The 72,089-nt window shown below is 38.6% G+C and overlaps 2 protein-coding genes across 2 annotated transcripts; one reads left to right on the top strand and one right to left on the bottom strand.

Annotated features, from left to right (window-relative positions):
• The first annotated feature begins 56,116 nt into the window (after nucleotides 1-56,116).
• Nucleotides 56,117-58,292, top strand: LOC103696633 (uncharacterized). The gene has a single exon (XM_008778316.6). It carries the CDS (start codon nucleotides 56,795-56,797, stop codon nucleotides 58,019-58,021), a length of 1,227 nt encoding a protein of 408 aa, XP_008776538.3. The 5' UTR covers nucleotides 56,117-56,794; the 3' UTR covers nucleotides 58,022-58,292.
• Nucleotides 58,293-70,548: 12,256 nt separating this feature from the next.
• LOC149768219 (uncharacterized) lies at nucleotides 70,549-71,483 on the bottom strand. Its single transcript, XM_089927764.1, has 2 exons — nucleotides 71,305-71,483; nucleotides 70,549-71,158 (listed from the first exon to the last, which is right to left on the bottom strand). Exons 1-2 carry the CDS (start codon nucleotides 71,481-71,483, stop codon nucleotides 70,549-70,551), a joined length of 789 nt encoding a protein of 262 aa, XP_089783890.1.
• Between the last annotated feature and the right edge of the window lie 606 nt (nucleotides 71,484-72,089).

The following is a 72,089-nucleotide window of genomic DNA, read 5'->3' as shown; positions in this document are numbered from 1 at the left end:
CCAAGAAATTAATAAGATGATGATACATATTCTCAAGAGTTGAGAATTTGAGCCATGTATCATTGGTGATTAATTTCTAAATGCTCCTGATCAAAGGATCATCACGAGGACGGTGATCGATCCGATCAGTGCACAGATCACTCTCCTTCTGGATGGACGAGACTTGAGTCCACAGTGTAGGGACACTGAAGTAATAGTGCAGGTGCTTGTTAGAGAACAAGGGTACTGAGCGTGACCAATACAAGAAGTCACTTGGATGTCTATCCACTCGTCAGTGACTTGCTTGATGTTGCAGTAGTGTGACTGGTCCTTTGACCTGCGGTGCTTCGGCTGCTCACAGTGGGGTTATTGTAGTTTGACTGCACACATACATGGTCCCTAGCCATATGGGTCCATGCAGTGTAGATTGGCTGCAGTAAGTTCACTGTAGGAGTAGGGTATGCACCTATATGGAATCTATCGATCTTGATAGATAAGGAGAGATCCTATGTGATTTATAAAACTGAGTTCGTAAGACCTCGGCCGGGGCAGTATGCACAGTGGAGAAAGAGTTTCTCACTATCGAACTCGAGTCGAATAAATCTTGACATATGACAGACGATGGGGTTTGACGAGTTGTCCATGACCTCCGTCCTGTTGGGATCCACGATAGTAGTACTGTATCACATGTTAACTGCACCTAGAGGTTCATCATTCCATTCTGCTGGGTAGCCACTACATGCTGCTAGGTGTCACTGGTGGATGGTGGGACTCATAGGGATTATCTTGATGATCGATAAACCCTAATGAGTTGAGTTGGAATCGTTCCAACCCATTGAAAGGAGTTTTCAATGATATAGTGATAGAGATCACAATATATCTCACTACCAGTCAGAATAGAACCTATGGGGTCACACACACTAGAAGTATTGACCGATCCGATGGTTGAAATCGTGATTAGGAATCACAAGAAATCAATTTGATTGATAAGAAGTTGAAGAAGAAACAAAGGGAATTAATTAATTAGACTTAAACACAAATCCTACTTCGGGAGGGATTCCTAGAGTCCTAATTGGATTAGGGCTGGGAATCCTAGTTGGAGTAGGACTGGAATTCCTACTTGGAATAGGATTCCTACAATCCTAATGAGATTAGGAATTTTGAATTAAAATTGGATTCCTACTTGGAGTAGGATTCCTAGAAATCCTAATTGGATTAGGACTTCGGATTCAAATAGAGTCCTAATTGGATTAGGACTAAAATTAAATACATCCTAATTAGATTAGGATTCCTTAAGTCTAAATTAATTATTAATCTAATGAATCAACATGACTCCTAATTGGATTAGGAAAAGAGTTCAATTGAGTCATGGTTCATTCAAATCCTAATTGGATTAGGACTAGCATAGATTGAACCCAATTTGGCTAATCCTAATTGGATTGGGATTAAACCATAAGAGAGGCACCCAATCCTCTTTGGAAGAGGATTAGGGCATCACAAGAAGGAGGGTTCACACCCCTCCTCCTCTCCTTGAGTGCGGCATGAAGAGAAGGGCCGGCGCCCCCCTTCCCTCTTAGGCAATATGTCTAGGGCTCCTAGATTGTAGGAGCCCTAGATGGCTTTATAAGGAGGCATGAGGCCGGCGCCCTAGCTAACAGCTCTCTTCCTCCTCTTGCTGCCGCCACCAGCCCCCTCCTCTCTTGGTTCAGCCGCAAGCAAAGGGAGAGCAAAGTCCAAGCGTTGGCGTCATCCTCTTCCTCCAATCCTTCTTCCAACGCAGGGAAAAGAAAGAAGGCTGCAGAAGCTGTGTTCTTCTTCCTTGAGTCCCTTCTTCTTCTTCCTCCTCTCAAGCACTTTCAAGAGTTGAAAGAAAGAGAAGAGATCAGCCATCAAAGGAGTCTTTGCAAGGGAGCTAGCACCCCGGGAAGACAAGAAAGCTTTGATCGGTTCTCTACTTCGTGTGGATACCCGTAGAGGCCGGACGTTTGAACGGCTTCAAACGAACCCTCTTCCAAAACCACGAATTCAGATTCGCGGTGATCATCTACCCGCGCAAGGTGAAGATTTGATCTTCCTATTAGTTTTAAAAGGATTTAATTCTTACCTAATTACGAAAGGTCTCGAAACAACGTTCATGAGATGAACGTCGAACTCGTGCATGCCGATTCCGCTGCCATCTGAAAAATTTTTGAAATATCAGCGGCATGGGCGGGTTCCCAACAATAACTTAGGTAAATTTGATTCTAAATCTGATGAGGGTATATTTTTGGGGTATTCTACAACAAGTAAAGCCTATAGAGTTTTTAATAAAAGAATCCTTGTTATTGAAGAGTCTATACATGTTGTGTTTGATGATACTAATGATATCTCTTCTAGCAAGAGAATTGTTCTTGATGATGATGCTGAAATTCTTGAAGAAAAGATTGATGAGATGACATTACAAGAAGATGAACAAAAACTAATTGGAAATGCATCATCAAGCCAAGAGGCAATTGTGGATCATGGGCTGACTAAGGCTTGAAGGTATGTTCATGGGCATCCTAAGGAATTAATTTTAGATGATCCATCTCAACCTGTTAGGACTAGAGCATCTCTTAGGAACTTAAATAATCATCTAGCATTTGTCTCACATTTTGAACCTAAACACATAGAAGAAGCTGAAAAGGATGTAAATTGGATAAATGCAATGCAAGAAGAACTAAACCAATTTACTAGAAACAAGGTATGGAACCTAGTTGAACGACCCTCTGAATATTCAATAATAGGTACCAAATGGATATATAAAAATAAACTTGATGAAAATGGAATTGTAATTAGGAACAAGGCTAGACTAGTAGCAAAGGGCTATAATCAAGAAGAAGGTATAGACTTTGATGAAACCTTTGCTCCTGTAGCTAGACTTGAGGCAATTAGATTGTTACTAGCATTTGCATGCTCTAAAGATTTCAAATTATTTCAAATGGATGTAAAAAGTGCCTTTTTGAATGGGTATATTAATGAGGAGGTGTATGTAGAACAACCTCCTGGTTTTGAAAATCATCAATACCCCAATCATGTATATAAATTAAACAAAGTACTTTATGGTTTGAAACAAGCACCTAGAGCATGGTATGAAAGACTTAGCAAATTTCTACTAGATCATGAGTTCTCTAGAGGAAATGTAGATACGACACTGTTTTTAAAGAAGAAAAACAAAGAAATATTAGTAGTGCAGATTTATGTTGATGATATTATTTTCGGTGCTACTAACAATCGCCTCTGCGAAGAATTTGCTGACTTAATGCAGAGTGAATTTGAAATGAGCATGATGGGAGAGCTGAACTATTTCCTCGGGCTCCAAACAAACAATCTGAAGAAGGGATCTTCATCAATCAAGCTAAATACATCAAGGAGATGCTTAAGAAGTTTGATATGGAAGGAAACAAGTCAATCAGCACACCCATGAGCTCATCATGCAAACTAGACCAAGATGAATCAGGTAAATCAGTAGATCAAAAGATGTATAGAGGTATGATAGGATCCTTATTATATCTCACTGCAAGTAGACCTGATATCATGTTTAGTGTATGCATGTGTGCTAGATATCAATCTAATCCTAAGGAATCACATTTAATTGCAGTCAAGAGAATCTTTAAATACCTAATAGGAACAAAAAATATAGGTTTATGGTACTCTAGAGAATCTAGCATAAACTTAATAGGGTATACAGATTCAGATTTTGCTGGTTGTAAACTTGATAGAAAAAGCACCAGCGGGTCATGTCAATTCTTAGGAGAAAACTTAATCTCTTGGTTTAGCAAGAAACAAAACTCGGTTGCACTATCTACGGCGGAAGCCGAATATGTTGCTGCCGGGAGTTGTTGTGCTCAAATCTTGTGGATTAAACAACAACTTGAAGATTATGGCATTAAACAAGATAAAATTCCCATTAATTGTGATAATACAAGTGCCATTAATCTAACTAAAAATCCAATTCAGCACTCAAGAACTAAACATATTGAGATAAGACATCACTTCATAAGAGATCATGTACTGAATGGTGATGTGACACTTCAATTTGTGTGTACTGATGATCAACTCGTTGATATCTTCACAAAACCCCTGTGTGAGGATCGATTTTGTGTACTTAGGAGAGGATTAGGAGTGATTGATCCATCCTAGTGATATTCTCTTCTAATTCATTGATTTTGATGATTAGCTTGTGTTAAATATAGAGTTTCTCATCTATGATCATCAAATCATCTTATAAACTTTTTGATTATCCCTTCTTTGGCACGAAAATAACATGATTTTTGGGTGCGTGCCAGAGTTCGAGTCGACTCGGATACATTTTAGAGTCGGCTCATGGGGGAGTCGACTCGCACATATTTAGGAGTCGACTCGAGGTCGATGGCATCATAGGGGGAGTCGACTCGCGCATATTTCGGAGTCGACTCGAGGTCGAGTCGACTTGCGACTTACTGGAGTCGACTCGAGGTCGGGAATCCGATGTTTTAACCCTAATCGAAACGTTCAATCGACACTTCTATTCACCGCCGTCACTATTCAAAAACCCTAGAGTCGTCTCCGACCTCGTCTCCGACCTTTGTTAGGGCATTTCCGTCGAGTTTCCCTCCGTTCCTCGTGTCCTTTCTGAAGGGAAAATATCCCGCAAAATCCGATAAAATCGGATGCCAGGTCAGAAAATCAGTTTTAAAATTTTATCTATTTATTTATAACAGGTATAAATAAATAACATAACTATATTATGTTTACCATACCTCGATCCCGCAGCGGAAGATGGTTAAGGTACTCAGGAACAGAATCTGGTACAGGGCCAAGTGCTGGATCAGATACTGGATTAGATGCTAGATCTGGTACTGGATCGGAAACTGGATCTGGAACTGGATCTGGTGCCGGATCTGGTACTGATGGATCTGGTGCTATGCAAGGCCCAGATGTACGGACCCTCTACTTCACACGCATGCCAAGAAATGCAGGAAGGTAGGATGATGTCTGTATAGTGCAAAAACCCTTTTGCAAATAAGCCCCTGGAAGAAAAGAATTTCAAAAATTCTTTCTTCCTTTTTTTTTTCCCGTTTCCTTTTCCTCTTTCTTCCCGTTTCCTTTTCCTCTCCTTTCAAGCTACTCAAAAGATCACGAATCTCCCCTCTCCCCAGATCAAATCTCTAGCAAAGAATGAAGAGAACCCCAGCCTATTTATAGGCAAAGAAAAGGCTGAACCAGGGAAGAGAAAACGGCAAAAGGGAAGAGTGAACGCCAAACGTTTCATGATTTTATTGAATTTTTTGAACCGTTTGATTTCAATTAAATCAGTCCTATGTTAAAGAGGTTTCAAAACCGAAGAGACACGTCTCTTCGGATCTTCAAATGGTTGCAGGATGAGGAAGATCAAGCGGTCAATTGAAGTGTTTCGAAGAAGGGAAAAAACGTGGTTCACGGGAGAACGATTCAGCAGAAAAAGTGGTTCACGGCTGATGTGGACCGAAGAAGAAACACAGGAAAGAGTCAATTAAATAGAGGGGCAAACTTGTAAATGGGTTAATTCAAATGGGCTGAATCAAATGGGCTTGGGTCCATCATTGGTTCTAAACCAAATTGAAGACCAATTTGAAAGATTTTGGATCCGGAAAAATTCCACATGAATCTGATTCATGTGAACTCCAATTAGTTCAATTTTCGGATCAATCCAAGTCACACTTGGACTAGAATAAATATGGAATAAATTCTAATAAAATCATCATGAAGCCCAATTACATTCATTTGAATCCAATTCAAAAACAAACTCAACAAATGAGTCCAAATCAATTTCAATTACATTAATTGAAACTTGATTAAGCCAGAATACAGACATAATTAAATACACATCCATGAAATTCAGTATGTACCTCATGTTCAGTGCTAGCTGAACATAGACAAAATCAAATCTCAAATGATCCACAATTTAATTCTCAATTAAATTGGATCAAGTCCTTCCTACTTAACTTGACTTATGTGCGTGACTCCGATAGGTTCGAACACTAAGCCGGTAGTACATGGACTACTCCATACACTAATCGAGGTGACCATCTAGCAATGATACCCGACGTCCGGATAGGTCGAATATGCAAAGCAACATTCAAGAACCTAGACGTATGGTTGTTGCATAATTCATCCCTATGACCTTCGATGCTCAAGATGACCTCAGAGAGGACTGTCGACCTCTGGGTCCGGTCATCCATAGTGTATTTCAAATAATCAAATCAAGTGACCTATCACTTGGTTTACCCTGGCTAAGGTTTTACTGAATTGAAATACAGTGAGACATCAACTCCTAAAATCTGGAGCGGTCAATCCCATCTTGACTCATACACAGACTTCGCGAGTACTTGACTGCACCCAGCATCCTTCCGATCCCTGAATTAGAAATTCAGGTCATCCAGTGCCTAAGTATAGTGAGTTGCTTGCAAGTCACCGTGACAGTCTCAGGTCTAAGGGGTACTTATGCCCATACGTTTTACGAGCTAACTCCCGACAGTGGAGTGCTACGCAGGTGAGTCACTATTCAGTGACGATGTACTCCTACATCTCACCTGTATGCCATACAGTGTCTCCACACTCCTTGGTTTAAGAGGACAACCAACTAAATGGCACACAACGACCTATACTTGACATAGCTATCGTCCAATTGACAGCTCGTCATTTGGTCGCGAACTGGTTTAAGGACTAAATGATAAAACCTCTTTTATCCACTAAATTAGTCCTAAGGACTTCATCACAATACACAGGAGTTCAATTTGAAGATGCAACACTTGTGATGAATAGAAAATTGCCAGAATAAATTTTTATTCATTTTAATAAAACATATACATAATTCAATTTCTTACAATTAAAAAATTGGCTTTGGGACACAATTCCCAACAACTTCCACTTGAACTAAAGCCAATTTGTACAGTATCTAATACCCATCTTCGATTTGTGATAATCGAACTCCTTTACAGAAAGGGCTTTAGTGAATGGGTCAGCTAGGTTCTCCTTTCCATCGATCTTTTGAAGATTGACGTCACCTCGTTCCACGATCTCTCATACAAGGTGGTAGCGACGCAGAATGTGCTTGGTTCTATGGTGGGACTTTGGCTCCTTTGCTTGTGCAATGGCTCCAGTATTGTCACAATACAAAAGAACTGGACCATTGATTGAGGGAGCAACACCAAGTTGATTTATAAACTTCTTGATCCAAACAGCTTCCTTTGCCGCATCTGATGCAGCAACATACTCTGCTTCGCATACGGAATCGGCTACTGAATGCTGCTTGGAACTTTTCCAGCAGACTGCTCCTCCATTCAGGGTAAACACAAATCCTGACATACTCTTACTGTCATCATGGTCTGACTGAAAACTAGAGTCTGTAAATCCCACAAGTTTTAAGTCAGATTCTCCATAGATTAACCATTGGTCCTTAGTATTTCTTAAATACTTAAGGATGGTTTTCACCACCTTCCAATGGTTCTCACCCGGATCAGACTGATACCTACTTGCTACTGCTAGTGAGTAAGCAACATCCGGTCTTGTACATGTCATGGCGTACATAATAGAACCTACTGCAGAAGCATATGGGATTCTACTCATACGCTCTCTCTCTTCGGAAGTTGTCGGACAATCTTTCTTAGAGAGAGAAATTCCTTGGCCTATCGGAAGATAGCCCTTCTTGGAATTCTCCATGTTGAACCGCTTCAACATAGTGTCGATGTACGTGGATTGGGATAATCCAAGCAACCTCTTAGATCTATCTCTATAGATTTTCATCCCTAGGATGTAGGATGCTTCTCCCAGATCCTTCATGGAGAACTGTGATGACAGCCAGAGTTTCACATTTTGTAATGCAGGAATGTCATTCCCAATTAAGAGAATGTCATCCACATATAAGACAAGGAATGTGATCACTGAACCGTTAACCCACTTGTAAACACAAGGTTCTTCTTCGTTCTTAACGAAGCCATACGTTTTGATAGTTTTATCGAAACGTATGTTCCAACTTCGAGAAGCTTGCTTAAGTCCATAAATGGACTTTTGTAGCTTGCATACTTTGGACTCGTCTGTGGATATGAAACCCTCAGGTTGTATCATATACACCTCTTCTTCTAGCTCTCCATTTAGAAAAGCTGTTTTCACATCCATTTGCCAGATTTCATAATCCATATATGCTGCTATAGCTAGCATGATCCGAATAGATTTTAGCATTGCCACAGGGGAAAAAGTCTCGTCATAATCGATACCATAACGTTGACGATACCCCTTGGCAACCAGACGGGCTTTATAGGTCTCCACCTTTCCGTCTGCGCCTCTCTTTCTTTTGAAGATCCATTTGCACCCTATGGGTTTTATCCCTTTGGGTGGATCAACTAGTGTCCATACACTATTGATTTCCATGGACTCCATTTCGGATTTCATGGCATTAAGCCACAACTCGGAGTCAGACCTCTGCATAGCATCCATATAGGTGATCGGATCCTCATTGTTCTCATCGAGCTCAATAGGATCCGTGTCATGGACCAAGAAACCGTAGTATCTATCCACTTGACGCGTTACTCTACCGGATCGCCTTAATGGTGCTTCTACATTGGGCTCCGGGTTTGATCTAATCAAAACCGATTCTGTGGGTTCAGTAGATTGTGTTAAATCTTCCATCTGCTGAACTTCACTAAGTTCAACCTTAGAGGCAACAATTCCTTCACCAAGGAATTTCTTTTCCAAAAATGTTGCCTTAAGTCCTACGAACACCTTTTGTTCATTAGGAAGGTAAAAGTAATAACCCCTAGTTTGCTTGGGGTACCCTACAAAATAACACTTATCGGACCTAGGACCAAGTTTGTCAGTTTGAGAACGTTTAACATAAGCTGGACATCCCCAAACCCTAAGGTATGAAAGTGTCGGCTTACGCCCAGTCCATATCTCATATGGAGTCTTCTCAACAGACTTACTTGGAACCTTATTTAGTATTATACACGCAGACTCTAAAGCATAACCCCAAAAAGATAGAGGCAGACTAGTAAACCCCATCATGGATCGAACCATGTCTAACAGAGTTCGATTCCTCCTTTCGGATACACCATTATGCTGAGGTGTTCCTGGAGGGGTCCACTGTGAGAGAATCCCATTCTCCTCTAGATAAGTCAAGAAATCACCGGAAAGGTATTCTCCTCCTCGGTCTGACCGAAGGATCTTAATATTCTTTCCAGTCTGTTTTTCTACTTCATTACGAAATCGTTTGAACATTTCAAATGATTCCGACTTATGCTTCATCAGATAGACATACCCATACCTGGATAGGTCATCTGTGAAGGTTATGAAGTAGGCATAATCACCTTTGGCACTTACGTTCATAGGTCCACATACATCAGTATGTATGAGGCCAAGAACATCACTGGCTCGTTCACCCTTTCCAGAAAAAGGTGACTTGGTCATTTTACCCAGAAGACAGGATTCACAAGTTGGCAATGATTCACAATCATTGATTTCTAAAATGCCCTGTTGGGCTAACCTGTTTATCCTGTTTTTATTTATGTGACCTAACCGGCAATGCCATAAATAGGCTTCATTGACATTATCTAACTTAGGACGTTTATTAGAGGTGTACATTACATTCACAGGCAGTGATAGAGTATAAATGCCATATTTCAATTGTCCACGAAAAATTTTAATACCATTCAAAATGATATCACAAAAATTTTCTTTTATTGATAAACAATAACCATTTTTGGCCAAAAGGCCTACAGAGATGACATTCATTAAAAATGTTGGACAATAATGACAATCATCTAATATGACTACTCTAGATTCAAAAACAAGCTGAATGACTCCTAAAGCTAGGACTGGAACTGATCTTCCATCTCCAACGTTCAGGAATCTCTCGTCATTCTTGAATCTTCTACTAACTTGAAGTCCCTGCAACGAATTGCAAATATTAATTGGACTTCCGGTATCCAATACCCAAGTGGTAGAATCATAAATTGAAAAATTACAAGGTGTTATCATATAATTACCTTGTGTAGCAACTATTTGCTGCTTTTTCTTCTTAGGCCTGTTTGGATCAAGGGACGCTATGTAAGCCGGACAGTTCCGCTTCCAATGACCCATCTTCTTACAGAAGAAGCACTCTGCATTGCTCTTATCGGCTTTACGCTTCTTAGTCTGGCTGGGCTTAGAGACCCCAGCACGAGCTTTCTGCACCTTCTTCTTCTTTCCTTTCTTAAAGGAAGAAAGTCCTGCAGAAGTCCCACCTACCACATTCACCGACTCCTTTTTGAGTTGGTGATCCTTCTCATAGGTCTGCAGTAATCCTAGCAAACCATGATAGGATACTTCAGGTTTAGTCATTCTATAATGACTAAGGAAGGTCAGGTAGGACTTAGGAAGTGAATTCAAAATGGCATCCTTGCCCAATTGCTCATGCAAAGGAAAGCCAAGTTTACTTAGGCGATCAATTTGTTCGACCATGTACAATACATGATCGGTGACCGATGCCCCTTCCCTCATGCGGGCATTGAATATAGCGCAGGAGGTCTTATGTCGTTCAACATCATCAGGTGTACCGAAAGACTCCTTCAACATTTGAAGGATTTCCACTGGCTGCGCTTCCTCGAATTTACGACTAAACTCGTCATTCATCGAGGCCCTCATGATGCAACGCACTGTAGTGCGATCGTTGAGCCACTTCTGATAAGCGTCTCTGATTGCACGTGGTGCATTGGCTGCAGGTTCCTCAGGTGCAGGATCCGATATCACATACAGGATCCGCTCATGCTCCAATACTATTTTCATCTTTCGATACCAGCTATCGAAGTTAGGTCCATTAAGCTTATCATTGTCTAATAGTGTTCGGAGGGACAATGAGTTAGCCATATCTGAAAAATAAAGGAAAAACCCAACTAATCAGTATATGATTTATTTAATCCTAAAGACTTGGACTTTAATCTAAAGTTTTCTCCCACTATTTTAATCGAATTAATAGCCTCTACCTTTAATTCGAGGAATTACTTTAATTCCTTAGCGGGTACTAGAATCCACATGGACTGCATACAGGCCCGAGGAAAGCTCGGCCAACCCATATGCATCTAAGGGTAGGTACATTACCAATTATTTCTCTAAATAATTTCTAGTATTTTATTTTGCCCCAGGTGGTAATCAGTAGGCGGAGGCCTCCACTGAAAATCCTGGTCAGATCCAACCATTAATGAACTAACTCGATGACACTACCTAATGTATGATCAGGCCCGAGGAAAGCTCGGCCAACCTAATCACAATCAGATAGCTCAAAGAGTTATCATATAATGAAGGATAATTCCAATATTCAGATGAACACCAGACGGAAGCGTCCTGCATGTCCAACTGGAATACTGGACCAATTATCATCCATTTTAATGGGAGGCTACGACCTAGTTATCTATATAACTATATCATTTTAAGGACCTAATAATTTAGAGGATTTTAGAGAGACTGATAATTCTATATCCTCCCACTGACTGCACAGAGTCATATAGAGGACATAGAATATCATTGGTCTATGGACATCTAAATCAGTCATACTGATTTCCTTATTGACATGGGTGAGTACCAAGTCTCAAGATATCTAAATCAAAGCTTGAACGACCACATTGGCCAGGTAAGAGAGATCACGGGAGGGTTCCGCCATTAACCGTCTTTCCTAGACACCAACAGAGTTGGCCAGGAAAGAGGTAGCCCCAATTAATAACCGTAGATCCAACTTGCCTTAGACACCAAATGGTATGTCAAGTTGATTTAGATAGTCATTAAGAACTCAGGCTCGACCACTGAGCCACAATCAGATCCAATTGAAGTGTTTGGACATGATCAACAAAACTATTGAGTTTGATCAAATTAGAAAAATGAATTTAGTCTAATACAACTATTGATTCCAATTCAATTCAAACATTAGGTCTAACCTAATCAACTAATCTGATTGCGCTAATCCATGCCCCAAAACCCATGTTCAAATTTAAATTTTAATTCGAATTTCAAATTTTGAATTTTAAATCTTTATTTGAAATTCAAATTTTAAATTTTAAATTCAACATTTAATTCTTTATTAAATGTATTATGATCATGGATTCAAGGTGTCAATTTATTCCAAATATAAACAATTTATATTTAAACTTTGTGGTCATAATAAATTTAAAACTGAAAATTCATAAACATCAATTATGCATAATTTCACAAAAATAAACTATTTATTTTATGATACAAATTAATCTCAATTTTGTGCTAGGACAATCTTTTTACTATAAGGGGTTAACCTTATAGCAGGACAACCTTATAATTCAGCACAAGATTGATATTTTATCAATAAATCTAGATCTAATCTAAATTTAAAAATTAAATCATGCATAATTCTAGATATTATAGGCCAATTCCATCGGCCAACCTGGCTCTGATACCAGTTGAAGGGAAAATATCCCGCAAAATCCGATAAAATCGGATGCCAGGTCAGAAAATCAGTTTTAAAATTTTATCTATTTATTTATAACAGGTATAAATAAATAACATAACTATATTATGTTTACCATACCTCGATCCCGCAGCGAAAGATGGTCAAGGTACTCAGGAACAGAATCTGGTACAGGGCCAAGTGCTGGATCAGATACTGGATTAGATGCTAGATCTGGTACTGGATCGGAAACTGGATCTGGAACTGGATCTGGTGCCGGATCTGGTACTGATGGATCTGGTGCTATGCAAGGCCCAGATGTACGGACCCTCTACTTCACACGCACGCCAAGAAATGCAGGAAGGTAGGATGATGTCTGTATAGTGCAAAAACCCTTTTGCAAATAAGCCCCTGGAAGAAAAGAATTTCAAAAATTCTTTCTTCCTTTTTTTTTTTTCCCGTTTCCTTTTCCTCTTTCTTCCCGTTTCCTTTTCCTCTCCTTTCAAGCTACTCAAAAGATCACGAATCTCCCCTCTCCCCAGATCAAATCTCTAGCAAAGAATGAAGAGAACCCCAGCCTATTTATAGGCAAAGAAAAGGCTGAACCAGGGAAGAGAAAACGGCAAAAGGGAAGAGTGAACGCCAAACGTTTCATGATTTTATTGAATTTTTTGAACCGTTTGATTTCAATTAAATCAGTCCTATGTTAAAGAGGTTTCAAAACCGAAGAGACACGTCTCTTCGGATCTTCAAATGGTTGCAGGATGAGGAAGATCAAGCGGTCAATTGAAGTGTTTCGAAGAAGGGAAAAAACGTGGTTCACGGGAGAACGATTCAGCAGAAAAAGTGGTTCACGGCTGATGTGGACCGAAGAAGAAACACAGGAAAGAGTCAATTAAATAGAGGGGCAAACTTGTAAATGGGTTAATTCAAATGGGCTGAATCAAATGGGCTTGGGTCCATCATTGGTTCTAAACCAAATTGAAGACCAATTTGAAAGATTTTGGATCCGGAAAAATTCCACATGAATCTGATTCATGTGAACTCCAATTAGTTCAATTTTCGGATCAATCCAAGTCACACTTGGACTAGAATAAATATGGAATAAATTCTAATAAAATCATCATGAAGCCCAATTACATTCATTTGAATCCAATTCAAAAACAAACTCAACAAATGAGTCCAAATCAATTTCAATTACATTAATTGAAACTTGATTAAGCCAGAATACAGACATAATTAAATACACATCCATGAAATTCAGTATGTACCTCATGTTCAGTGCTAGCTGAACATAGACAAAATCAAATCTCAAATGATCCACAATTTAATTCTCAATTAAATTGGATCAAGTCCTTCCTACTTAACTTGACTTATGTGCGTGACTCCGATAGGTTCGAACACTAAGCCGGTAGTACATGGACTACTCCATACACTAATCGAGGTGACCATCTAGCAATGATACCCGACGTCCGGATAGGTCGAATATGCAAAGCAACATTCAAGAACCTAGACGTATGGTTGTTGCATAATTCATCCCTATGACCTTCGATGCTCAAGATGACCTCAGAGAGGACTGTCGACCTCTGGGTCCGGTCATCCATAGTGTATTTCAAATAATCAAATCAAGTGACCTATCACTTGGTTTACCCTGGCCAAGGTTTTACTGAATTGAAATACAGTGAGACATCAACTCCTAAAATCTGGAGCGGTCAATCCCATCTTGACTCATACACAGACTTCGCGAGTACTTGACTGCACCCAGCATCCTTCCGATCCCTGAATTAGAAATTCAGGTCATCCAGTGCCTAAGTATAGTGAGTTGCTTGCAAGTCACCGTGACAGTCTCAGGTCTAAGGGGTACTTATGCCCATACGTTTTACGAGCTAACTCCCGACAGTGGAGTGCTACGCAGGTGAGTCACTATTCAGTGACGATGTACTCCTACATCTCACCTGTATGCCATACAGTGTCTCCACACTCCTTGGTTTAAGAGGACAACCAACTAAATGGCACACAACGACCTATACTTGACATAGCTATCGTCCAATTGACAGCTCGTCATTTGGTCGCGAACTGGTTTAAGGACTAAATGATAAAACCTCTTTTATCCACTAAATTAGTCCTAAGGACTTCATCACAATACACAGGAGTTCAATTTGAAGATGCAACACTTGTGATGAATAGAAAATTGCCAGAATAAATTTTTATTCATTTTAATAAAACATATACATAATTCAATTTCTTACAATTAAAAAATTGGCTTTGGGACACAATTCCCAACACTTTCCCCCTCCTTAGGTCTAGGATGCCTCGGAAATCTGTTGTCCCGAGCCGGAAAAGGCCCCATTCTGCGAGCGGCACCGAGCGACGGTCAAAGGCTCAGAATGAACCCGTGAGGCCACAACCTCCGGTTCCTTCCCCGCCGAGGCCGGTTCCCTCGCGCCCGTGCGCCGGGAAGGCGGTCTCCACCGGGAGATACGTCAACTTTGACTTCCTCTCCTGGGAAGGCTTTACCCTAGGGCATAGGTTAAGGGCTCAAGGGTTAGAAAGGTTTTGTTCCCTAGATCTCCCTACTTACCCGGGGTTAGTTAGGGAATTCTACGGTACTGTAGCTAGGGGTAATGGTGGTATTCAGGGAACTGTAGCGGGAGTCCCTATATTTATTTCGGAGGACTTCATTGCTCAAGTCCTCCATCTTCCCCAAGTAGGAGTGTCTCCCTCTCACCCCACATGTTGCCCAGTAGATACAACCCAAGAGGGGGGGTGAATTGGGTCTTTTAAAACTTTTATGCTACTTCTAAAACTTTTTGATTAACTATGCTAAGTTGTCTAGATGCACAGTGAAAGTTAAACTTAGCAAGGGTTTGATGTATAGACTTCGACTTGATTAAATATGCTTGCAACTAAAGGATGTGCGGATAAGAATTAAGCAAGCAATTTATCTAGGTAGTAAGTATGTTAGTTAGACAATAACTAGAGGCATTACAAACACACAGGACATATAGTGGTTCGGTGCACTCCAGCACCTACATCCACTCCCCAAGACCTCTTGGGAATTTCACTATAATCCTACCGATTACAGCCGGTTGTTTTACAAGCTCACAACCCAACTTGTTGTTTTACGAGCGCACAACGAACTCGGTCGGTTTTCCCAGGCTCACCGACTAGAACCTCCCCGATTGTTTTCCCGGGATCACAATCAAACCCTTACACGTTGGTTTTACCCTCGGCTCACCAACAAACCTAACACCGTTGGTTTTCCCTTTGGCTCACCAACAAACCTTAACACCGTTGGTTTTTCTTTGGCTCACCAACAAACCTTAACCCCTTGATTCAATCCCTTGATTGAATCAAGTTACAAGATATTTAAAACAAAGTATAAAACAAAACAAAGCTTCTTAAACAAGCAAATATGACAATATAAACAAATAGAGTAAAGAGAAGCCCTCAACCGAGTTTTGAAGATGGAGGAGCTCGGCTTCTTCTTTACTTGACCCTCTTCTGATTTGGCACGAGGTAGAGGATCACTGAGGCAGCACACGGATGGAGAGGAAGCTTTGGGATTCTCTTGGATGCTCTTCTTCTCTCTATTTCACTTTGAATGGCCCTTTTGTGCTTATGGGAGATTTCCCTTGTAATCTCTTTGGAATCTCTTTCCTAAATGATCTCTCCCACTTCCATGAGTTCTCCCCTAGCTCTCTTCTTGTTTTTATAGCTTTAGATGGCGTGGAAACAAGAATATAGCCGTTAGAGACAAGAAAAAGAGCCGTTGGACACAGTCTGCATTTCCTGACAATGTTACCGTTGGGATCGGAGTCGACTCGCGCGATCAGGAGTCGGCTCGCCTGTTGCAGGAGTCGGCTCGTGTTTTACCGGAGACGACTCGGCCACTGTTCCAAATTTGAATTAATGTGCTTGCCTCGACTGGGAGTCGACTTGTCTTAACCTGGAGTCGACTCGCCAACTTCTGGAGCTGACTTGGCAATTTCGGAGTCGGCTCATCCACTGAAGTCCGTGGATCCAATTTTGAATTTTGTCCTCTCGAGTCGACTCGACTGTCCTGGGAGTCGACTCGAATCTCAGAGCCCGAACTCCCGATCCTCTGTCTTTTGGCTCGTCCAGTCTTGGAGTCGACTCGAACTTCCTTGGAGTCGACTCGGCTCTCAGTTTGCAAAACACAGCCTTCTGCCATCTTGGTGTAGCGCTGCCTTGGAGTCGACTCGAGCTGTCTGGGAGTCGACTCGAATCTCAGAGGCAGCAACTTGGTTTTCTGTCTGTTGATGGTCGCGGAGTCTCGGAGTCGACTCGTGCAATGCGGGAGTCGACTCGAATCTCAGAGTCCCAAAAATGCTCTCTGACTTTTTCTTTGTGTTCCGCTGAGAGTCGACTCTTGCTTTCTTTGGAGTCGACCTACCAACCATCGGAGTCGACTCGCGTTCCACTGGAGTCGACTCGAAGACTGTTCTTTTGAATTTTTCTTTTGATTTTACTCCTCCAATTTGAATCCTTTGAACTTTAAACTTGGGCCAATAAATTGTAGCTTTCTTCCAACTTGAGAGCTTTGGAGGCCTTCTTGTGTTCTTCCAACTTGCTATGTTCCTTGCAAAATAAATATCTTTCTCCTTGCAACATAAACATTAGTATCTATACTTCAAGATTTTGTGATCATCAAAATCAATCTATGAATCAATCTTTGGGTCATCAATCTCCCCCTTTTTGATGATGACAAAACTTGGAGTATATGCAATATAAAAGATATTGATTTCTAGAAGTAATACATAGCTAAGTTGCATGAAGTGGAAAACATATATATTTAAAAATATACTTCATGATAATGCTTTAGATTTAATCAGCTTAACACAATCAACATATTTAAATTTTAAGCTGATTTATATTCACTTCAAAGTAATAAAGCATTCTGAGTATATAGCATATACTTAGATATTTCTCCCCCTTTTTGACAACATCAAAAAGATAGTGAAACATTAAGTACAAAGATCAGAGCAGAACACATCGAGTGTGAATTCAAGAGATTTTCTAATTTGATACCACAGATAGTTTTCTAATCAAGTGTAGGTGGAATCTTCCTTAGGTTAATTCAAGAAGTACCACAAATGATATTCAAGGAAAAATATGAGTGGAAATCTAACCTCTCTTCACTAAGTATGAAAGCTTGTTCATTTAAGACCTTTTGCCCAATCTATTAAGTATTTTATCAACCATGAGAGCAAATTAATTAATTCTCTTAATGACTTCAAAGTTCTTTTATGATAATAGGAGCATTGGGGCACAAATATCAAAATATACATTCATGCAATTTTTGATACATCTTAGAGCTCTTTTAAAGACTTTCTTTTATTTTTTTAGAAAATAAGCACAATTTGATACATAAAATAATGAATTTGCACAAAATTGAAGTTCCAAAAAGCAAGCCAATTAGAGCTCATTAGTGAAGTTCAAAATAGATTTTCTAAAAGATACTCAAGAAAATTTTACACGTTATTCTCCCCCTTTTTCATTAAATTAGAGGCTCTTAAAATTTGCAATTTGGTTCAAGAGTGATGCATGAGATATACTAACCAAATAACACGCCTCAAGGTGTATCATAAAGATTTTCAGATTTAAATTTCAGATGATACATATTGGAGAGTATTAGGATCACTTTTCATTTAGTATTCTTTCCCTCTCCTTTAGTTATAGATTTATGCGATTAAGTTCCATAAGATCTTTCCTTCTAAAATTTTCTTTCTCCCCCTTAATTGATCATTCCATTTTAAGAGTTTAGAATTTGTAGATAATGTTCAATAAAATTGTCAATCTCAAAAATATGTTTTCTATAAGTTTCAGCTTATTTTCATAAGACTCAAGGTTTGAGATAAGACAACCTTTATAGAACTCATCTTAAGGTATAAACTTATAATTAAAGCATGTATTGCAATATAAGGATGTTCATCAAAATCAATCCATAAAAATCAAGGTATGCATCAAATTAAAGTAACTTTAGGATAAGATATCTAAAGCTCCCCTTCAAAAGATGCATTCCTCTTCAATCATTCTTTTCTTTTGTTGAATTTCAGATTTTAATGACAAGCGTGAATAAAACTGAAATTCTATGATATCGAGAATGTAGAGTGATCAAGAATTATTCAAAATTTATAGCAATCACCCTTTTTAATCTTTTAAGCACAAGTTATGCTTTCTCCTAATCTTAGAGAAAATGTATAGAAATATTAATCAGAAAATGATTCATTTGTAGCTCAGTTTCTTTCAAAAACATTTACATTTTCTTTCTTTTAAGAATCATTTGAGTGAGCTGAAATATTTCTAGCTTTAAGATCATTCACTCTATATATATATTCTGATGGAAGTCTTTAAGAATGTAGGAGAGAAAAACATATAGATGATCATTGAGGTATATATATTTATAGAACTCAATTTCTTAATCATAGTTTTTCACCAATGTATATATGAAACACAATAAATCTTTTTAATATCAAGATAAGATCATATATTTAGAAATTTTTGTTTGCAATCAAAATCATCGAAAGACACATCATTTGGACCAATATTAGTACACTTTAAAGATAAGAAATGATATGTTTCGGATGCGTATCGAAGCAATCAACCAAGGCATCAAAATTTTAATTCTATTTTTCTTATATTAAGATTTTATTTAGAAATCATATGAGTTTAAGCTTTTATACAAAATCAGATTCTGAATTTCATAAAGATTTTCAATAGAGCCTTTCAAGGTCATAATTTGAGATATGTATCTTCCACATTATAGCTCATCTTAAATCATTACGATTGAAAACTTATATTTCAAACATATAAGAGCATGTTCAGAATCTTTGTATTTAATGTGAGTTTTGGTATGAATTAGCACATTATATACCAAAGTTAAGCAAGTTGAAAGATAAAACAAACTCAATTCATTTTGCCTAAATAGAGATATCCTTCTCTTCTCCTTTTTACAAATTTATTTAACTTTCAGATTTTAACGATGATTGTGAACGACAAATCTGAAATTTCTTTTCAATAAAACCAAACACAAGATGTTATGTAATATTTCAAACATTCAATCAAATTGTCCAAGTATGAGGCACTACAAAAATATTGAGAACCCATAATTCAAGACATCATACCACATGCAAAATATATTATGTGTTAAGTCATGCATTAAAATAATAAAAAAAAGAATGTCAAGGATCAAAATCAATTCTTTTCAAATAAACTCCCTCTATATAATTTTGCACTGATTTCATCATTAAAGTGTGTTTTCAAGTAATTAAAAATTTGACTTGATTCTTCTTATATACTTTCATTTACTTTGTCTTTCATTTTTAACTTTCTTATGCTCTATACTCTATTTGCTCCCTATCCGGTGGAGTTGGGAAGGGGCACGAGGTACTACCACTAGCCTCCCTCTTGTGCCGTCCCTAATATGCCCTACACCGAATAGTTGGGTCAAATAGTGCCGGGTACTACCACTAGCCTCCCCATTGGCACCATCCCTATGATGAGCAATATAGAAAGGTTAAAATGTTTACTTCAAACTCTTCCTGTTTAAGTGTAATTAATTATGGATTTTATCCCTTCCAAAAGAATGCTCACAAATGTTCCAAATATATTATGCTTGTTTTGCTTTTCCTCAAGATTGAAGTATTTGCCTTTACTTAGATTTTACTTCTCTTGAATAATATCTATTTTCTTTTCTTTATCTCTCTCTCTTTTTGTTATTCTCAAGTAATTTACATGAAAGAGCAGAATAAAGAAATAATCTTATGTGTCATATAGATGTATATCATGCAAACAACATTTTCATTATGCTCAAGTATTCATAACTTCTCACAAGTTATTTTACATCAGAATTTTAAGCATATACTTGTGTATTTCATGGTTATGATATAGGCAAAGAAATAATTTAGTTTGGGCAAACCATGAAATAGTTTCTAAAAGTATAAGTCAGTCAATACACACATAGACATGATATCAAAAATTAATAATTAAAGAATATAATCATGCCATAATAAGATTTAAGTTATTGACTTTGCTCAATTAATTTATGAGAAAGGTATCTAAAATTACCTATTCATTCTATATTCTTCAAGCCAAACTAGATTTCTTATGTGTGAACTTTTGGCTGAAGAAGATTCTCTCTCTTGTTTGCATGTGAATGTTTATTGTATCTTATGTGGAGGTTTCCTTCAAGTTGAAATCTCTCATTTTCTTGCTTAAAGATCCTGCATTATTAACAAAATTCTTTTCTTTCTTGAAGGAAAATCATTAGTTTCTTCAAGATACAAAACATTCATACCATATATTTCTTTACTAGATGACTCAACGTACGATATGACAATAATTGAGTGTTGAGTCATTTTACTCAAGAGATTGCCTAAATATAAGCAAGCATATGTCACTTGAACTTAAAGAGATAGTTTCATTAACCAAGATGGTTCAAAGACAAGCATGTGAAGCAATAGAAAGATTTATCAAGGTCAAATCAATTTCTTATTTCCAAAAACAATTTAGTTTAGATTTTATTTGCTTAAGATAATTATCAATAAGATATGTTAGCTATGTTATAATCAACTTATCTTAAACGGTTGTTTCTATCAAAATTCTGATTATGATTTCTCTGTTATCAATAAAATATGATTCATTAAAGTTAGATTGAAATCTTCCACAAGGTCACATAATGAGCATACAATCTGGTCTATCAGCTGTATGATAAAATAATTATTCTATCATGCTTCAATACAGCTTTAAAACAATAGATCTACTTTGCTCATCCTTTTCAAATTCTACAAGATGGGGTCATAGACATACCTTCTTCATGCCAATCTTCTATAAGGGTTTTCTTGTGGACTAACTTTGGTCAATGAAGATCCCCTTTCTTGTTTATCTTAATTTAGAGTTTGAGAGAAGATGTTCATCATACATATTTCAAACTCACCTTACATGAGCTAAGTAAAATCTTCATATAAATCTCCATTAGTAGAACCAAGAATGATGTCATTAATGTATACTTTGAGCAAGTAAGATATCACACATTTTTGATGCAAAGAATTATCACTATTACTTTATATCAAAAAGGTTGCTTAAGCTTTTATATCATGCTTTTGATGCTTGTTTCAAATCATATATTGCTTTATCATATTTGTAATGAGTGTTTTCAAATATGGTGGTTATTTAACATATATCTTCTTTAATAAAATAAGCATATAGGAGTCCATTCTACACACTCATTTGATAGAATATAAAGCTCATAAAGCAAGCAAATGATAATGGTGATCTTTACTTCTAATCATGCAAGAATCAAGATCTATTTCATCTTCTAAGCAAACAATTTTTCTTCATTAAGTGCATTTCTGAAAAACTCAATTTGGTTATAATTATTAACATATTTTCAGATTGTTATATGTAAAAGATTAACCATATACATATATAATTTAATTTTAGTATCTTGATAATAAATCATTAATCTCATAAGTAACAAAATGAATTAATATTTCTACAACTCAAATCTTTTCATTGAATATTCTATATGCATTGCTTGATGAATGATATCCAAGGATAGACATATCTCTATCAGATTTGGCATTATTTTCATAATAACATGTACGACTGAAAAATATGAAAGATATGCAATGGTTCATTTTCCATTTTTCAGAAGATCAAAATTTTCATCAAAAATAGAAATCATATGTATGACAAGCAGTGATGATAGTCTTTTAAAAATTATTTAAGTAGATGACTATCATACATAATTGTCTTTTTCATTTCTTCAAGAATTCTATTAATCCTATTTTGCTTATGGTGTCCTTGGTGCTGAAGTCATTGGATTTAATATTATTTTCTGTATAACCTTTATCAGGATTTTGGTTTTCAACACTGTGCCATGATACTCTTTATCTTCACAGTTTGGAAACCTTTATCATTTGAACCACTTTTACAAGATTTAGTAAATACAGAAAAATACTTCAGTTTTATTTTTCAAGAATAAATCCAATGTAAGCTTTTGAAAAACTTGGAGATGGAAACAACATCTTTAGATTTAGAAATGATTTTTGTTTGTTTCCTTAGTTAGCATGCATAGCAAAACTTTGACCTTTAAGTAGATAATCCAAGTAAGCCTATGGCAAGGTCTTTTGAGATTAAGTACATACTAGCATGAGTTGATTTTATATGCCAAAGATGGTTTCTTTAATCTTGGTATTCATAGTGCATATATTCCAAAGCATACCAAGTACACATTATCATATTTATGATTAATAAAAATAATGCCATGGATAAAAATTCTTAATCAAGCATATAGAGGGTTCATAGAGTTATTTTTAATGAATTAATTAATCATTTAGCAACTTATCCAATAGTGAGTGGAGCATAAAAAAAAATGAAGTGATTTGAATATATTTTCTTTTCATACCCAAAAAGACAAATATCACTTATATCACAAAAATGATTAATACTTTCAAGTTATGTTTTAATCAACTAATAAAGTAATTTCAATACGAGAAGATGTAAGAATTACTTATTTCATCCTTTCTTTCATTTAAATCATTCTTTTTAATTACATTTTAAATTCAATTCTTTAACACATGTCTAGAGCACCCATTGTTTAGATAACATCTTTCATTAGAACCTTGGATAGCTAGACATGCTTGCTGAAAGAATAATCATATTTTCAACTTAGGAACCCAAGCTCTTTTGGGTCCTTGTAGGTTAGCTATAATTGTTCCTTTTGGAATCCATATTCTCTTAATAGCTATTTTGTCCATGAATTTACAGATTTTAGGATTACAAGGGATGTATTTCTGTATCCTCTTGTTGAATTTAACAAACTTAGATCGAACATGAGTAGTAGGAAAACTTTTAATTTTCTGTTTCTCCCTTTTTGGTTCATCAAATTTGTAATGTATAGATTTAGGAACAACAGAAGAGATTTTACTTAGCTTTTGTTTATAAGAATCTGTTTTAGAGTAATTAAAAACTGTTTTAACAAACATATTCTTAAAAGGTTTTTGGGTGTACCAAGGTTGATATCCTAATGTAACTTTATCAAATTCAGCTCCTTGATTATTTATCATTAGGTTCAATTTTTCAGAGCTGAGGGTAAATCTTTTAACAACAGGTTTTAATCTGTCAACTTCTTTAGTTAATCTTCTGTTATCTTCTGAAAGTAACTCATTGTTTTTCTTAAGTTTATCATGACTTTCAGTGAGAAGTTGATCTCTTTGATTTAGTTCTTGATTTTCTTTAATTAAGATTTCAGTTTTACTGGTTAGTTTCAGTTTTTCATCTATTAGAATTTGATTTTCAATCTTCAAGTTTTTATTCTTACAAATAAGTTTCTTATATTCTAAATACAAATCAGAAAAGGCATCATGGAGTTCATCAAATGTAAAATTGCTTTCAGTTTCAGCATGTACCTCTTGTGCCACCAAGCATGGATTTTCAATATGATACTGCTCTCCTTCTACACATGATGTTTCAGATTTGTTAGTGCATTCATATTTGTCTTCAAGCATATTCCATATTTCTTTAGCAGTCATGCAAGAAGATATGCAATTAAACTCATTCCTATCTAATGCACAATATAAAAGGTTCATGGCATCAGCATTCAATTGTGCTAAATCCTTTTCATTAAAAGTTTGAGAGAGTGTGTAAAGATCATTTATTATGATTTTCCATAAATAATAGTTTTGTGATTGAATAAAGATGCGCATGCGTATTTTTCAATGTGGGTAGTTTATACCATTAAACAGTGGAGGTGTATCAATTGATTGTCCTTCTCCTAGAAAACTATCTATTTGAGTTGTCATGATCTTTGGCTCTAGTCGGTTAAGACTACAAATAATATTTGAGCACCTGCTCTGATACCACTTGTTGCCCAGTAGATACAACCCAAGAGGGGGGGTGAATTGGGTCTTTTAAAACTTTTATGCTACTTCTAAAACTTTTTGATTAACTATGCTAAGTTGTCTAGATGCACAGTGAAAGTTAAACTTAGCAAGGGTTTGATGTATAGACTTCGACTTGATTAAATATGCTTGCAACTAAAGGATGTGCGGATAAGAATTAAGCAAGCAATTTATCTAAGTAAGTAAGTGTGTTAGTTAGACAATAACTAGAGGCATTACAAACACACAGGACATATAGTGGTTCGGTGCACTCCAGCACCTACATCCACTCCCCAAGACCTCTTGGGAATTTCACTATAATCCTACCGATTACAGCCGGTTGTTTTACAAGCTCACAACCCAACTTGTTATTTTACGAGCGCACAACGAACTCGGTCGGTTTTCCCAGGCTCACCGACTAGAACCTCCCCGATTGTTTTTCCGGGATCACAATCAAACCCTTACACGTTGGTTTTACCCTCGGCTCACCAACAAACCTAACACCGTTGGTTTTCCCTTTGGCTCACCAACAAACCTTAACACCGTTGGTTTTTCTTTGGCCCACCAACAAACCTTAACCCCTTGATTCAATCCCTTGATTGAATCAAGTTACAAGATATTTAAAACAAAGTATAAAACAAAACAAAGCTTCTTAAACAAGCAAATATGACAATATAAACAAATAGAGTAAAGAGAAGCCCTCAACCGAGTTTTGAAGATGGAGGAGCTCGGCTTCTTCTTTACTTGACCCTCTTCTGATTTGGCACGAAGTAGAGGATCACTGAGGCAGCACACGGATGGAGAGGAAGCTTTGGGATTCTCTTGGATGCTCTTCTTCTCTCTATTTCACTTTGAATGGCCCTTTTGTGCTTATGGAAGATTTCCCTTGTAATCTCTTTGGAATCTCTTTCCTAAATGATCTCTCCCACTTCCATGAGTTCTCCCCTAGCTCTCTTCTTGTTTTTATAGCTTTAGATGGCGTGGAAACAAGAATATAGCCGTTAGAGACAAGAAAAAGAGCCGTTGGACACAGTCTGCATTTCCTGACAATGTTACCGTTGGGATCGGAGTCGACTCGCGCGATCAGGAGTCGGCTCGCCTGTTGCAGGAGTCGGCTCGTGTTTTACCGGAGACGACTCGGCCACTGTTCCAAATTTGAATTAATGTGCTTGCCTCGACTGGGAGTCGACTCGTCTTAACCTGGAGTCGACTCGCCAACTTCTGGAGCTGACTTGGCAATTTCGGAGTCGGCTCATCCACTGAAGTCCGTGGATCCAATTTTGAATTTTGTCCTCTCGAGTCGACTCGACTGTCCTGGGAGTCGACTCGAATCTCAGAGCCCGAACTCCCGATCCTCTGTCTTTTGGCTCGTCCAGTCTTGGAGTCGACTCGAACTTCCTTGGAGTCGACTCGGCTCTCAGTTTGCAAAACACAGCCTTCTGCCATCTTGGTGTAGCGCTGCCTTGGAGTCGACTCGAGCTGTCTGGGAGTCGACTCGAATCTCAGAGGCAGCAACTTGGTTTTCTGTCTGTTGATGGTCGCGGAGTCTCGGAGTCGACTCGTGCAATGCGGGAGTCGACTCGAATCTCAGAGTCCCAAAAATGCTCTCTGACTTTTTCTTTGTGTTCCGCTGAGAGTCGACTCTTGCTTTCTTTGGAGTCGACCTACCAACCATCGGAGTCGACTCGCGTTCCACTGGAGTCGACTCGAAGACTGTTCTTTTGAATTTTTCTTTTGATTTTACTCCTCCAATTTGAATCCTTTGAACTTTAAACTTGGGCCAATAAATTGTAGCTTTCTTCCAACTTGAGAGCTTTGGAGGCCTTCTTGTGTTCTTCCAACTTGCTATGTTCCTTGCAAAATAAATATCTTTCTCCTTGCAACATAAACATTAGTATCTATACTTCAAGGTTTTGTGATCATCAAAATCAATCTATGAATCAATCTTTGGGTCATCACCACGGATAGGACTGAGGCCCTTACGGCCATACTAGAGAGTCCACCTCAGTCCCCCCTAGAAGAGGTGTCTGCAAATCAGCTATCAGCTGAAATGCGGCTCCTCTTAAGTATCATATCTAGGACCCTCTTCCCCAAGACAGGCCGTTTTGATTTTGTATCTGAGAGGGACCTAGTCCTGATGTTCTACATTCTTCAAGATACTCCAATCAACTTTCCAAAACTCATCTACAAATACCTATGTAAGCCTCTAGACAAACCTAGGCTCAGTCTTCCCTATGGGATGTTGTATACCTTGATCTTTAGGGAGTTAGAGGTCCCCATTCCTGAGGGGGAACCCTCTCGCTCACTGCGATACACAGATCGCATGGGTGAGGAGACTCTGCACAGGATGGGATTCCATAAGGTTGAGGGAGTTTGGGTCCGGAAACCATCCACTTCCACACCTTCTGACCCTACTACTCGACACTCCCCAGCCCTGATCATGACTCAGATTTTCCCACCTATCCCTCCACTTCAGCACCATCTACCTCAGCCGGACCCTCCACTGCACCACCTTCTCAGCCACTGGAGGTCCGGATATCTCCTGAGCAGCTCCGGGAGTTGCGGCAGGAGATCGTGAGGGAGCTACGGGACGACCTACTGAGGGAGCTCCGAGGTCCAGCGACTGCTCCCTCCACTGTGATGGTTCCATCATTGGCAGCCATGACCGAGATGACGGCTCATCTGAGGGAAGAAATTTACAATGTAAGAAGCCTAATTCAAGCCCAATTTTCGAATATGAGCGATGTCACGAGTAATACAAGAAAGATGCGAGAAGACATCCGACAGGAGCTAGGCAGCCAGAGTCAGGGTGCCGAACGGCTAGCCAATGTACTGATCTTCAAGTTAGATACCCTCCAGGAGAATCTGACTGAGCTTACCTCGATCCAGAATAGGGCCACCTTGGAGATACTCGAACAACTGAGGAACATCAATGAGGGGTTAAGCATGGTCATCCAACACACTAGACTGAGCAAGGGAGCCACATCCTCCACCACAAAGAAATCCTAGTGTAGCTTGCTTTTTCTCTTATTGATATGTACTTACTTCTATACTTTTGATGTATCTACAATTGTACTTAAATTTACATCAATACAATGAGTAGACATTTCTTTTCCAAATTGTGCAAATTTGAACTCTAACTGCTTTTATGATGTACTATTCCTTTTTGCTATGATGACAAAAAGGGGGAGAAAATATATTGAATAGACATGTAAAGGAAATCAATAAAAAGAAAACTTTTAAAGCACAAAATAATTTGTTCTAAGTGGATTCGATACCTCGAGGCTCATTATCTCTCTGTTGGGGCTCCTAAAGGAGTAATCTCCAGAATCTATTCAAGGGATATTCGGAGATTAGTTGAATCATACTCAAGAACAAATTGGCAGATTTTCCCTCTAAAACCAAAAATTTAAGTTCAAAAGCTTCAATACACTAAAAGAAAATTTAGAGAATCTAAACAAAGTTGAATGCATGTGTTGAGGGGGAGAATCTGAAATCTTAAGAAAGCAAATTCATTAAATATATATAAGCCAAACAATTGATTGCATGACATGAAGGCTTATATAATTCCAAATGAAAGGGGGAGCTTTAACTTCAGAATTTACTATTTTACACCTTTCAATTTTGGATAAATTAAATGACTAGACACTTGAATTCATTTTAAAACTTTACTATAAATCTCCTTTTTGGTTGAGCAATTCACTTTACAAATACTCAATATTTTGTCATCATCAAAAAGGGGGAGATTGTGGAGTGATTAATTATAACCCTATTTGATTTTGATGAGCTCAAAGCATTTGAGTATATCTTATGTTATACTAATGAATTCAATCTAGTGTTTCAGTCAAATATTTGTAAATCTATGATCAAGTGTCTCTAGCTTTGGTTCAATACACTTTGGATAAGTAAGAAATTCAATTTGAACCAAAGTCTGAATCTCAAGTCGACTTCGGAAGATTATGAGTCGACTCCAAGCGTATCAGAAGCTCTGGCACAAGCTCGAGTCGACTCCTGCACATTACGAGTCGACTCCGACTGAGAACAGACAGCCGGGCAGAAAGATTCATCTCAGAACCTGTCAACGAGTCGACTCCTGAAGAATTCGAGTCGACTCCGATGCTTGTCGAGTCGACTCCAGCATAGTACGAGTCGACTTCATGGAGTAACAGACAGAAAGACAGAGAAGCCATTTTGGACTCTGAGAGCCGAGTCGACTCCCGAAGAACTCGAGTCGACTCCGATGGTTGGTAGGTCGACTCCGAAGGAAGCAAGAGTCGACTCCCAGAGAAATGCAAGGCTAAAAGTCAGATAGCCAACTTCGATGTCTGAGAGCCGAGTCGACTCCCGCAAAGTTCGAGACGACTCCAAGGCAGCGCAACCCCAAGACAGAAGACTGTATTTTCGTCTCTGAGAGCCGAGTCGACTCCGAGACAGTTCGAGTCGACTCCGAGACAGCACAGGTCAACAGACAGAAGATCGGAATTTCGGGCTCTGAGTGCCGAGTCGACTCCCAGAATATCCGAGTCGACTCGAGTGAGCAAACTTGAAAGAAAGATCTCTGGATTCCTTAGAACGAGTCATCTCCAAAAGTGCCGGGTCAGCTCCAGACATTGGAGAGTCGACTCCAGGTTCAGTCGAGTCGACTCCAAGTCAAGACAGCACTTTAATTCAAATCCAGAACAGTTGCCGAGCCGTCTCCAGAAAAGCATGAGTCGACTCCTGCAACAGGCGAGTCGACTCCAGATCGCGCGAGTCGACTCCGATCCCAACGGAAACATTATCAGGAGTTGCAGAATGTGCAGAACGGCCTTTAATCTGTGTCTAACGGCTATTTTTCTTGGGGAATGGCTTAAATAGCCTGAGTGAACAGTAATAGAGTAAGAAAGAGAGACTCCATTCAAAGAAAAAGGGATTTCCACCAACCAAAAGCTCTCTAGAGTGATTACACGAAAAAGAAGGAAGAAGTGCATTGAAGTCGACTCTCCAACTGTCTTCCTCACATTCAAGGCTCTCCTCCTGACAGCAAGTCTACATCAAATTCAAGAGGAGTCAAAGAGTTTGAAAAGCCCCTTCCTCCATCTCCAAAATCAGTTTGAGGGCTTCTTAGTCTTCCCTGCTTATATTGTTTAAATACGCTTATTGAGAAGCTTCCTTTTTATTTATTTCAACATATTTGTTTCTTACTTGATTCAATCAGGGGATTGAATCAAGGGTGTTAAGGTTTGTTGGTGAGCCAAGGTTAAAACCAACGGTGTAAGGGTTTGATTGTGATCCCGGAAAAACAATCGGGTGGTTCTAGTCGGTGAGCCTGTGAAAACCGACCGAGTTCGTTGTGATCTCGTAAAACAACAAGTTGGGTTGTGAACTTGTAAAACAACCGGCTGTAATCCGAGGGATTATAGTGGACTCCCAAGTGAGGCTTGGAGAGTGGACGTAGGAGCAAGGGTTAGCTCCGAACCACTATAAAATTGTTTATGTTTGTGATTGTTTCATTGTCTCTTCCTTTCCCTTCATCCACTGCATATAGCAACTAATTAATCCACTCGCAAAAGTTTTAATTAGTTACTCACAAAGTCTTTTAATTGCAATAATTATTTTAAAACCCAATTCACCCCCCCCCCCCTCTTGGGTTGTCTATCTGGGCAACACTTACAACTAAATTCAATTGATTTTCATGGCAATCAACTAAAACCAAACTGTTTTGCTAGTACAACTAAACCAACCTCGAGTTCCAACACTTAGGAACTCCTTGCTGATTTTTAAGTTTAGTAAAACTTAGTCGACTTTTCAGGATAATCGACTGCAACCTACCTATTTTATGAGTACAGCCAAACCAAACAAGTCAACTATTTTTTTACGGTGTCAGCTATACCAAAAACCCCACATGAGATTTTCTAATCTCATGAACTAAATAAAGATAGAAAATACATACATGATGATCTTTACAAATGTTGGATTTTTCTTGTTGTAGTTCATGCTTGATTGCTCTGAAAGTCAAGATCTTGATGAATCTAATTCAGCCCTTTCCTTTTTTTCTTTCTTGCTTACTCTTGATCTTGTGAAAAAATTTAATAATTGAAAGTTGAAGCTCTCTCTAAATACCTGGAAGCTCTCTCTCAAAAGTGGGTAAAAGCTTTAAATGGTCACTTCTCAAAGTGATACTCAAGTTGAAGCTCAAGAAATGGTGATTAACTTGTATTTCTTTTTTTCTACCTCATCCACTCATTTTCCTTGATCTCTCACTTCTCTAATTCAATTTGGAAGCATTTATAGCTTGAAAAGTTGTTGGAAAGTTGTTTCTAGCAGTTGGAGAGAAGAAAATAGCCGTTGGAAGCCATTTGGTATGTTCTGTACTCGGAAAAAAAAACTAGTCGTTGAAGCTGCCATGCATAAAGAGGTCGACTCTTGAAGTGCTGAGGTCGACTCCTAAATCTAGGGTTGACTCGTAAAATCTTGGGGTCGATTTTTGAAGCCTTGGGGTCAACTCCTGAAGTCCTGGGGTCGACTCTTAAGGTCCTAGGGTCAACATCTAAAGTTTCTAAAAATGGTTGTCTTCTGTCCCTAACATGTAGCTTTCTAGGGCCGACTCCTACAAGTCTGGGGTCAACTCCTGGGGTTCTGGGGTCGACTTTTCTTCACCTAAGGCTGACTTCTCTACTACAAAAACTCCCAAAATACTTCAAATACTTCTCCTACTTTTTTGGTTTGTTCTTCTAGGCTTCTTCATGTTTCTCTAACCTTCAATCATTAAGCTCTCTATATAATAAATTAACCACTCCAAAAATACAAAATTATTAGTATTATACTCAAACATTTTATATTTATCAAAATCAATCTAATGGGTCAACAGTAAAGTAAGATAGATAAATGAACTAGATTGATTGATTGTCGAAGGAACTTTATATAGAGTACAATTCTACTATTCATACTACTAAATAATAATTACTCTGAAATATAATAGTTGTCTACTCTGACAGTTGCTTTCCACTTTTGTCCTCTAACCTTGGTAGTTCTAGTTACTATTGCCAACCATCCTCACACTTCATATGTGCACAAGCACGAACATGTTACAACTATTAGACCAATAACCATGCCCTATTAGCCTTCGACTTGTTTTGATATAACTTGCGTTGACCGTTTCTCTTCATTCAGCCTATTATATGGCCTTCCTCTTGGAAATCTTTGAGCTTGGTACAATCATCTTGGTCTTTAATGGTTATCTTCATAGCAAAGGTTTGACTACTTATCCACGTTATAGTTAAATTCTCTCTATTCGGCCTGAGTCTTTATCCTTAGTGTGATTTTATAGCTAAATTTTACCTAGTCTAAAAAGAGTCATGCGATTCTCACCTGCTCTAAGTCCATCAAAATTTATCCATATGGTGTTTTCTCCTAATCTCTAGCTAAATTATTGAGATATGATGTAAACAAAAACAAAAAAAGGCAAGTTAATTACCTTCTTATTATTCTATCATTACAACTGAGCCTCGTATTTGTGGTAGTCAAATTTCTTGTGACCACTCTTTTTGCAAAACCAATAGTTCATATCTTTATTAATGTTGGGCTTAGGAGTAGTTAAGTTCTTAGTCTGACCTTATTTCTCTTGATTATTCTTGTAAAATTATTCTTCTTATGGTGGTGTGAATTGTTAGACTCGCCCCTAGTGTAGTGTAGCTAATGCACCATATTCACATTCTCCCCTTTGTTTTTCTTACACTTCTCTACTTCTTGAACACACAACAATAAGTTCATTCATATTCTAAGTTTTCTTTCGACCACTACAGGAGGTTTTCAGGTTATTAAATTGATCAAGAAGAGAGTTTAGGGCTTAGTGAACAAGAGAAGCTTCAGCAATGGGTACATAAAGGCTACTCAGTTTATTTGCTATTGCTTGCATCTCCATGATGAAGGCCATAACACCATTCATCCTATCATATCTCATTGTCGACAAGATTTGCATCAATTCACCCGTTTCAGCCTTTTCAGGCTCTAGGAGTTTCTGCCCTAAGGTGCCAAGAAACCTTTTAGCATTGGTCGCACTAGGCACAGCACCTTGAAAACGCTTAGACATGGACTTTTTTCATTATCATGACGCTAAGCATATTTTCCTTTTCCCATCTTTGATAATAGATCTTTCGCTTAGCGGAATTGTCCTCTGTAGGCTTTGGGGGCTCATCCTCAAGTAAGGCAATATCCAAGTCAGCTAATCCTAGAGCTAGCCCTAGATCTCTTTTCCATCTATTAAAACTGTTTCCAGTCAATGTTTCAATGGTGCATATCTGATAATTCACAACAATAACGATAGTGTCTGTAAAGAAAATCAACATGACATTAATTAGTCATGCATGGCCGCTAATGATAATTCATAAGAATATGCAAAGAAATAAACTTTAGAAATATTCTCAAGTATCCAAGATGTGTCACCATATAAACACCTTATATAGGACACATCCCAGTACCTCCAAACAAGTGAATAGTAAGAATGAACCCTCAGAAAACCTATCTCCTTTAGGTAGATAGGCCCTTTTGGAGCTAATTAAACAAAATCCCCTTACTAATGACTTAATGCACTAGCTCTAAAATTAGTATCCACAATTTACCCCCTTTGGACAAGTAATTGTATACTATAATCTTAGTGTAGCTTCTCAGAATCCTTACTCTATGAATCTCTATAGATGAACCAGTTTGGTAATACCACCTGCGCAGAGCAAAAGTCTATACTTGGGACCATAATAGAACTTCATGCTCACAGGTATATTATTATCAATGAATATATTATTTAATTTAATAATTCAAAAGTTTAGATATAATCATGCTATCAACAATTATAATTAATAGAAATAATGATAACATTCAATAGCATGATCATGACCAAACAAATCAATGCACAATTCAATATTTAAAACCATTAACTTTACTAGTTTATGGGCTATAAGATTGACGGGTTAGAGCAATATATATATATATATATATATATATATATATATATATATATATATATATATATATATATATATATATATATATATATATATATATATATATATGATCGGAAAAGCTGATAATCCAACTCCCCTTTCATTTTGTTCTTCTTCCCTTCCTCGGATCACCGGAAGATGGGAAGCAGCCGACTTCAATGACCTACTACTCCCTTATAAGTCTTGGCTGGTGCCACACGATACTCGAGACCGCCAAGATGCCATGTACACGAGATTGGGGGCCGGAAGGGCCAGGCCACCATGTAAACTCGCGAGACTAAAGGCCCGTTAGTTTGAAACTTGATTTTTTGAGTTCTACAAATCATTTTTTTTATGATTCTTGATCCTATGAACATGTCTTCATAAGAAGAATAAAAGTCCTAAATTGTTTCAACATTTTATTAATCTGAAGAGATTAACTGATGAAATTAATTTTTTTCCTTTAACTCAAATAAAAACATTTTTGAATAAAATTTGATTTTAATCTTTTGGAGTTCTAAACCTAGTATTATCGCTCTGATATCATATGCAAGAATATTGGATCATCATGCTGGGAACTAAAATGCCACAAATATATTATTTATTTGATCTAGAGATGATTGTTTTCTAAGATGACAACTCAAGAGGGGGGTGAATTAGGTTTTTCAAAACTTTTTACAAACTTAAAACAATGATTAAGTAAAACTGATTTAAACATATGTAACAACCTAAGGCCTCACCCAAAATGGCTAGCTGAAAAGTATTTTTTGTATTCCTTAGTCCTGTATAAGTATCTAAGATATCCTCGGCGAATAATCGATGTAAGACTAAATACTCACCAACACGGATCCTCACATACTTCCTTCCGTTCAAGCCCAGACGCCCTCGTCAGGTTAAGCATTCAAATCCATTCAAATTTAATCACAAGTACCACGATTGGCCCGTGGTCAACCTTCATGAACCCATATTATTGTGTTCCCTAGTCCACATAGGCTATAGGCCGAATTCGCTCTGATACCATTTGTCACAACTCAAAACCTTAACTAAAATAGCTAGCTGAAAAGTATTTTATGAATTCTTTAGTCCTGTATAAGTATCAAAGATCTTCTCGACGAATAATCAATATGGGACTAAACACACGCCCACACGGGTCCTCACAACATAAGTATTTATATCAAAATAAATAATAAATAGGTGCAGAAGATAAGAATAAGCACAACAACACAAATACTAGAATTTTATAGTGGTTCGATGCCAACCTTGCATCTACATACACTCCCCAAACAATCTTCTTTTGGAATTTCTCTATAATCTATAAGCAAGATTACAGCATAGTTGTTTTCTAGGCTCACAACCAAACCTAGTTGATTTTTCAGGCAATCAACCAAAACTAAGCTGTTTTGTTGGTATAGCTAAACCAACCCTGAGTTCCAACCCTTAAGAACTCCTTGCTGATTTCCAAGCTCAACAAAATTTAGTCGATTTTTTAGGACAATCGATTGCAACCTAACTGTTTTACAGATATAGCCAAATCTTACACGCCAGCTAATTTTTACAGTGTCAGCCACACTAAAAACTCCATACGAGATTTCTTAATCTCGTGCAATAAATAAGAATAGAATACGTACAGAAGAACATTTATCGTTGTAGCTCGTGCTCGGTTTGCTCTGAATGTTTGGATCTTTGTGAGTAGAATTCAGCTTGTTCCCTTTTTTCTTTCTTGCTCACTCTTGATCTTGTGATGGAATTCAATGGTTAGAAGTTGAAGATCTCTTTCAATGAATGTTTGGAAGCTCGCTCTAAAATGGGAGGAGACTTTGAATAGTCATTTCTCAGATTAATCCTCAAGTTGAAGCCCAAAAAATCGTATTCACTTGTATTCCTTTTTCTTTACCTCATCCACTTAATTTTCTTAATCCATCATCTTCTCCATTTCAATTTGGAAGCATTTATTTCTTAAAAAGTTGTTGGAGAGCTGTTTCTATCCATTGGACAGAAAAAACTAGCTATTGGGAGTGAATATAGTCATTCTAATTTTGCAGAAAAACTAACCGTTACTATTGTCAGGTGCAGACAGATTGACTCAAATTTTTCATGGGTCGACTCGTAATCTTCAGGAGTCGACTCATGAAAGGGTTGTTTCTGATTGCTTTCTATTTTCATTATATGTGGCCATTCAGGGGTCGATTCTTTTGTGTTGGGGTCAACCCGTGATCTTTAAGGGTCGACTCGAGATAGCCTGGAGTCGACTCATCCATTACAGAAACTTTCAAAACTCTTCTAAAATTTTTTCCATGCTTCTTAACCTTCAACCTCATTGAGCTCCTATAAAACAAATTTAACTTCTCCAAGATCACAAAATCATTAGTATTATACTCAAATATGTTGTACTAATCAAAATTAATCCATTAGGTCAACAATCTTCTCCTTTTTGATAATAACAAAACTTTGAGTATATGAAAAATAATATATTGTGTTTTTAGGATTTGTGCACAATTAATTCATTTATATAAAATATGAAGTAAATAAATATATGCCTTAAGAATAAACTTTATGAATGCTTCATAAAATATTCAGATTAACCCAAGCTAATATATATTCAATTAAGCGTATACTCAAACTACTCACCCCTTTTTGACAGCATCCATAAGTTGCATTTTAAAATTTATCAAATATTAAGAGAATTATAGCAACTTCAATCTTGCTCTAATCGTCATTCAAGGGAATTGAAGAGCTTAAAGATGAAAAATCATACTCAGAGCTATTGATCATTCAACTTTGATGCATCAGACCACTAAGGGTTCAAGAGTTTCAAAAAATTCGGACTTAGCAATAGTTAACTTTCTCTCTCCCTTCTTTTTTTCATTAAATTAGACCTATTTAAGATCAATTTTAGTGGTGCAAAAAGATATCAAATATTAGAGTTGCAATTTAGTTTATGATTGAAGCATGTGATGTGACAACCAAATAGCAAGCTTCAAAGAGTATCAAAATAAATTTTAGACGAGGCTTATTGAGAGAACTATGATCATTTTTCATTTTCTTATATGTTTAACATTTTTCTGCCCCTTTTTGTAGAAGTTATTAATTTATGCTATCAAATTTCATATGATCTCTCCTCCTTAAGTTTTCTTTATTCTTCTTAATTAATCATTCCATTTAAAGTTTCAAAATTTGAGGAAGGTTTTCAATAAAAACTTTAGATTAATAATTCGAGATGTGTATTTTCTATGCATTGCAACTTATGATAAGTCATTAAGATTTTGAGTATCAGGATATACAAAACACATATTTCAAAGTATCAGAGCATATTTATAAATGTCAAAAGCTTTATAAAAATAGAATTTAAACCAAATATGGGGCTAATATTAATGAGTTTCAGCAAAAATCAGAAAATTGCAGCATATATTAAGGCATTAAGCACAAGTATTATAAAATTAAAGCATGCAAGGCATGATAAAGAGATACATTAAAATCAATCCATTCTACCTAATTTACAAATTTAGATTTATTTATTCATTTTGGTCCAATTTAGGTTGAATTATATTTGTTTCAAATAAGCATAGTTATGATCTAATTTTTTAACTTTTTAGTAATTTCAAGTTTAAATTAGAATACTCTAATACTGATTTATGTTTGATTTTTTTTTTTGATCTGGGTATCCACATTTTCTTAGATTCTTGTTGACTAGTAATTATTGATCCTTTAGAAACCCAGATTGTATTATTTCTATTAGCAGAATTATTTTTAAGAGAACATGAAGGTGCCATGCATCCCTTTCTTCCACAGTAATTATATTTTATAAATGGGTGATTAGAGTTAGTTAATTTTATATCAATTTCTTCTCTATATGTGTGAATTTTGACAACTTAGTATTTAAATATTTTGATTTCAGATTATTATTTTCTACAATCAATTGATCTTTTCCTTTTGAAATTAGTTCTTTTTCTTAAATAAGTTTATAGTTTATTTTCTAAATTCTTTATTTTATTTTCTAATTGTTTTAATTTAAAAAAAATCTTCAAAAGCATCTTGCAACTAATCTAAAGTCAAATCAGAATGAGATCTAGGTTTTACCTTATCTTCTTATGCCATAAAGCACCAGTTGTTTACCTTTTATTTTTCTTCTTCCTTGGAGCTGAAATGTTTGTCGTCGCACCAAATTTTCTTCTTCTTCTTTTTCTTACTTGGCTCTTCTTAGCCAAGGCTTTCTTTTCTCTCATCCCCTTATTCCTTTCATTGTTCAGCTCCCCCTTAGCTGAAGCTTAAATTCTTCCTTATAGCTTCTTTTTCTTCACCATCTTTAGAAAGTTTTTGAATTTTCTGGTGATTAAGGATAGGTCCTCATCTTCAACACCAGAATCCTCAATTGTTGTGCCAGCTTCCTAATTGAAGGACTTGAATGCTAAGATTCTCTTTCCTTCATTATTATCCTCTTCTTGGTTCATCATGCTCGGCTCATGGGTTATGAGGGAACCTAAGTGCTCCTCCAAGGATAGCTCATTTAGATTCTTTGCCTCTTGAATAGCTATCACTTTCGCTTTCTAAGACCTAGGCAAAGATCTAAGTATTTTCTTCACAAGATCACCATTAGTATACGATTTTTCTAAAGTTTTCAAATCATTTATATTATTTAAAAATCTTGAAAATATTTTAGCAATAGATTCATAAAATTGAATTTTAAATATTTCATAATTTTTTTTGGCATATTAATTTTGATTCATTCACATTATTGGTTCCTTCATAGATTATTTTCAATTTATCCCAATTTTTCTTAGCAGAAGAGCATGTAAAAATTTTATTGAATTTATTTATATTAAGAGCACAATAAAGTATATTCATTGCTTTAGTATATAGTTGAGCTAATTTTTTTCATTACTGTCCCATTCATTTTCTTATTTGGAAATCTAAATTCCATTTATGATTTTAGTAGGTGTGTGTGAGCCATGTACTATAATATTTCATAAATCATAGTTTTGTGCTTGAATAAAAATTGTCATTCTAGCCTTCCAATAAGCGTAATCAAATTTACTAAAAAGAAGATGCCTAATAAAGGAATGTGTTGCCCAGTAGATACAACCCAAGAGGGGGGGGTGAATTGGGTCTTTTAAAACTTTTATGCTACTTCTAAAACTTTTTGATTAACTATGCTAAGTTGTATAGATGCACAGTGAAAGTTAAACTTAGCAAGGGTTTGATGTATAGACTTCGACTTGATTAAATATGCTTGCAACTAAAGGATGTACGGATAAGAATTAAGCAAGCAATTTATCTAAGTAAGTAAGTGTGTTAGTTAGACAATAACTAGAGGCATTACAAACACAAAGGACATATAGTGGTTCGGTGCACCCCAGCACCTACATCCACTCCCCAAGACCTCTTGGAAATTTCACTATAATCCTACCGATTACAGCCGGTTGTTTTACAAGCTCACAACCCAACTTGTTGTTTTACGAGCGCACAACGAACTCGGTCGGTTTTCTCAGGCTCACCGACTAGAACCAACCCGATTGTTTTTCCGGGATCACAATCAAACCCTTACACGTTGGTTTTACCCTCGGCTCACCAACAAACCTATCACCGTTGGTTTTTCCTTTGGCTCACCAACAAACCTTAACCCCTTGATTCAATCCCTTGATTGAATCAAGTTACAAGATATTAAAACAAAGTATAAAACAAAACAAAGCTTCTTAAACAAGCAAATATGACAATATAAACAAATAGAGTAAAGAGAAGCCCTCAAACGAGTTTTGAAGATGGAGGAGCTCGGCTTCTTCTTTACTTGATCCTCCTCTGATTTGGCATGAAGTAGAGGATCCCTGAGGCAGCACACGGATGGAGAGGAAGCTTTCGGATTCACTTGGATGCTCTTCTTCTCTCTATTTCGTTTTGGATGGCCCTTTTGTGCTTATGGGAGATTTCCTTTGTAATCTCTTCGAGATCTCTTTCCTAGATGATCTCTCCTACTTCCATGAGTTCTCCCCTAGCTCTCTTCTTGTTTTTATAGCTTTAGATGGCGTGGAAACAAGAATATAGCCGTTAGAGACAAGAAAAAGAGCCGTTGGACACAGTCTGCATTTTCTGACAATGTTACCGTTGGGATCGGAGTCGACTCGCGCGATCAGGAGTCGGCTCGCCTGTTGCAGGAGTCGGCTCGTGTTTTACCGGAGACGACTCGGCCACTGTTCCAAATTTGAATTAATGTGCTTGCCTCGACTGGGAGTCGACTCGTCTTAACCTGGAGTCGACTCGCCAACTTCTGGAGCTGACTTGGCAATTTCGGAGTCGGCTCATCCACTGAAGTCCGTGGATCCAATTTTGAATTTTGTCCTCTCGAGTCGACTCGACTGTCCTGGGAGTCGACTCGAATCTCAGAGCCCGAACTCCCGATCCTCTGTCTTTTGGCTCGTCCAGTCTTGGAGTCGACTCGAACTTCCTTGGAGTCGACTCAGCTCTCAGTTTGCGAAACACAGCCTTCTGCCATCTTGGTGTAGCGCTGCCTTGGAGTCGACTCGAGCTGTCTGGGAGTCGACTCGAATCTCAGAGGCAGTAACTTGATTTTCTGTCTGTTGATGGTCGCGGAGTCTCGGAGTCGACTCGTGCAATGCGGGAGTCGACTCGAATCTCAGAGTCCCAAAAATTGCTCTCTGACTTTTCTGCCTGTGACTCCTAGGAGTCGACTCATACTTCTCCAGAGTCGACTCGAATTCCACTGGAGTCGACTCGAAGACTGTTCTTTTGAATTTTTCTTTTGATTTTACTCCTCCAATTTGAATCCTTTGAACTTTAAACTTGGGCCAATAAATTGTAGCTTTCTTCCAACTTGAGAGCTTTGGAGGCCTTCTTGTGTTCTTCCAACTTGCTATGTTCCTTGCAAAATAAATATCTTTCTCCTTGCAACATAAACATTAGTATCTATACTTCAAGGTTTTGTGATCATCAAAATCAATCTATGAATCAATCTTTGGGTCATCAGAATGTCCTTCAGTAAAGACATTCCAAGGGTTGCCATATGGATCTTGAGCTCTTAGATAGTTAGGTCTTTGAAAAATATAAGAGCATCTGCTCTGACACCAATTGTTGCTCAAGATGACAACCAAAGAAAGGAGGTAAATTAGATTTTTTAAAACTTTTTACAAACTTAAATAATGATTAAGTTAAACTAATTTAAACAGAAGTATGCATAGTATAATGATAAATAAATGCAAAGGATAAGAACAAGCACAATAATACAAATATTAGAATTTTATAATGGTTCGGTGCCAATCCTGCACCAACATCCACACCTCAAGCAATCCTCCTTGAGAATTTTCCTATAAACTATAAGCAAGATTACTATATAGTTGTTTTTTGGGCTCACAACCAAATTCAGTTGTTTTTTTTAGCAATCAACTAAAACTAAGATATTTTGCTAGTATAGCTAAACCAATTTTGAGTTCCAACCCTTAGAACTCTCTGCTGATTTCTAAGCTCCACAAAACTTAGTAAATTTTTTTGGTTGTAGCTCGTGCTTTATTTGCTCTAAATGTTGGGATCTTAGTGAGTAGAATTTAGCTCATTCCCTTTTTCCTTTCTTACTCGCTATTGACCTTGTGAAGGAATTCAATGATTGGCAATTGAAGCTCTATCTCTCTATGAATGTTTGAAAATTCATTCAAAAGTGGGAGGAGGCTTTCAATAGTCATTTTTTAGATTGATCCTCAAGTTGAAGCCCAAAAAGTAGTGTTCACTTATATTCCTTTTTTTTTTACCTCATCCACTCAATCTCCTTAATCCATCATCTTCTTCAATTCAATTCGAAAGCAGTCATAAGTTGAAAAGTTGTTGGAGAGTCGTTTCTAGCCATTAGAGAGAACAAACTAGCCATTGGAAGTGAATATAGCAGTTTTCTGATTTTGTAGAAAAACTAATCGTTACTGTTGTCAGGCGCATACGGGGCAACTCGAATTCTTAAGAGGTCAACTCGTGATCTTCGGGGTCAATTCGTAAAAGAGCTATTTTTGAATGTTTTCTATTTTCTGTCTATGGCCATTCAGGGGTCGACTCATTTGTGTTGGGGTCGACTCGTGATCCTCAAGAGTCGACTCAAGATAGTCTAGGGTCAACTCGTCCATTATAGAAACTCCCAAAACTCTTTAAAAAACTTCTCCATGCTTCTCTAATGTTTCAACCTCATTGAGCTCTCTATAAAATAAATTTAACTTCTCTAAGAATACGATATCATCAGTATTATACTTCAATATTTTGTACACATCAAAATCAATTCATTGGGTCAACAATAATGAAAATAAGTGCATACCATTTAATTCTGCCACAAATATATCTGTAGGTTGCTTCACTTCAAGAACAGTCTTCATGTAGTGGAAAACCCTAGGGTCAATTTTTCATCTCCCTCTCCTACTCTACATTGTTATATAATGGGGAAAACAACTCTCTAACTTATATAAATAGGTTTAAATCAAAGATGTATTAGGATTGGAGAAGGGCCCAGATCCAAATAAAGTAATAATCTAGTTATAATGGTCCTCCATTATGGTACCCAAATGGCCAATAACTAGGCCCTACACCTCAATACTAAATTCACATGTATCAGAAAGATTAACCATAGCTCAAGACCTTATGGATCATAATTTTTATTTGGGCTCGTACCACTCAATTAATCTGACTCACTTTCTACCTATTTTTTTATGAACAACATAAAGTACACAATTAATGGCAGCCCATATTTTTTTATAAAAGATCTTACAAATATAAGAGATAATCATGATGGCATTTTTCTAGAAGGCATGACTCAACTAGAACTGAGTTTTAGTTACCTATTAATATTATTTTAAGATTGAGTTAAGCTACCAAATTGTAAGGTTGCAAGAATGAATAAGAGTATGAGATGTAATTTCAATGTAAAACACTTATAGAGCATGCTAATTATCAAGTATTTCCTATAAGAATATAAGAGAGAGTAGAGAAATAACTCGGTTGTAGAATACAAAGGATATTATCGGGTGTTTCCCAATAATAAAGAGAAAATAATACTAAAAACCTATGCTTATATTAACTACAAATTCAACAAACTACAAAAACTTAAAAATTTTGGCTAACTAGCTTTATCTCAACTATTTGGGTCTCTCCTATGAAAAGAGGCTTATAAGTGGAGCTTCATAATAATATATTTTCTAAACATGTACATATATATATGTTTGTATGTATGTTCAGATATTCACACATATGTATCATACTACATGCATATCTAAGTACTTTTGTATATATACATGCGTTTATACATATATATCTATACACACAGACACATACATATACACATATATATATACATATATACATGTATGGATATACATATATTGAGAACTCACATTGTTAATCATGGTGTATGATCTATAAAATGCTTATAAATAAAAAATCACGTATTTTAAAGTCTTTAACCCATGCATCGAATGGATAGAAAATATCTAATTAAATAGTACAATAACTTATTTTAGTTTCCTAGTTTTTAATAAGGAATTTGAAAAGATATATAACTAGAATCATACCAATTAGCTGAAATTTGATTATATATGTTGCCCAGATAGACAACCCAAGAGGGGGGGTGAATTGGGTTTTAAAATAATTTAGATGATTAAAACGATGTGGTTGATTAATTAAAAACTATTGCAAGTTATTTAATTAATGCTAAGTGCTGTGAGTGATGTGAGGGGAAGAAGAAGAGAGACAATCCAATGCAAACACAGAGTTTTATAGTGGTTCGGAGCTACCCCTTGCTCCTACGTCCACTCCCCAAGTCTCTCTTGGGAATTCACTATAACCCCCTTGGATTACAGCCGGTTGTTTTGCAAGCTCACAACCAAACTTGTTGTTTTACGAGCTCACAACGAACTCGGTCGATTTTCCCAGGCTCACCGACTAGAACCAACCCCGATTGTTTTCCCGGGCTCACAATCAAACCCTTACACACGTTGGTTTTTAACTTGGCTCACCAACCAACCTTAATCCCCTTGATTCAATCCCCCGATTGAACCAAGTAAATACAAGTTATAGAAAGAAAGGAAAATAAGCTTCTCAAAAGCAGATGTAAAACAATATAATCAAAAGAGGAGTTTAGAAGCCCTCAAACGCTTTTAAGCTGAAGTAGAGGAATGGCTTCTTGAACTCCGGTCTCCTCTAGAATGAGTAGTCGACTTGAATGCAGGAGGAGGAGGCTTTAATTGCCGGAAAGATGTAGTTGGTTGCAGTAAATGCTGATCTTCCCCTTTTTCGTTGAAGAGCACGTTGCAGAGCTTGAAAGCTTGAATGCTTGGAGTGGAATGGTTGTTCTCTGCCTTGCTACAGTCTTCTGTGGCTATTTAAGCCAACCCCCACGGAAACTAGCCGTTACACTGCTTTTTCTGTCCGTTCTGCACACTCTACGCAGCCTGACAATATGACCGTTGGTGGGTTGGAGTCGACTCGCGCGATCAGGAGTCGACTCGGCTGTAGCGGGAGTCGACTCAAGCTTTTCCGGAGTCGACTCGGCAACTGTTCCAAATTTGAATTAAAGTTGCCGTCACGACTGGGAGTCGACTCGTCTTGACCCGGAGTCGACTCGCCAACTTCTGGAGCTGACCTGGCAATTTTGGAGTCGGCTCATCCACTGAAGTCCGTGGATCCAATTTTGAATTTTGTCCACTCGAGTCGACTCGACTGTCCTTGGAGTCGACTCGAATCTCAGAGCCCGAACTCCCGATTCTCTGTCTTTTGGCTCATCCAGTCTTGGAGTCGACTCGAACTTCCTTGGAGTCGACTCGGCTCTCAATTTCCGAAAGTTGGTCTTCTGCCTTTTGACGTGAAGCTTGTCTTGGAGTCGACTCGAGCTGTCTGGGAGTCGACTCGAATCTCAGAGGCAGTAACATGGTTTTCTGTCTGTCGATGGTCGCACAGTCTCGGAGTCGACTCGCGTATTGCGGGAGTCGACTCGAATCTCAGAGTCCATAAAATGCTCTCTGACCTTTTCTTTGTGTACCGCTGAGAGTCGACTCTTGCTTTCTCTGGAGTCGACTTGCCAACCATCGGAGTCGACTCGCGTTCCACTGGAGTCGACTCGAATCTCAGACTCGAAAACTGCTCTCTGACTTTTCTTTGTGTACCTCTTGGAGTCGACTCTTACTACCCTGGAGTCGACTTGTTGAACATTGGAGTCGACTCGCGCACTTCAGGAGTCGACTCGTTGACAGGTTCTGAGATGAGGCTTTCTGTTCTTCTTTCTGTTCTCAGTCGGAGTCGACTCGTACTAGTCTGGAGTCGACTCGAGCTCGTGCCAGTGAACTTGATACGCTTGGAGTCGACTCGTGATACTCGGGAGTCGACTCGAGTCTCAGACTTTGGTTCAGCAGACTTCTTAACTTATCCAAAATACTATGAACCAAAATCTAGAGACACTTGGACAGGATTTTCACTGAAACACTCAATTGAATTCACTAGTAATCACAAGATATATTCAAATGCTTTGAGCTCATCAAAATCAAATGGGGTTTTAATCAATCACTCCACAATCTCCCCCTTTTTGATGATGACAAAACTTTGAGTATATGTAAAATGACTTGCTCAATAAATAATGAAATAAAATCCATAAATGAATTCAAATGTCTGATAATTTAATTTATCCAAGTTTGAAAGGAGTGAAACAACAAATTTCGGAGTTAAAGCTCCCCCTTTCATTTGGAATTATATAAGCCTTCATATTATGCAATCAATTGTTTGGCTTATATGTCATTAATGATTTAGCTTGATTAAAATTCAGATTCTCCCCCTCAACATATGCATTCAACTATGTTTTGATTCTCTGAATTTCCTTTTAATGCTTTGAAGTTTTTGAACTGAATTTTTTGTTTTTAGAGGGAAAATCTGTCAATTTGTTCTTGAGTAGGATTCAGCTAATCTCCGAATATCCCTTGAATAGATTCTGGAGATTACTCCATTAGGAGCCCCAAAAGAGAGATAATGAGCCTCGAGGTACCGAATCCACTTAGAACAAATTTGTGTGTGTTTTTAAGAGTTTATCTTTTTATTTATTTTCATTGATTTCTTTTACATATATTTTTTATATTTTTCTCCCCTTTACACATTTTATACATATTTCTCCCCCTTTTTGTTATCATACCAAAAAGGAGGTAATCAACCACAATCAATGGCACAAACAATCATCAAATGGCACATAATTGAAGATAAGATGTCTACTCATTGTATTGATATGAATTGAAGTAGATTTGAGCATACAATAAGTAAAGTAAAACAATACAAAACAGAACTCAAACACATCTATGTCCTCCTCGAGGATGAAGCTCCCCCTCTCGAGGATGCATCTCCTCCTCTGGAGGATGTGGCTCCTCCTCTCGAGGATGTGGCTCCTCCTCTCAATCGGCTCTGCTCCATGAGGAGGGTGACTGCATCTGTGACATGGCCAAGCTGTGTGATGATAGACGTGGTGGCTCTGCTATGTGTAGTGGAGAGCTCTGTCACCGACGCCTGAAGCCCAGTCACCGATGTCTGAAGTGCGTCCAGCTTGTCGATGAGTACAATCGCCAAGCGCTCGGCCCCCTCGGTGGTGGTGTGCATGTCACGACCTATCTCCTCTCGCATCTGTCGAGTGGAGCTCGTGACCTCACTCATGCTGTGGAACTGGGCCTGGACCAAACTCCGGACATTGTAGATCTCTTCCCGTACATGAGCCGTCATGTCAGTCACGGCTGTCAAGGAAGGGACCAACTGAGAAGATACGGGTGCAGGAGTGGGAGCAGGCACCGCACCTCGGAGCTCCCGAAGCAGCTCATCCCTCACCTCTCTGACTATCTCCTGTCGCAGCTCCCGGAGCTGCTCAGGATCAATCCGGACCGCCATAGAGGGTGGTGCCGAGGAGGAAGGTCCGGCGGAGGTGGTAGGAGCAGGAGGAGTGGATGGGAGGTCTGGATGGTCTGGAAGGTCTGGGTAGTCTGAATCGGGCTCAGGACTAGGTGAAGGTCTGGTGGTCTGAGCGGTGAGGGTAGACTTCCTAACCCAGATCCCTTCTCTCTTCCGAAACCCCATCCTGTGCATGGTCCCCGTACACAAGCGATCTGTCCATCGCAATGCACGAGAGGGTTCCCTCTCAGGAATGGGAATCTCGTACTCCCTAAAGAGAAGAGTAAAAATCATGCCGTATGGGAGGGTGAGCCTAGGTCTATCTAGGGGCTCACACATATACCTATAGATGAGTTTGGAGAAGTTGACCGGGGTGTCCTGAAGAATGTAAGACATAACAGCTAGGTCCCTCTCATTTACAAAATCAAATCTTCCTGTCTTAGGGAAGATGGATCTGGACAGAATACTCAAAAGGATTCTCACTTCAATAGGAAGTGAGCTAGCAGATACCTCGTCTAGGGGGGACTGAGGTGGATGCCCTAAGACGACCGTAAGGGCCTCAACTCTATCCTCAGGGTGTGCGGGAGCCATCCCTACTAATGGAAGGTGGAGGATGTGGGCAATGAGATCCTCCGTGACACGCACAGGGACACCTACTACTGTGCCCTCGATACCTCCATCTCCCCGATGGACGGTACTATAAAACTCTTGAACAAGGCCAGGGTAAGTGGGAAGGTCCAAAGTGAGAAAGTACTCTAGGCCCTAGGCTCTAAGCCTATCACCTATGGTGAACCCTTCCCGGAAGAGATAGTCAAAGTCGACATACCTCCCGGTGGTGACGGCCTTCCCGGCCAACGGCCTTGCGGGAACCGCCCTAGGCGGGGAACGAGCCGGAGGTGGTTGCCTCGCGGGATCGTGCCGCGCCTTGGAGCGCCGCTCGGGACCGGCCTCGGGACGGGACCTCTTCCTAACCACGGTCTTACGAGGCATCTTGACCTAAACGGGAAGAAACACCTAAAGGACGGAGAAAGGTCGACGGAGGAGACTCGGGACGGACCGGAGACGACCTAGGAACGGACGAAAATCCTAAGAACCGGTGAAAAAATCGACCGAACAGAGGTTGGAGACGATCGGGGACGACCTAGGAGTCGGCTCTAGGGCTTTTTGAACAGTGGCGGCTTGAAAGAAAAGTGTTTGCGAAACGACAAACCTAGGGTTAAAAAGTCGGATCCCAACTGCGAGTCGACTCCCCTGAGTCGCGAGTCGACTCGACCTCGAGTCGACTCCAGAATATGTGCGAGTCGACTCCCCCTCAGCTGCCATCTTTGCAAGTCGACTCCCGCAAATGCGCGAGTCGACTCCCCCTTAGGAGCCGGCTCTGAAACTTACTCGAGTCGTCTCTAACCTTGGCACGCACCTAAAAGTCATGCTATACCCGTGCCAAATGAGGGAAAATCACCTAATTGGGATCTGATTTGATGATCATTGAATAGAAACTCTATTTTAACCGCATTCTAATCATCAAAATCAATTAATCTAGTGGAAACTCCCACTAGGATGGATCAATCACTCCTAATCCCCTCCTAAGCACGCTAAACCTCTCTTCACTTAGGGATTTTGTAAAAATATCTGCTAATTGATTATCAGTACAAACAAATTGGAGTCACACATCACCATTCAATACATGATCTCTTATGAAGTGATGTCTTATCTCAATGTGTTTAGTTCTTGAATGTTGAATTGGATTTTTAGTTAGATTTATGGCACTTGTATTATCACAATTAATGGGGATTTTATCTTGTTTACTGCCATAATCTTCTAATTGTTGTTTAATCCACAAGATTTGAGCACAACAACTCCCGGCTGCCACATATTCAGCTTCTGCAGTGGATAATGCAACCGTGTTTTGTTTCTTGCTAAACCATGAGATTAGGTTTTCTCCTAGAAACTGACACGACCCGCTGGTACTTTTTCTATCAAGCTTACATCCAGCGAAGTCTGAATCTGTGTACCCTATTAAGTTTAGGCTAGATTCTTTAGAGTACCATAGCCCTATGTTCTTAGTTCCTATTAAGTATTTAAAAATTCTCTTAAATGCAGCTAGGTGTGATTCTTTAGGATTAGCCTGATATCTAGCACACATGCAAACACTAAACATAATATCAGGTCTACTTGCAGTAAGATATAGTAAAGATCCTATCATACCTCTATAAAGTTTTTGATCTACAGATTTACCTGATTCGTCTTGATCTAATTTGCATGATGAGCTCATGGGGGTGCTGATTGATTTGTTTCCTTCCATATCAAACTTCTTGAGCATCTCCTTGACATATTTTGCTTGATTGATGAAGATGCCTCCTTCAGATTGTTTGATTTGAAGCCCGAGGAAGTAGTTCAGCTCTCCCATCATGCTCATCTCAAACTCACTCTGCATCAAATCAGCAAACTCTTCGCAGAGGCGATTGTTAGTAGTACCGAAAATGATATCATCAATATAAATCTGTACTAATAGCATCTCCTTATTTTGCTTTTTCAGAAATAATGTTGTGTCTACATTTCCCCTAGAGAATTCATGTTCTAATAGGAATTTACTAAGTCTCTTATACCATGCTCTAGGTGCTTGTTTTAATCCATAAAGTGCTTTGTTCAGTTTATACACATGATTAGGGTATTGATGATTTTCAAAACCAGGAGGTTGTTCTACATACACTTCCTCATTAATATACCCATTTAAAAATGCACTTTTTACATCCATTTGAAATAGTTTGAAATTCTTAGAGCATGCATATGCTAATAATAGTCTAATAGCCTCAAGTCTAGCTACGGGAGCAAAGGTTTCATCAAAATCTATGCCTTCTTCTTGATTATAACCCTTTGCCACTAGTCTAGCCTTATTCCTTATAACAATTCCATTTTCATCTAGCTTATTTTTATATATCCATTTTGTACCTATAATTGGATATTTAGAAGGTCTCTCTACTAGATCCCACACTTTGTTTCTAGTGAATTGGTTTAGTTCTTCTTGCATTGCATTTATCCAATTTACATCATTTTCGGCTTCTTCTATATGTTTGGGCTCAAAGTGTGAGACAAAGCTAGATGGTTATTTAGATTTCTAAGTGAAGCTCTAGTCCTAACCGGTTGAGATGGATCATCTAGAATGAGTTCCTTAGGATGCCCGTGAGCATACCTCCAAGCTTTTGTTAGCCCATGATCCACAATAGGCTCTTGACTTGATGATGCTTCTTCAATCAATTTTTGATTATCATCTTGTAATCCCATCTCATCTATCTTTTCTTCAAGTATTTCAACATCATCATCAAAATTAACTTTCTTACTAGAGGAGATGTCACTAGAGTCATCAAATACTACATGTATAGATTCTTCTATGACTAAGGTTCTTTTATTAAAGACTCTATAGGCTTTACTAGTTGTAGAATAACCTAAGAATATTCCTTCATCAGATTTAGGATCAAATTTCCCTAGATTATCTTTCCCATTATTATGTACAAAACATCTACATCCAAAGGCATGAAAGTAATTAACTTTTGGTTTTCTGTTTTTCCAAAGTTCATAAGGTGTTTTCTTTATAATGGGTCTTAATAAAACTCTATTTAATATATGACAAGAGGTATTAATGGCTTCTCCCCAAAAGTACTTAGGGAGGTTACTTTCACATAACATAGTCCTAGCCATTTCCTCTAGTGTTCTATTCTTCTTTTCCACAACTCTATTTTGTTGTGGTGTCCTAGGTGCTGAGAAATTATGGGTTATCCCCTTTTTACTACAAAATTCATCAAATGATTGATTTTCGAATTCGGTACCATGGTCACTTCTAATGGCTATGACTGAAGACTCTCTAGCATTTGTTACTTCCTTATGGAACTTCTTAAAAACAGAAAATGCTTGATCCTTATGTGCTAGGAACATGACCCATGTGTACCTAGAGTAATCATCTACTATAACTAGACCATATTTATTTCCACCTAGGCTTGTTGTTCTAGTTGGACCAAATAGATCCATGTGTAGTAATTCTAGAGGTCTAGAAGTAGAGACACATTTTATGGATTTAAAAGAGTTCCTAGATTGTTTGCCAGATTGACATGCTTCACATATTTTGTTCTTTTCAAATTTTAATTTTGGCAAACCTATCACGGAGTCTCTTTTAACTAGTTTAGTTATTGTGTCCATGCTTGCATGACCTAACTTACGGTGCCATAACCAACTAGCATCATTATCTTTAGTTTCATTTACAACTAGACATTGGTTATGTTTTGCAAGATCTTCTAGGTCTACAACATATACATTTCCACGTCTAATTCCTTTAAAAACTAAACTATTATCATTAGGCTTTGTTATAATGCATAGTGATGGTTTAAACATAACATCATATCCTATATCACATAATTGACTAATGCTTAACAAGTTATGCTTAAGACCATCAACATATCTAACATTATCTATAAAAGTAGAAGGGGTGATTTGAACTTTACCAATACCAATGATATGACCTTGGTTGTTGTCTCCAAAAGTCACAGCACCTCCCTTCTTAGCTTCAAGGATGAAAAATTGATCTTTATCACCCGTCATGTGCCTTGAGCAGCCACTATCCAAATACCGGCAGTTTTTGTTGACTTTGGCTGCAAGACACTCCTACACAAGCAAATCATGTCATCTTAGGTACCCAAGTTTTCTTGGGTCCTTCATGGTTAGTCAAGTTGGTTCCTTTTGGAACCCATACCTTTTTAATTTTTCTTTTAGTTTTACTTTTTCTAAAATTACACACATTTGCTTTATGACCTACTGTACCACAACAAAGGCAAATTATTTTCTTAATTTTAGTTTCCCCAGCTTTAACAAAGAAGTTACTAAGAAGTTTTTGTTTATTTCTTGGTTTATATCCTAAACCCGCTTTATTAAATACGGCTCGTTGATTATTAAGTATCATATTTAACTTTTCAGAACTATACGTAAACTTTTCAACTAAAGGTTTGTATTTTCCAAGTTCTTTAGTTAATTTTTGATTTTCTGCTTTTAAATCATTTAGTTCTTTTGTGAGATCCTTGTTTAAGATTTGTTTATGGTTTTTAAGTTCTGAAAGTTCCTTAGTTAGTTTTTCATTATCTTTTGTTAAGTTGTTAGTCTTCTTAATTAAGAGTTGGTTGCTTGTCTTAAGTTCTAGATTTTCTTTGGTAAGATTATCTTTATCCTTAATTAATGAATCATGCTTATGAATGTAAGTTTGGTTATTTACTTTTAGTTCTCTGTTTTTAACATTTATATTCTTATATTCAATCATTAATTCATTAAACGCATCATAAAGTTCATCAAATGTAAAATCAAAATGCGTACGGAAGTTACCTCGTTTTCGTTGGCCATGAAGCAGAAATTGGCCTTCTCTTCTTGTTCTTCATCCGATGATGAAGATGATGCGTCGGAGTCCGATAGGGTGGTGACAAGGGCTTTCTTCTTCTTCTTGTACTTGCTGCCCTTCTTTAGTAAGGGACACTCAGCTCTGATGTGTCCCGGCTTTTTGCACTCATAGCACCCAATCCCCTCATTTTCTCTTTCCTTACCTTTGTCCTTGCGGTAGGAATTTGAGAGGCCTCTCCTTTGATGATAGGACTTCTTGTGGTTGATAAATTTCTTGAACTTGCGCACAAGAAGTGCCTCACCACCATCTTCCTCATCTTCTTCTTCTTCACTACTGCTACTGCAAGATAAATCTTTGTTAGATGATGTAGACTTTAAAGCTATTACCTTTTTCTTATGGGAGGACTCTTCCTCGTTGTGTTGTTTCATGGTGAGCTCGTGCGTCATAAGGGATCCAAGAAGCTCCTCAAGTGGTAGCTTGTTCAAGTCCTTGGCTTCTTGGATTGCCGTCACTTTAGCTTCCCACGACCTTGGTAGACACCGAAGGATTTTCCTGACAAGCTCACTGTTAGTATAGTTCTTGCCAAGGCTTTTTAGGGCATTGACAATATTAGTAAACCTAGTGAACATGCATGTGATTATTTCATTTGAATCCATTTTAAATAGTTCATATTTATGAACCAAGATGTTTATTTTGGATTCCTTGACTTGATTCGTGCCCTCATGGGTCACTTCAAGTCTGTCCCAAATTTCTTTTGCAGAATTACAAGTTGAAACCCTATTGAATTCATTACGGTCTAAGGCACAATAAAACACATTCATAGCTTTAGAGTTTAGTTGTGCCTTCCTCATGTCATGTTCATCCCAATCCGTTTCTAGTTTGGGTACCTTGACACCATCTACATATATGGATGGGATGTATGGGCCATTTACTACAATGGTCCACATCTCATAGTCTTGGGCTTGGATGAATATTCTCATCCTAGCCTTCCAATATGAGTAGTCGGATCCATTAAAGAAAGGGGGTCTTTGGGTGGACTGACCCTCAATGTGAGAAGATCCAAATGGGGTTGTCATTTTGATCTTTTAACTCTTGAGTGGAAGAGTTTTTGGCTCTGATACCACTTGTTGCCCAGATAGACAACCCAAGAGGGGGGGTGAATTGGGTTTTAAAATAATTTAGATGATTAAAACGATGTGGTTGATTAATTAAAAACTATTGCAAGTTATTTAATTAATGCTAAGTGCTGTGAGTGATGTGAGGGGAAGAAGAAGAGAGACAATCCAATGCAAACACAGAGTTTTATAGTGGTTCGGAGCTACCCCTTGCTCCTACGTCCACTCCCCAAGTCTCTCTTGGGAATTCACTATAACCCCCTTGGATTACAGCCGGTTGTTTTGCAAGCTCACAACCAAACTTGTTGTTTTACGAGCTCACAACAAACTCGGTCGGTTTTCCCAGGCTCACCGACTAGAACCAACCCCGATTGTTTTCCCGGGCTCACAATCAAACCCTTACACACGTTGGTTTTTAACTTGGCTCACCAACCAACCTTAATCCCCTTGATTCAATCCTCCGATTGAACCAAGTAAATACAAGTTATAGAAAGAAAGGAAAATAAGCTTCTCAAAAGCAGATGTAAAACAATATAATCAAAAGAGGAGTTTAGAAGCCCTCAAACGCTTTTAAGCTGAAGTAGAGGAATGGCTTCTTGAACTCCGGTCTCCTCTAGAATGAGTAGTCGACTTGAATGCAGGAGGAGGAGGCTTTAATTGCCGGAAAGATGTAGTTGGTTGCAGTAAATGCTGATCTTCCCCTTTTTCGTTGAAGAGCACGTTGCAGAGCTTGAAAGCTTGAATGCTTGGAGTGGAATGGTTGTTCTCTGCCTTGCTACAGTCTTCTGTGGCTATTTAAGCCAACCCCCACGGAAACTAGCCGTTACACTGCTTTTTCTGTCCGTTCTGCACACTCTGCGCAGCCTGACAATATGACCGTTGGTGGGTTGGAGTCGACTCGCGCGATCAGGAGTCGACTCGGCTGTAGCGGGAGTCGACTCAAGCTTTTCCGGAGTCGACTCGGCAACTGTTCCAAATTTGAATTAAAGTTGCCGTCACGACTGGGAGTCGACTCGTCTTGACCCGGAGTCGACTCGCCAACTTCTGGAGCTGACCTGGCAATTTTGGAGTCGGCTCATCCACTGAAGTCCGTGGATCCAATTTTGAATTTTGTCCACTCGAGTCGACTCGACTGTCCTTGGAGTCGACTCGAATCTCAGAGCCCGAACTCCCGATTCTCTGTCTTTTGGCTCATCCAGTCTTGGAGTCGACTCGAACTTCCTTGGAGTCGACTCGGCTCTCAATTTCCGAAAGTTGGTCTTCTGCCTTTTGACGTGAAGCTTGTCTTGGAGTCGACTCGAGCTGTCTGGGAGTCGACTCGAATCTCAGAGGCAGTAACATGGTTTTCTGTCTGTCGATGGTCGCACAGTCTCGGAGTCGACTCGCGTATTGCGGGAGTCGACTCGAATCTCAGAGTCCATAAAATGCTCTCTGACCTTTTCTTTGTGTACCGCTGAGAGTCGACTCTTGCTTTCTCTGGAGTCGACTTGCCAACCATCGGAGTCGACTCGCGTTCCACTGGAGTCGACTCGAATCTCAGACTCGAAAACTGCTCTCTGACTTTTCTTTGTGTACCTCTTGGAGTCGACTCTTACTACCCTGGAGTCGACTCGTTGAACATTGGAGTCGACTCGCGCACTTCAGGAGTCGACTCGTTGACAGGTTCTGAGATGAGGCTTTCTGTTCTTCTTTCTGTTCTCAGTCGGAGTCGACTCGTACTAGTCTGGAGTCGACTCGAGCTCGTGCCAGTGAACTTGATACGCTTGGAGTCGACTCATGATACTCGGAAGTCGACTCGAGTCTCAGACTTTGGTTTAGCAGACTTCTTAACTTATCCAAAATACTATGAACCAAAATCTAGAGACACTTGGACAGGATTTTCACTGAAACACTCAATTGAATTCATTAGTAATCACAAGATATACTCAAATGCTTTGAGCTCATCAAAATCAAATGGGGTTTTAATCAATCACTCCACAATATATGCTTTAGAATATTTAGATTAAGTTTAACAATTTAGATTTGTAAGTCATATGGTATATGATATATTCTTGCTCACTAATCATAATGTTACCATTCATTTTGTTCTTGCTGGATGCATAGATAAATGATTTTCAAAATAAATATTTTTTTAAGTTTTTAGATATTTTTGCAGTGTAGGTCATAATCAATGATATATATTTTTAATTTGTGAGGTTTATCGTTGATTTTTATTGGGAGGCATTTGAGGACGCATGCTTTTACAAGCTTCTAGTTTAATATGAGTTTGAGTACACATTTTATATTATATCTTAAAAAAAAGATTGAACCATTCAAATCAATGATAGACTCTCTAAATTGAAAATTCAAAATGTTAAAAGTAACCTATCTACAAAATATACCTAGAAACCAAAGTTCATGTATTTTGATGCTCTATGACTATAAATCATGTGGTTGCAAAAGTGAAAGATTTAGTAGTATTATACTATATTTTACTATGGCCAAATTATCAAAATCTAATTAATATAAGTCCACCCATGATTTAATATAGTTAGATCATAATGAATGAAATGCTATATTTCTTTTCTAATTACATGCAATATCAAACTTTTTCAAAATGTTATATTTATTGTTAAAATTAGTAGCTTAGTGCTAGGTCGTCATTTGTGCTTGTCAAAATTATTCATTTTTTTTCCAATTTTAGTAAATCATTTTGATTTTTTCACTTTATAAATCATGATAAGGTCTCTTTAACTTCCTCCCCCTTACCAAAATGACCCTCCTTCGTGCTCCATTATTACCGATCATCATCCACCAAAAAGAATTTCCCTTGTGAACAATGCTCAACCACCACTTTTGAGGGCCTTCACATCCTAGCCTAATGTCTTGTCATCACTTTTTCTATGCCTTAACAATGGCTTCAAGGCTTCTACTTGCTATTGCCAATTGTTTCACATCCTTTTACCCATCCTACTATAATTTCTTGTCGTAGCTCCATCTCCGACTGCTTGATCGCTCCAATGATCCACTATCCTAAAGTAAGGTTTTAAATCCTATGAGACAGGAGTCCCCTTATTTTTCCATGGAATGGGACATCCTGCTGTCCTGCCCTGTCCTAGCAGTGGTTCTAGTAAAAAATACTAGTAGGATACCCTTGAACTCTCTCTCCTTCTTTCTTTTCTTTCTTTCTTTCTTTCCTTCTTTCTTTCTTTTTCTTCTTTCTTTCTTTTTCTTCTACCTTCCTTTCTTTCCTTTTCTTCTTCCATCTTTTCCTTATCCATTCCTTTCTTTCTTTTCCCCCTTTTTCTTCTTCATTCTCTTTCCTTTCTTTCTTCTTTTCTTTCTTTCTTTTCTTCTCCCTTCCTTTCTTTCTTCCTTTCTCTTCTTTTCTTTCATTTGTCTCTTTTCTTCATGTTTTCTTTCTTTCTTTTCTGTTTCTTTTTCTCTCCCATATGGATGAGTTTCGGATTCCTAACTCTATCCCATCCCATTATTTTACAAGAATAGGTTAGGATGGCTGAAACATTTTCTATTTTTTCGGAACTTAAAATTTTGTCTTAAAGCCACTATAACCCGAATCCCTACCTTTATTACCGTGTCTCTGATCTCAATATATGCACTACCACCAGCCTTCATAATCATACACTTGACAACTACTCAAATGCCAAATCCATCAACTTTGGTGTTGCACATCAAGCCTAAATTTGCTACCATTGCTGCTCTTGCCGATCTTCCATGATTACCCCTTTCAACTAGATGAATGGGTCTGGAAAGCAAAAGCTAGATAGAGTACCTAAGAAAGAAGAAAATGAGAGGAAGGAGAGATAGAGGAAAGAGAGACTTATAGATAGATAGATAGATAGATAGATAGGTAGAGAGAGAGAGAGCACTCCTTGCCATGTAACCAATGATGCATAATGTAATGGAGCATGGTACTCTGGTCTTTGATCTGCATCATCAAAAATAGTTTATGATCCAAGAGTACACCCCAAACCTCAGCTCCAAACCTAGGTTGGCGGCGCCTCAAAATGCCTCACCACGTCAGCCAATCCCTTCCTGCTCGCTTCCCGTTTCATACGCTTGCCTCTAATTATAAAACGCTCCGACCCGGCAGCAAACCGTCGTTGCGTTGGTAATTCTCGGATCCTTCTCTTCCTTCATCCTTTCCACACACCATGCTTCGCCTTGTCCACACTAGACTAGTCTCCCACGTTACTACTCCTCTTAGAATCCCAACCACAGCCACAGCAGCCAGCCCTTCCCGTCTCCTCCAGCTCCCATTCCACCATGGTCTCTCCCACCACATCTCCTCCTCCACCCCAAACGATTCATCATCCCTGACGGTCCATTTCCTCAAGAAGTCATGCGGCCTCTCCTCCGAAGCCGCCCTCTCCGCCGCCAACAAAGTCCATCTCAAAACCACCAAAAACCCCCGCTCTGTCCTCACCCTCCTCGAACACTTCGGCTTCTCCAAACCCGACATCACCCGCATCGTCACCAAGCGTCCCCAGCTCCTCCTCGCCAGCCCCGACCACACCCTCAAGCCCAAACTGGACTTCTACCAGAGCGTCGGGCTCTCCGGCGCCGACCTCGCAAGGCTTCTCTCAGGAATTCCCGGGCTACTGCTATGGAGCTTGGCGAAACGACTGCTCCCAAATTTTAATCTCCTCAAGACCATACTCCACTCCAATGAGAACGTCGTCTTAGCTGTCAAGAAGTGCCCTCGTCTGCTTACCTCCGACCTCCCCAACGTGTTGCTTCCCAAGATCGAAAGCTTGCGAGACTACGGCATGCCGGCGTCCGTAATCTTCACCCTGCTCATCACCCACCCGAAATCTCTGGTCAAAGCAGCGGATCAGTTCGAGAATACTTTCAACGCGATCAAGGGAATGGGCGTCAGCCCTTCGACTTCGATGTTCGCCCATGCACTAGGGGTGTTCTCCAGATTGCCCAAATCAACAATGGAGAAGAAGCTGGAGAATTACCTGAGCTTGGGTTGGTCGCAGGAGCAACTCCTTGGGGCGTTTGCCAAGCATCCGTACTGCATGACGGCGTCCGATGAGAAGGTCAGGAGAAACATGGAGTTCTTCGCGGAGAAGCTGAAGTGGGGGCCGGCCTACGTGTCGGCGTATCCGGTGGTTCTGTCGCTTAGCTTCGAGAAGAGGATCGTTCCGAGGTGTTTGGTTTTGGAAATGCTAGCGTCCAAGGGCTTGGTAAAGGGCGATGTGAAAGCGCGGCACCTCATGATGGGGGAGAAGAAGTTCATTGAGAATTATGTGATCAAGTACGAGGGTGAAGTTCCGGAAATAGTAGATGCTATGGGAGGTAACAAGTTGGGACTTGGTGGTTGGGAGAAGAGAAGCCTGGGAGTTGATGGGTATGAGCATTTGGATTCAACTTGATGTCAATGTCTGCCACTCTTCATCAAAAAAAAAAAAAAAACTGACACTCTTCTCCACAATTAATGTGTTTTGAATGGCGTTTCCTGCTTTGCTGCACCCAAAGCTTGCTTTGTTTTTCTTGGACTTGTTTTATTTTCGGTAAACTTGGACTGGATAAAAAGCCAGATTGAATTGTTTTGTTGCTTCGTTAAAATGTCTGGGCAGGGCGAATAGAAAGTTCGGAGTACTGTGAGAGACATGCCCTCTCAAATTCAGAAACTAACTTCACTTCCATTACTCAAGTGAAAACTGTGTCTCTTGTTCTTTGTTTTTTTGTTTTTCTTTTTTTGGTGGAATTGTGCCATATTCTTTATAGCTGCTTTGGATTCTTCTGCTCCGTCCAATTAAATTACATAATCTCTTTTGATGCTAATTGAAATTCTTGAAGAAGTCAGTATTTCGAAGAGGAAAATGAAGTCTGTTAGATGTACCATTTCTTATCATGATTTGCAAAGCATTCCTGAGATTTTGAAGGTTAACGTCGGCGGCTGCTATACATTCTCTGTGGAGGTGGAGGCTGAAGGTTTGTTTGACTATGAGATCTCATTTATTCTCAAACCTCCAACTGATTCAGAGGAAGTTTGGAATAGGTGGTATAAGAAGGAATATGAAGAATATAAGAAGAATGTTTGTTCTATTAATTCTTCAGGAAACATTTCTGGTGGTCATATTTTTGTGCTGAGGTGCTTGTATGGAAACACCAATGACCAGCAATTCAACTATGATTGCTTAGTAGATTTTCTAATTGATCCAACTCAAGCAATTTACATCAGAGTGAGATCAATCTGGATAGAATCATTTGTGCTAATGAAGTTCTCTTTCACTCTACAAAAAGATAGTTTGACTTTTCAAAGTCTTTTGACAAGTGACTTCTTAAACTCCTAGACCATAAAGGTTCCCTGTTAAATGGATTTGGTGGCTCGAAAATATCTTATTTTCTAAGATTGCGGCGAAGACTAATAAAGATCTTTGTAACTGGATTCTCTGTAGATCGGGATTGGGATTGAGACAGGAAGACCTTCTCACCTCCTATTTATTCGCTTTTGTGTTAATGTGTTAAGCAAAATGCTAAACAAGGCTACTTTGTTCAAAATTTTTGAAGAGATGAGCAACTCCTCGATCTACAATGGCAATATGATTCTTCAATTTGCAGATGATATCATTGTTTTCACCTATGCCATGAAAGGTTATGTTACTATTCTGAAGTTAATTCTTTACAATTTCGAATTGATCTCTCGGCTAGCAATCAACTAAGAAGAGTTTGGTTGCGGCAACCATAATTTCCTCCAGTGGACGAAGAGATGTGCCACTTCGCTAAATTGTAAATTAACCTCCTTTCCTTTTATTTATCTAGGCCTATCTTTGAAGGCAGGTAATCTATCTAGATTGGCTTGGATGCCTCTAATCCGAATAGTTGTATCAAGGTTGTTTTTTTGGAAGAGTAAATTTCTCTCTTTTGGAGGTAGGTTTATGCTGGTCAATACTGTGCTGTCTACACTTCCACAATATTTTATGTCTCTTTACAAGTTACCTGTTTGTGTGATCAAGAAATTAAATAAATATGGAATAACTTTCCTATACAAAGGGTTAGAATCTGCTCGTGGAATCAAAAGCTACATCAAAATCCTAGCAAGGTTGTTCATGAGAGAAGAATAGCAGTCAAAGAAGGCTTGAAGCCAATAACACCCTAGGGGTTCCAACGTTACCAGTTCTATGAGTCTGGCAAAGGACCCAAAAAGGGAAGTAGAAGGCCACAGCTAGCTGATCAGAAACCCATCAGTACCAACAGAGAACGAGACTAGGGTTCTCAGAGATTTAGCAGTGTGAAGAACCACTGATCTGATTAGTGCTTGTAAAGAGCTTGAAGGGGATATGATGCGGCAGGTTTGAGGCAGCCTTCCCCTGCAAGCAATGGACGACCAAAAATACGCTGCACAAACATTAGCAATGGATGCACACCCACCATCAACCTTGCGGCATACGTAAAAATGTTCTTGGAAGTAGTCATGGGCAAAGGTATATGGTTTAATAAAGTCTAAAATGGACTGTTTCTGCAAAACAAAACTCTAAATCAACAATTTTTGGAAAAAAAGAAAATATAGTGGACGCCTTGTTGGTTCATACCAAATTTTGTTTTTATGTCAATAAATTCATGAAACTCTTTCAACAGCATAATTTCATGTAAAATCTCATGATTTTTACCCAAAAAAAAAAGAAAAATTTCATGATGCATGTTATTGTACAAAAACTTTGTATTTGACACACTTTCTCATAATAGCTAAAAGATGCACATAATAGTTTTTACCCGTGAGTATATTATGCACTAAAACTATACAAAGTACCAGGAAAATTAATACATTCTTCGGTATAATTAGGCCAGGGGAGTAGGCCTTGGCTCAATGTAGAGTTGCTCTGTTGTGACCTGAGTGCACCCAGACATCCATTCTTTTTCAGCACAGTTGGGCCAGCCATTGCAATAGACAGTGCTTCAGACAGGGCAGAGCTGACTTGACGAGCACACTGGTTCCAGGACAAATAAAAGAATTATGTATAGCAACATTGAAGACTTCTATTGACCGTTAAGGAAACAAAGATTCAACTCCAACAGGCTTTTTATACAAAAGATAACGAGAATGTTGTGGATATTTTTGGTCAAGTTGTAAGATAGTTTCAGTAGTAGCTACATAGAGCTGCCACCAAATCACTCAGCCACTATGTTTTCTGTACTAGAGCTTCAATGGACAGAATGTTTATCTGTGTCCCATAATCTAGCTTCCACATCTCTCCATAGACATCAGATATTATTCAAAAAGGAAAATCAAGCCTCCATCATAACCTCACTCGTGAAACCGTAATCACTAGATGACTAACAGTATAGAAAGTATTTCCCACTTAACTCACTGCAGAGACCAGAAATTGGAGCCAAAGGCAATGCACTGTCACATTTAAAGGGACCATCTGATGAGGGGCAGAAAGTTCAAGCATTTTGGTGGAAGTTTTAGCACTTATAATATGCAGCAAGTGCACTAAAAATGACCAACCCCTCAAGACACATTTATGTCCAAGAAAATACAAAGCCATAGAAATAACTTGAGCAGCTCACAAGATTTATAAGCAAAAGAAAGGAAAAAAAAAAGTCAATGTCAATGTCATAACAGAAGAATCACTTGTTACCTGAGATAATGAGATTCAGAAAGAAGAATTCCGCATTTGTGCTGAAGTCTTGGCAACATATGCCAACAGAGGATTCAACTCTGGTTCCAACTGAACTGTATCATAATGTCTATGCTTTTGAAAACATAATTGCAATTCTAGTTGCTATGAAACATGCCATAGCGACAGGAAGAAGCATAACAGAGTAATGTCAAAATCCTAGATCCATTGCAGTTTTACCTTTTCTGTTGTGGCTAGTTGGAACTTGAGAAAAAGTAAATGTCAGATAATCCTATCATAATGTAGCCCAAGGACTGAATAGTAAATGAGGAATAATAAAGCCGACACCCAAATGGTCACTTTGTACAACATTGAAACAAATAAATGGAGGTCTGAGATTAATGCACAATATTTATGACTGCAAGAAGAAAGTCACACAAATAATACCAAGAGATTTGTCTAGAACAGAAAGGAATGCCACACACAAGAATGCCAAGAGATTTACCTAGAACTGAAAAGAAAATATTTACTAAATTTCTACTCCTCGGGTTATGTTATATAGAACCACCTGAAGAATAAGTTTCACTTGCAACTTCCAACTTCATGGATAGCTTAAAGTCTTGACCAGACCCATCGAAACTATCTACGGATGTAAATTCAAAGTTATGCATCTCTGGAAAGGTTTTTGAGTAGCTACATGACTGTTATGGACAATATGGAAGAATATTATATGAGAAAATTTACAAGGGTAGTCAATAGATGATGGCAATTTTGTTATCTGACAATGACGAGTCAAAGGAAGTGGTATCAAGAAAGAATGATTAATGAGCATTTATTATTTCTAAAAGAGAAAGCATTGCAGAGATATTATATCTTTATCATGTTGTTCTTTTTTCTTTTTTGAAAACACTCAGAAGGAATGGTGCACAATAGGCATTAAATGCATCAAAAGCAAAGGAATCAAACACATAGTTTTGTAAAAGCTGAAAGTAAATTATCAATGTTCAAATCCTGTCTTGCACCTGTGAATAATTTTACAAATAGTAAGATACTAAGTAATAAATTTAAAGAATATGTAATAATTTAAACCACTGTTCCTTGGGAAAAAAAATGTAATACTAGTCAGTGTCACCATTATGCATATAATTCATAAAAGAAGTTGTGCATGGAACTCGATCGCCAGCATCAACCTGATGTGGCTGTCTTGATAGTGCACGCTTACAGATTTTAGTCCTTCATACATGCAACATGACAGAGAATCTGCAAAATATATGTTTTTCATTGCTTAAAACAACATCTACTTCCTAGCCACTCAAACAACTAAAGATTTGTGTTATACTAGATTTCATTGATGAGCCCTTTAATATGTTAAGGAAAGAAATAAGTAAGCTCAGCCTTTAGGAGGGTGAAAACCAAGGTTAAGAACTTCTGCATGGAGAATTCTCCCCACTTCCTCTTTACCAAGAATACCTGACAGATCATTATTTTCTCAAGCTTATAAGAAAAGGAGATACAAAACTGTCCATATCAACATTCTTTGTCAGAAGAAGCAGTAAGTTATCAAGGAAGCTTAAGATGATTCTTTTAACTTCCTAATCCTGAATTTCTGGTTGTTTATATGTAGTAACCAATGATATCCTGTGACTAATTGAAACCTGGCAGTATCCTGTAGAATTTGTCCCATTTTCAAGACATGTTGGAATACCAAAACTGACTTTAGCTCTTAATAATCAATATGTCAGATATCATGATACTGAAAGTCCATCACGTTTCCAGATTTTAAGCTAGCCAACTAGAAAAGAGAAAGAGCTCTTTTTGGGCAACCAAACCAAGTTATCCAAACATTTTCATCAAAATTGGGGCTTCAGTTGAGTACATTTGCTTGGCTCTGTCTTAAATGTTTAAATGTCATGGAGCAGTCAACAACAGCTAGAAACTATGTGAATAACATTGTAATTAGAAAATAAGAGACAAGTGGTGGCACATTGGAAAATCAATCTTAGACATATAAAGAGGTCAATAGACTCGAGCACCTATTTTTTAAAGATCAAAACCACACTCAAGACCTCCAGACAAAATCAGCAACATATATAGACATTCAAAAGAGAGCATGTCAAGTAGTTCTTCGATCACATAAACTTTCAAGAACTGAATACTTTGTGGGGTAAGAGAATATAAACAGATACCTTCATGCAGGACCGAACTGAAAATTCATCCTCTTCTATGTGAAACATTTGAATGTCAGTTTTGCCAGGCAAAACAAGAAGAAGCTGATGCTGCAACACAAGAGATAATATGCAAACTACCCATCGAGAAAACCCTTTACACCTGTACATCCCAAATTAGCCCAAATATACTAGATGAATGTAGGTAATTCAGTCTCATCTTGGCAATTTAATTGCTTTTAGCATGGTGCAACCTATTCTGGTAGTTGCAGCAACAACAAATTTTACAATGACAACCAGCCCAAAATGATATGCAAGAAATTAGAACAAGAGAACAAAATCAGAATGAACCGAAGCAAGTGTATCTCCCAAGTATTGGAGGTAGCATTCCGACAGGGGCCAAAAGTTTGTAGAACTCTCAAGAGTACTATAAAATGGAATAGCTACAGGAAGTCAAGAACTCCAGGAATTAAACTCTTCCACAACTGCCAATTTCCATAATGCTTCTTTGATCCCCTGCCTCTTTTCTTTTGTTTGCATTGATCCCCTGCCTCAATACCTACAAATTCCAATTTCCCCTGGTAAGCCTCAAGCACCTCAGGGACCTGCTCCCCATACTTGACAACATACTTCTCCAGGAAGTCCTTCTTACTTAACAGCAAGGTGTGCACACCGAATTTGCTGCTCAACAATCCCTTCCACAACAAAATGCTCAAAATCGAGCACCTTGGAATGATCCTCTTCTCAAGACTGAGAGACAGAAGCATCGGCCGCGCTGCTAGAAATGCCGGCTCCCAATTCAGCTTATTCACAAAGAACTCCATCGATTTCCTGATGTTCTGGTCCGATGCCAGCACTTCATGAAGGCCAAGAGAGTCTCCTTGTCAGACCATCCTAAACTCCTATAAACCGCCAGCTTCCTCTCCCACGTCGCCGGCGTCAGCGCCAGCATCGCAGCGATAGCGAGAATGAACGTCGTCGACGTTGGTTTCATCCCCATTCCTTTGAGCAATTCTACAGTCTCTGTGAACCGATCGCGCTTCTTCATCAGCACCCGTGGATACGATGTAGCTAGCTTGATGAGCTTCGGCCCCGGGACTCCATGATCTCGCAACGTCTCCATATTGGGCAGCATCATGGTATTGAGGTCGTACCGGAGAAGCCGGGAGGAACAACAGAGCGCGGAGACGACGGCTTCCGACGAGCAGAGGACCGGCATATTTTCGTCGACGAAGAGCTGCCATCGCACCTTTGTCTTTTCCTATCAAAGCTTAAAAGAAGTTCGGTGGCGTCGACCGCCACCTTTACTCGGGCGAACCCCATCCACCGCAATTGGCCGGCTCGCCTGGGCCACGATGTGGAGGATGGTCGACGTCGATCAATACTTCGACGATAGGCAAGGCAGGCGGAGCCACACCATCGCTATTCTCATGGTGTCCTCCCCAGGCTCAAAGTCCAGGACCCATGGGCCCATGGCGAGGAGGGCTTCAAATCTTCTATCTCATTTCTCTGTCCCATTCTATGTTCCACCTTTAATTAAATGACAAGTGTCAAAATTTGATAGGTGGGGCAAAAGAATTTAGGGGTAATTAATGGCCGGTCCAGTGTTGGACCGGACTATAATTTTTAGTCCCTGTTTACTCTTTTTGTAATAGCCGGTCCATCCCGTTTCTGCCGTTATATTTGAGACAAAAATAACCCTGAGGTACCCACCGAAACAGCCGGTCCATCTCGTTTCTCTCTTTCTATTTGAGACGAAAATAGCCCTGAAGTTCCCTACCGATTCGGCTTCATCTCTTCCCATTTTTCACTTATCTTCACACGTAAATAGCTCTCATCGTTAAGGATTCATATTTCCCCCATTTTGCAATCCTATCTCCCCACGAAATTTTCCATCTTCCTCACCGATTCCGGTTGATCTGGTGTCCCCCGTTTCAAACCCTAAGACCGTAAACAAGTTCCCACCGGCAAATCACTCTTGCTCCCGACCGAGAGTTCCTCTGTCGACTCTATTTTCCAGCAGGTCTCCGACTGAGAGCTCTGAGGCGACGGCATTTTGTCGACTCCCACACCTGAAGCTTTTCTTGACGCTCGCGTCTTCGTCCTGATCGTTGGTCGACGGCGCTTCATTCGACCTCGCTTCCCAAACCCTCTCCGAGGCATATTGCCGGTTCTTCGACGGTTTGTAAACCCTGGATCATAATTTCTCGATTTGGTTTTCGTAGCAACAAACTGTAATATAGTATTGTAGGGCATTTATTTTCATAATGTGCGAATGCTTAGGATTTAATTTCTTTCGTCCTCTTTTTTAATATATGACAACAACTCAAAACAGTCCCTCTTAACGGAAAATGTGCCAAGGATGGCCCATATGCATGTCTCCCTCTTCCAGAAGGAATTATTTCAATCAACCATCAGTTTTTTTCTTTTTTTGATAAGAACAAATCAAATGAAATCCCTAATTGAGCTAAAAACACTTCCACTGAATCTTGATAAACATAAGAAGTTACACTAATCTATCAGGAAGGTAAAAGACCGGAAATGTAGTCCTTTACACTAGCTCATTGAATGCCTAACAGTAGCCAAAGTCTACAGTTTTTAAGGTGGTGGAAGCCATAGTTTCCCTTGCCACTGCTATGAAAAGTTCCAAGAGAAAGAAACAGAGGGTTTGTTGATGGATCCAATCCATTTCAAGCTTTCATTTCCAAGGATTTAATTTCTTTCGTCCTCTTTTTTAATATATGACAACAACTCAAAACAGTCCCTCCTAAAGGAAAATGTGCCAAGGATGGCCCATATGCATGTCTTCCTCTTCCAGAAGACAGGGACGGTGTGATATCAAAATTAAGATTTTTGTCTTAAAAAAGCTTGTTTATTTGGGAAACATTTCTGTTCGTTGTTATAATTTATTAAAATCATTCATTATCCCGTCTATGTTTTACTCAATTATATGTTTCTATTTTTCAGTTGATTTTATTCACAATTAGTGTTTGAATATATTTGTGTTGCAGACATTTTTCATGGCTCCAATTCAGACTAAACGTAGAGCACCTGCTGTTAGCCCTAAAAATATGGTCAATGGTAGGTGTTACTTCAGCCATTTTGTTAATTTTATGGTCATCCTAGTTCCGTTATTGTCTCATGAGTAGAAGGTTAGGATCACCGGCACACCTTTTGGCCATTTGCTAGATCTTCCATATATTAAACAGAGTAGGCCTGTCCTGGACACTCTGCTCTTCTTCTGGGATGACGAGGAGGAGGGGTTTTGGTTTGGTAAGGTTTTAGTTCCTTTTGTAGGGAGCGATTTTGCACTAATTCTTGGTTTAAGTGCGACGGGCGATGAGGTAGAACTGCATAGTAAGGGGAGGTCACGTCTGACCTCATCATCCGTTTTTTTGAGGGGGACCATAAAAAAGCCAATAGAAATGCAGTAAAGAATAGATTACAATTTCTTGTTGGAAAGAGCGGACAACAAGATGTAGAGGATTTCACAAAGTTATGGGTTCTATATCTCTTTGTGACTATCCTCTTTCCAACTATACACTATTATGTTCCTAAGGCATTATGTTCATATCTTGATGATTTAGACCGCTTAGGTTCATATAGTTGGGGTCTTGCTGTTTTTGCTTTTCTTCGCAACAAATACCTAGTGTAGCCGATAGTGTGCGGTCAAGGAATATCACTGGCAAGGGATCGGCTAAATATATGGACGGCTGCACGGTCGCTTTGGTGGTAAGCATCTTAATATCTATTTTAAATTTCATTGTTAAGATATGTATTTACTTCTAATTTTATGTTTACATTGATTTTTTGCAGGCTACCTTGTTGGAAGCCAACGACCCACCTTCATGTATCCACGTCTCCTGCGTTGGAGCAATGTCTCATTTCCTCGCAAGGTGGACGTGATTTCTGAAATCATGAAGAAGTTAAAACGATATCAGGTTTGAATTTTTATTTCTTACATCGAAAATAATTTGAGTTGATGCCAAACTTAAGTTTTCGCTTGCATCAGGTGATCGAGAAGCTAGAGCCTAGAGAGGAGGAGTTGCACATTCTCTCGCGACGAAGGCCACGAGACGTTGCTTCCATAGAGATGCGAAGAGATGATGCATTGCAAAAGGGTTTACAAAAAAGTTTCAATGTTTGTACAAAAATCTTACAATCATTCTAGACTTTCGCACGTATCTTTCAATTGGCGGCACACACTTATGTACATATGGCACACACTTCTCTTGTATATAGACATCATTATTTCTTGGCAGCACACACTAACAACCACTAGGCACACATCTTTCATGACTTGGCACACTACTATAAATTGATGTGCCATGGTGTGCCAAGGGTTGCTTACTACCAATCGGTATAGAGACACGCAATCATCTGAATTTCTTGAATCTTCTGTCTTATATTTCTCCAATAACATCAACAGTAAGAGTGTGCTGGGGCAAATGGCACACTAAAGTATCTGAAATTGTTTCAAAGCCAACTCAAAAATCTGAGATAGTCTAAAACAAGTGTGTTCCAAGCAATTGTTGTTGGGTGCAAACCTTTAAAAAATGAGTGCCAGGCTTTTATAAGTGTGCACACCACATACTGAAATGTGTTCCAAGCATAGTTTACTGTTTGCGTAGAATGAACAATTATGTGCCAGGCTTTTATAAGTGGATTCCAATCATACTTAAATGCGTTCCATTGCAATCCACTGAAGTGTGCACCAGTATGGAATGTGTGCCAGGATTCACAGATTGTGTTCGAAGTATACTTAACATGGTGCCAGGAACTTTCATTGTATTTTAACAGTGTGCCATGGTGTACCATGTTATATTAACTCCTTTCATAGCTATAAATACAGTGTTATAGTATTAATAAACGGTCTGCTACGGATTACTGTATGCTGAGAAGTACATATGTCTGACATGTTGCATAACCAGAGGTGTGCCATGGTGTGCCAAGGGTTGCTTACTACCACTCGGTATAGAGATACGCAATCATCTGAATTTCTTGAATCTTCTATCTTATATTTCTCTAATAACATCAACAGTAAGAGTGTGTCGGGGCAAATGGCACACTAAAGTATCTGAAATTGTTTCAAAGCCAACTCAAAAATCTGAGATAGTCTAAAACAAGTGTGTTCCAAGCAATTGTTGTTGGGTGCAAACCTTTAAAAAATGAGTGCCAGGCTTTTATAAGTGTGCACACCACATACTGAAATGTGTTCCAAGCATAGTTTACTGTTTGCGTAGAATGAACAATTATGTGCCAGGCTTTTATAAGTGGATTCCAATCATACTTAAATGCGTTCCATTGCAATCCACTGAAGTGTGCACCAGTATGGAATGTGTGCCAGGATTCACAGATTGTGTTCGAAGTATACTTAACATGGTGCCAGAAACTTTCATTGTATTTTAACAGTGTGCCTTGGTGTACCATGTTATATTAACCCCTTTCATAGCTATAAATACAGTGTTCCAGTATTAATAAACGATGTGCTACGGATTACTGTATGCTGAGAAGTACTTATGTCTGACATGTTGCACAACCAGAGGTGTGCCATTGTGTGCCAAGGGTTGCTTACTACCAATCGGTATAGAGACACGCAATCATCTGAATTTCTTGAAGCTTCTGTCTTATATTTCTCCAATAACATCAACAGTAAGAGTGTGCCGAGGGAACCAGAGAACTATGCAATTCATTTCATTGACATCAATTGTTTGTGCAAAATTCTTCCACAACAAAATAAGAAGCAAATGACTACGACAAAAATAAAAAATTCAGATCTCCATACATTACACCTAATCTCCAAAATATTTAGTCGATGGCCACATTACAAGTTCTTCTGTTGTGCCCAAGCTTTCCGCAGCATCCACATTTTATATGACGCACTAACTCCCCTTGCGAAGGTCTTCTCTTCTTTTTTGGCCTACCTGGTCGAGTCTTTCTGATTGGGGGTAAAATATGAATCTCATCTGAGGCACTATAGGGCTCCTCAATATCAGGAATTGGACTAAAAGCTTCGGCATATGTTGCTCTGTACATTTCAGTTTTGAAAGAATTATCAGTGAAGTGGTACAGTGATCTACCAGCCTTCTCAATGCATGCACATGCATGCTTACATGGCATGCGGAATATGTGCCACTTGCCGCAAGAGCATTTGTTATTCTGGAGGTCAACTTCACAAGAGTAGTTTGTATCCTTTACGTCATATATCATTATGTTTGACGTAAATACGGATAATCTCCGACCGTCTTCTGCATTTCTATGCAATACTTTCTCTGCATCTGGGCATAGATTTGTTTGAATATTGTAACCTCGATTACGCCGTTCATGCATCAATGTCATTATTTGAAGCCTGATATGGTCAACCAACTGAGGCACGGAAAGATGGCGAGCCTCCAAGATCCAACTGTTGAAACACTCTGCCATGTTAGATGTCATAATACCCCATCGTGGACCTGGAAATACTGCATTTGCCCAATGCTTCGGATTTGCATGCAGGAGAAAAGTTCTACTCCCTGAAGCATCTAATGTAAGTTTGCTAATTATTTTGTGGAAAACATTCAGCCTTGGAGTATAAGCAACAGCATTTAGTAAATCGAGCAGCCTTTTTCTCTCACTTGCACAATAATGGACAAGCACCTGCATTAACAATAATAAAAGGATGAGATCATAAACATCCTAAATTAGTTAGATATATTGTATGCTGAAAATTAAAAATATGACTATACATACCTGATTCTTGAAGTTGTCTTTCACATGACGGAAACAATATGAGTGGTAACTACCAGGAAAGTATTTCGGCACTGATTTAATAATTCCTTGATGTCTATCCGTCATAAATGTGATTTGCTCACTTCGCCACTCAATGCAACTATAAATTGCTTCTTTCAAATTCCGACAAAACCAGTCCCAATTGTCATCAGTCTCCGTATCGACCACACCGTAAGCAATAGGAAACATATCGTCGTTCGCATCTCTGGAAGTCGCACCAAGAACTACTCCTCCATCCTTATGCTTTATAAATGTTCCATCCATAAAAATCAGAGGTCTACAACCTCTTATGAAACCCACTACTGAAGCATGAAATGAAATGAATAGGCGTTTGAATCGACCTTCAATAGTTTCATACTCCGCTATGCTGCCAGGGTTGGTCTCAAGAATGGCATCGCAATACTAGCATATCCGGTCATAAGATTTTGATCTGTGACCATAAAGGTCCTTCATAGCCACCTCCTTGCCATGCCAAGCTTGATGATACGGCAATTCAACACCATATTCTCGACGAATATCCTTTACGATATTAGTCGGCCTATATAACGGCATATCTTGAAGTTTTTCTTTAACTATGTTTGAAACCCAACGTTTCGAAGCCTTAGGATGCGACCGGACTTGCAACCCTCTGCCACATGTATGCTGACTATTCATTTTTTTAATTGCAAAACTTTCTTGATTTCCAAGTCGGGAAGCATGGATACGCCATTCACATCCTTCGTATGCACATTCCACGGTCAGTCGCAGGCGATCGTTCTTCACAAATACAAAATCTCTACAATTTGCAATGCAAAAGTTGCGAATCGTGTCGCGAAGAGTTTCCACATCATTGAACTCCGGACCAACACCCTCAATAGAAGTTTTCCAAGCATCCAAAGAATTTCTTTGACTAGGTTGCTCTTCAATTGCAGCTCTTGTTTCTTCAACAACTCGACCGAAATTACTTAAGCTACCCTTTGAAAAAAATTTTGATCGGCAACTACACTCAACATTTTGGGATGGGCCACTATCCCTACAATAAGTTTAACAAAAATTTAGCATACTAACTATTAAATTAGTGATTAACATGAAAAAACTAACATGTGAAATATGCAATACAACAAAGAGTTAAACTAAGATTACCAAAATAGAAACAGATGCAATTAACTTCTGCATTACCTCATATCAATTACGACATCGGCTGCTTCGATCAAGCATGGAATATGACTAACAACCAACTCGATCACCGGCGCATTTAAGTTGACGTGTATTTGATGCATATTCCGAACATCCTTATCGCCCAGGAGCGAAACAACCATTCTAGACTTGTTTGGAATAAAATATTTAACTTCTACCATTGTATCAGACAGATGTCTCCACCTTTCCACTATTTCTTTGTAAATTTGATCGAGATTTGTGTCCTCGGAGACGGAAATAATAAGAGCTTCGCCACCATAAGAACAAATAGCCATGAAAACAGGGCTACTTGTTTTTTTGGAAGCCATGACAATGGAAAAATGAAAAAAGGGGAAATGATTGAAGTTCCGAATGCTATTACAACAATGAAGCGAAGGGAATGCTGACACAGCAACTATTTTTCGAATATGATATCAGCAATGAGAGTCACACGTTTAGGTCTCCAAACAGTATATGAGCAATGGCAGACAAACAACAAGATAATCCAGCTAAAATAGGATTTTCGTTCGATCACAGTTGGGAAACAGAGGAGAAAAGAGGGACAGCAACTTTTTTTTGGAATATGATATCAGCAATGGAAGTCACACGTTTATGTCTCTAAACAGTATATGAGCAATGGCAGACACACAACAAGATATGCCGGCTAAAACAGGGTTTTCGTTCAATAACATTCAGAAAACAGAGGAGAACAGAGGGATGCCTCAGTCAATTAAGAGAAATTGGAGTAGCATTTTAACCTCTATTACTCTTGTGCAATGAAACCATTG

The sequence above is a fragment of the Phoenix dactylifera genome, chromosome 2 (assembly GCF_051530095.1).
Source record: "Phoenix dactylifera cultivar Ajwa chromosome 2, Ajwa_hap1_PhDact_Kaust_v1.1, whole genome shotgun sequence".
Taxonomy (NCBI): domain Eukaryota; kingdom Viridiplantae; phylum Streptophyta; class Magnoliopsida; order Arecales; family Arecaceae; genus Phoenix; species Phoenix dactylifera.
Note: the sequence above shows the minus strand (reverse complement) of the source record. Positions and strands in the feature narration are given on the sequence as shown.

Coding starts and splice junctions, on each gene's coding strand:
- LOC103696633 (XM_008778316.6), top strand. CDS start 56,795: ATGCTTCGCCTTGTCCACACTAGACTAGTCTCCCACGTTACTACTCCT.
- LOC149768219 (XM_089927764.1), bottom strand. CDS start 71,483: ATGGTAGAAGTTAAATATTTTATTCCAAACAAGTCTAGAATGGTTGTT. Junction 71,159..71,304: donor GATGTCGTAATTGATATGAG/GTAATGCAGAAG, acceptor AACTTATTGTAG/GGATAGTGGCCCATCCCAAA.